General features: G+C 37.4%; 6 protein-coding genes and 1 pseudogene across 7 annotated transcripts in view; 6 read left to right on the forward strand and 1 right to left on the reverse strand.

Annotated features, from left to right (window-relative positions):
• The window catches only part of LOC115978054, a 3,161-nt gene extending 2,692 nt beyond the window's left edge, over window positions 1-469 (forward strand). The window contains exon 2 of the mRNA XM_031100081.1: window positions 1-469. This exon is cut by the window's left edge and continues 293 nt beyond it. The gene's annotated coding sequence lies outside the window, so the exon portion shown is untranslated.
• A 4,594-nt stretch (window positions 470-5,063) lies between these two features.
• Window positions 5,064-7,580, forward strand: LOC115977762 (cytochrome P450 81Q32-like). Its single transcript, XM_031099780.1, has 2 exons — window positions 5,064-6,098; window positions 6,820-7,580. Exons 1-2 carry the CDS (start codon window positions 5,190-5,192, stop codon window positions 7,417-7,419), a joined length of 1,509 nt encoding a protein of 502 aa, XP_030955640.1. The 5' UTR covers window positions 5,064-5,189; the 3' UTR covers window positions 7,420-7,580.
• A 21,930-nt stretch (window positions 7,581-29,510) lies between these two features.
• On the forward strand, window positions 29,511-32,198 carry LOC115974083 (cytochrome P450 81Q32-like). The gene is made up of 2 exons (XM_031094299.1): window positions 29,511-30,747; window positions 31,325-32,198. The coding sequence occupies exons 1-2, from the start codon at window positions 29,842-29,844 to the stop codon at window positions 31,946-31,948; spliced, it is 1,530 nt and encodes a 509-aa protein (XP_030950159.1). The 5' UTR covers window positions 29,511-29,841; the 3' UTR covers window positions 31,949-32,198.
• Window positions 32,199-35,219: 3,021 nt separating this feature from the next.
• On the forward strand, window positions 35,220-37,528 carry LOC115978205 (annotated as a pseudogene). The gene is made up of 2 exons (XR_004088663.1): window positions 35,220-36,136; window positions 36,845-37,528. The product of XR_004088663.1 is annotated as a cytochrome P450 81Q32-like (transcript).
• A 6,024-nt stretch (window positions 37,529-43,552) lies between these two features.
• LOC115975102 (cytochrome P450 81Q32-like) lies at window positions 43,553-46,654 on the forward strand. Its single transcript, XM_031095746.1, has 2 exons — window positions 43,553-44,638; window positions 45,862-46,654. Exons 1-2 carry the CDS (start codon window positions 43,721-43,723, stop codon window positions 46,480-46,482), a joined length of 1,539 nt encoding a protein of 512 aa, XP_030951606.1. The 5' UTR covers window positions 43,553-43,720; the 3' UTR covers window positions 46,483-46,654.
• A 9,568-nt stretch (window positions 46,655-56,222) lies between these two features.
• Window positions 56,223-57,128, forward strand: LOC115977732 (MFP1 attachment factor 1-like). Its single transcript, XM_031099751.1, has one exon. It carries the CDS (start codon window positions 56,357-56,359, stop codon window positions 56,912-56,914), a length of 558 nt encoding a protein of 185 aa, XP_030955611.1. The 5' UTR covers window positions 56,223-56,356; the 3' UTR covers window positions 56,915-57,128.
• An 11,594-nt stretch (window positions 57,129-68,722) lies between these two features.
• On the reverse strand, window positions 68,723-69,595 carry LOC115957525. The gene has a single exon (XM_031075795.1). The coding sequence runs from the start codon at window positions 69,593-69,595 to the stop codon at window positions 68,723-68,725; it is 873 nt and encodes a 290-aa protein (XP_030931655.1).
• Between the last annotated feature and the right edge of the window lie 2,070 nt (window positions 69,596-71,665).

The following is a 71,665-nucleotide window of genomic DNA, read 5'->3' on the forward strand; positions in this document are numbered from 1 at the left end:
CTTCAAGAATGGCTCCAAAGGGAGGAAACTTTATGGAGGCAAAAGGCGAGAATAAAGTGGCTGTCTGCAGCTGACCTGAATACCAAATTTTTCCATCTCACCACCATAATCAGAAGGCGCAAGAATGCAATTGATTTTATCAAAAACCAGCAAGGTTCTTGGGTCTCGGGGAGAGAGGAGATTGGAAGTTGCTTTGAAAGTTTTTTTAGAAATCTGTTTGAAACATCTAACCCCTCAATCCCTGATAACTTGGATAATTTGATATGTCCAAACTTGTCTGAGGAGGATATTCAGATGCTTACAAAAATCCCGACTCCAGAGGAGATCAAAGATGTTGTTTTCAGCATGAATTCTAATAAGGCGCCAGGCCCCGATGGAATGTCAGCCCACTTCTACAAGTTTTACTGGAATATAATAGGAGGTGAAGTTATTGAAGCTATTTCTAGCTTTTTTCAAAGGGGGTACATGTTGAGAGAAATAAACAATTCCTTCATTGTTCTTATCCCAAAAGGGAATAATGCGGCAATGGTTTCCCAATTCAGGCCAATAAGTTTATGTAATGTGTTGTATAAGATCATATCGAAGTTGTTGGCCAACAGATTAAAGCTGGTGCTTCCTAAACTAATTTCTCCTTGGCAAGCAGCCTTTATTCCTGGAAGGAAAATTCAAGAGAATACCTTTTTGGCTCAAGAAATTATTCATGATATGAAGAAGAAGCGAGGGAAAAAAGGTTGGATGGGATTAAAAATTGATATGGAGAAAGCGTATGATCGATTGGAGTGGTGTTTCCTCGAGAAAGTTCTTCATGGGTTTGGGTTTCCAAGTATTTGGATACAGTGGGTGATGCAGTGTGTTACTACACCATCATTTTCAATTCTTCTTAATGGCAGCCCCTTCAGCTTCTTCAAGCCTAAGAGAGGGTTGAGACAAGGTGATCCTCTCTCTCCCTTTTTATTTATCCTTGCAGCTGAAGTTCTTGCTAGACTAATTGAGAGAGAAGCAGTAAATAACAAAATTAATGAATATAAATTAGCTCTTAATCTGATGCCAATTACCCACCTCCAATTTGCTGATGATTTGTTTATCTTTGCTCAAGCAGATGTGGAGAACATGGGGAGTATCAAAGCATGTTTAGACACTTATTCTGATTGGTCGGGTCAAAAGGTGAATTTCGGGAAGTCAGTGATAATTTTCAGCAAAAATGTGAACGAAGGAGTAAGATCTCAATTGGCAAATTATATTGGAATACAGAGGTCCAACAGAAAAGAAAAATACCTGGGCATTCCTATGGCTTCAGGTAGAGATAAGAGAGCTGCTTCGGAGGAGATTATTGATAAAGTGAGGCAAAGGTTGCAGGGTTGGAAGATGAAGACTCTTTCTCAGGCAGGGAGAACTACTCTAATTTCTTCTGTGGCTTCCTCTATTCCATCCTATCAAGCTGCATCACTTCTCCTCCCAAAACAAGCTTGTAAGAAATTGGATGCTATGAATAGAAATTTCTGGTGGGGTTATAAAGAGGATAATAAAAAGGGTGGCTGCCTAAAGAGTTGGGATTCGATTTGTACCCCAAAATGTGAGGGTGGGCTTGGCATTAAGAAAACAGAAGATATGAACAAAGCTTTAGTAGCTAAAATGACTTGGGAGGTTGCAAGTAATGCTGATAAGATGTGGGTCATAGTGTTCAATAAGAAATATGTAAGAAACAAAAACTTTATCAGAATGGCTGTGCCAAAAGCAGCTTCTTGGTCTTGTCAGAGCATTTTTGGTGGTAGAGAAGTTATTAAAAAAGGATTATGCCACAGGATAGGTAATGGTTTGAACACTTGGATATGGGAAGACCCTTGGATTCCAAATGAGCCTAGTTTAATCCCTCAAGCTAGAAGTGGAGTTACCCGTGAAGCTTATTTAGTGGCTGACTTGATTGATCAAGACTCAAGACAATGGGATAGGGGTTTACTTTCAGATCTTTTTGAGCCAGCAACAATCAATAGAATCCTCAACATTCACATCTCTCAACAATCAGTCAATGATCAAGTCTTTTGGTGCTTGAACCCCTCAGGTGAATTTTCTGTGAAATCAGCTTATAATGCTCTTAGAACTCCATCTTCTATCTCTCACCCTGTCCTGCAAGGTGTGGACTGGAAGGTATTGTGGAAAATGAAAATTAATGCTAGGCTGAAAAACCTGTTATGGAAATTGGCTTGGGAAATTCTTCCTACAGCTTCTATTCTAAATAGGAGGTTTACCCTCCCATCAATTGAATGCCACTTGTGTGGAAAGTCTCCAGAATCTTTGGAGCATTTATTTTTGCATTGTGACTGGGCTGCTCAAGTTTGGCTCCTAAGTCCTTGGCCGTTGAGGCTGAATACTTTGGATTCTATATCCATAGTAGATTGGGTGAAGTTGATCATTAACCCAAAATCTTATCTAGCTCTGGATGATGAGGCTTCTAAAGAGTTCCAATTATTTGCAGCAATTACGTGTGATCATGTTTGGATGTGCAGAAATAAAGCTCGGGTGGAAGGAATTAAAATGGCTCCTATTGATCTTGCAAGGCAGGTGTGTAAATCCTTTGAGGATCACAAGCAAGCTTGGAAGTTGGAGTGTAAAAATTCCTCTAGGGATTCTACTTGGTCACCGCCTCCACCTAGTTGGATAAAATTAAATTTTGATGCTGCAATTAGAGAAGGAAAAACCTCAGTGGCAGTAGTGGGCAGAGATCAAGAAGGTTCCTGTGTTGCGGCATGGGTTGAGCAGAAGATTCCTGGCAGTCCACTATTTGGTGAGGCTAGTGCAGCCTTGGTGGCTATTCAAAAAGCTGCTGAGGCAGGTTTTAAAAATATTGTCATAGAAGGTGATGCTTGGAATGTTATTGAGCCTCTAAGAAATCAAGTGGTAGCGCCTCATTGGAGCATTAAGTCTGTGGTGGAGGATATTTTGTATTTAGCTAAAGGTTTTGATAATGTAAATTTTTCTTTTGTATGTAGAGAAGGTAATGAAGCAGCTCATCTGTTAGCTGGATGGGCTGCCATTTTGAATTGGAATGGGCCAGTACCCATCTCTAATCTGCCGCCTTTGATTTGTCAAGTTTTGGATCGAGATGGTCACAGGCCCAATCTAAATTGTATCTCTTTGTTGTGTGAGAAATAAAGTATTTATTCAGCAAAAAAAAAAAAAAAAAAAAAAAAAAAAAAAAAAAAGAGTAAAGACAAAGGTATTTAAATATACTAAAAAAAAATACTAATGTATACTTATGACTCTTAAAATTTGTGATTGTTTTTATAAATTCATATTTAGAGACGGTTTAAAAATAATTTATTTAGTTGAAACTAAATTTTTTTTGCTGAAAGTACTGTAAATAAAACTAAAAGATAGTTAAAATAGTTCAATAAGACTCATGAAGAGTATTCAAAAGTACAATGAGACCCATGAATAATAGGAAAAATAAACTAAAGAGTAAAAAAAAACTAACTTTTTAAGTCAATGCCAAATACACACTTAAAATATTATAAATTCAAACAAACATGATTATTAAGAAGAAAAGAAAAACAAATAATGGTGAGAAACTCAAATACAAGACTTCTTTTTCGGCTTGTAATTTGTTTAAGATGAGACTAAACTTGTTGCAAATAGTTTTAAAAACAGGAATAGACAAAGAACCGAAAAGATTATTGGTTCCCAAATTTTTGGTCTAATTGGAATTTGACCAATAGTCAAATCATTGATGTTATAAATAATTTAATTTATAATTTTTAAAAATATATAAAAATAATTCGTATTAAGTTTTAATTAAAAATATTTATTGAAAGATTTCTACAATTTTTAAATAATTTTTATGTAAAGTTTCACATCTTATTTCTTATATAAGAAAATCTGCTGCTTGATTCCTTAACTTTGTTAATTAAGCTTCACTTAAAAAAATAAAAAAATAAAATTATAATAAAAAATAAATAAATAAACCTTCACTTGAAATTAGACCCACCCCCACGGCCCCACCAATTACCTAGCACCTAGTGTTTCCCTTTGGTCTGTCAACCTACCATCATTTACTCTTGTCTCACTTCCAAGTTCACCTACTCTCATTTACTTTCATAGAATCACATCCATCGGAGATTAAAAATACTATCCTCTCATTCCAAATCCAAATCGCTTTTCCTATCTTTTAAATCCTCACAGAATATATATGGCTCTCTCTCTCTCTCTCTCTCTCTCATGCATAGTTCTTCCTAAACCCATTTGGTACATGTGTTTAAATACATATTTTCAATTTTCAAATAACATTACACATATTTTCACATTCTTTACCAACACGTACTTTCAAAAAATACAAACAATATTACTAAAATAACATTACTAAGCGGGGTCTGAAATATCTACTTTTTCACCATTTTGTTAGTTTTTCATTTGGTTGTTACCCTTAAATTTAAGTTTTTTTCAACACCCACTTCACCTACAAATGAAATTTTCTCCGGTTCTCATTTCCTCACAAGACTAAGATTGTTGTGCTATTAATCAAAGACTGAATAAGATGAGAGAGAGTAAGAAGTGTTGTCATTTCAATCAATATTGCTGCCTTTTTGGTGTTTTAAGCGAACCACTCCATAACCAATTGAACCGTTCTGGTTCTCGATTTTTGTGGTTGAACCATCCAGTTCCAGTTAAACTAACCAAATTAGTGTGCATTTGTCCAGTACTGAAATTATATTTCAATTGCGTTTTGCGTGAGGCCTTAAAGTCCCATGGTACTGTTTATAGGACCACCAAACTCAACGAAACGTAGATTTTTAAGTAAATTTGGGTCTTACAATACTATTCACATATTTAAAAATTATTTTATTACAGTATTTTTAACAATAAATTTTCAGTTTTCAACAAATAAGTGATATTTAAATAGACTCTTAGTATCTGGTTCCTAGCTGTACCGATTGAACCTATTGGTCCAATTTGGTTTTTAAAAACATCTTGCAACTAGTTTAGTTGTTTCAGACAAATACATAAGTTCAATACCACATAAAATGTTATAACTTTAGTGACAACTATCTTTACAACTATCTTTACAATTATCTTATCAGTCGAACTATGATTAGCTGCTTATCATTTTCACCGACAATTTTTCTACCATTCTCGCACGCAAATAATTTTTGAGTACAAGTAGACAACCTAACTAAACATGTGCACAAAGAGAGAAAATGGAAGAAGATCCTTACTGGTTTAGCTTTGCTCTGATAATTATTTTCTCCATCCTTCTCAAGCTCCTCATAAAAAACAAGAAATCAGCAACTGTAATCAAGAAAAACCTGCCTCCAAGCCCACCATCACTACCCCTTATTGGTCACCTTCATCTTTTCAAACAACCAATCCAGCGATCTCTACAAACTCTTTCACAAAACTACGGCAACATCTTACTCCTCCGATGTGGTTCCCGTACAGTCCTCTTAGTCTCTTCCCCTTCTGGCGCCGAAGACTGCTTCACCACAAACGACGTCGTCTTCGCCAACCGGCCGCGCTTGCTTGCTAGCGATCACTTCAACTACAACAACTCCACAGTTGCTGTAACTCCCTATGGTGATCTTTGGCGCAACCTTCGCCGTATCATGACGCTTGAGATACTCTCTTCCTCTCGTATCAACGCGTTTTCTAGTGTTAGACAAGAAGAGGTCAAGCTACTACGTGAAAAACTCATCCAAAGTTGTGGTAAAGGTATGATAAAGATTGATTTGAAGTCTAAGTTTGTGGAGCATTCTTTTAATGTCATGACAATGATGATAGCTGGGAAGAGGTATTTTGGAGAGGACGTGGAAGATGAAGAGGAAGCAAAAAGAATTCGTGGTGTTATTAGGGAATCAGTGGATTTATGTGGAGCACCAAATATGGGAGATTTTTTGCCATTTTTGCAGTGGATGGATTTACTGGGTGTGGAGAGGAAGATGGTGGGGTTGATGAAAAAGATGGATAGGTTTTTGCAGGAACTGGTTGATGAAAATGGTGGAGATGGAAGCGAGGTACAGGTGAAGAAATTGATGATACATAACTTGTTGGAGTTGAGAGAAACAGAGCCGGAGTATTACACCGACGAAATCATCAAGGGAATTGTTATGGTAATTAACAAATCCTATTCTTATTTGGTATTTGAAGAGCTTTTTTGAAACAAATGATTGGTCATATACGGCCCTCTTGGCTTTGGTTCAAATGATTTCTCTGAAAAAACCACAAATTAATACTTTCTTACTCAAACAGAGTATGATATCTACATTTTTTTGACATGTCCGCGCGTTAAGTGAAATGATGTGTTGTACCAGATATTAGGTAGTGTACAATAATGAGTGCTCTTGTTTATTATTTGTTAAGTGAAATGAACCGCATTCATTGTCATGACACTTTTGTTATTAAACTTAGTAGTAGTTTTAGTATTTTCCTTTTTTAAAATACTACAAATTTCTTTTGGGAAGGGAAAATACTATAAAATGATGTGTTGTATCAGATATTATTCTATATAAATATTATGTTACAAATTATAGAAAAGTAATTCAAACACTTGTTTATTATATTATTGAAGTGATATTTTACAATAAAATTGATATAAATTTTAGTATTTTTTAAAAAAATATATGAATTTTGTTTATTATGTAATTGATACACACTAATTACCTCTGCTACTACCTCAAATTGTAAGCTTTTGTGTGGCAAAATTGGTAGCGGTTACTAACTAGGGTCTTTAGGACTTCAACTCCTTTGTAATTTTGTATATCTAGAGATGGTAGGACCTGATCGAGCATACCTCTTTTTACCTAGTTGACATTTGCATATTTATTTTCGTAGGTGCTGCTAGTAGCAGGGACTGATACTTCATCAACTACCTTAGAATGGGCTATGTCACTATTGCTCAACCATCCAACTACAATGGAAAGGGTCAAAGCTGAGATAGATGCTAATGTGGGACAAGGACGCCTTTTGGATGAACAAGACTTGCCAAAGCTACATTATCTACAAAATGTAATTAGTGAGACACTTCGTTTGTACCCGCCTGTTCCTCTTCTTGTGCCACATGAAGCATCTGAAGATTGTGTAGTAGGCAATTTTGATGTGCCTCAAGGGGCAATGCTATTGGTGAATGCTTGGGCCATTCATAGAGACCCTAAGGTTTGGGTGAATCCAACAGAGTTTATGCCAGAAAGGTTTGAAGGGTGGAATAGTGATGAGGGGTTTAGGCTAATTCCATTTGGTGCTGGAAGGAGAGGATGCCCTGGGGCTGCATTGGCCAACCGAGTGATTGGATTGGCATTGGGGACTTTGATTCAATCATTTGAGTGGGAAAGGATTGGGGAAGAGGAGGTCGACATGACTGAATATTTGGGCCTCACCATGCCCAAGGTCAAGCCTTTGGAGGCAATGTGCAAAGTAAGGGAACCAATGCCTTAGCATTCTCCAGTGGATGCCATTATCTAAAAGTCCCCCCAACTAAGTCAATTGGACTCGTGAAATCCTATATTTGATTAAGAATATCCACACCCAAAAAAAAAAAAAAAAAAAAGTGACTACAACTTAGATGTAGTTGATTGTATGTGGTGATAGTAGTTGAATAAAAGTTATGAGTTTATGTAAAAGTGACAAATAATCACTTACATTTAGTTGTTGCAAAAATTTTGGCACAAAATTTGTGGTTCTAAAAAAATTCTATACAAATCTCTCTCTCTCTCTCTCAATGCAAATACTAGCTTTTTATCTGCGAAGTCCATTAATCAAAGACTGAACACACTAGTTTTTAAAACAAAAACTGAATTCCATGTTGCCAATAGTATCTGTATGGCAAGAATTGTGGTCTTTGTAGTTCATAGCAATATATTCATCTAGTACATGTAATTGCTAAATCATATTCGGCCGAGGAAGGTTTAAGTTTAAAATGGTTTTGTCCTGGGCCTCTAGGATATGTAGAAGTTAGTCCATAAACAAACCTAACTAGGACAGTGAGTTTTAGGTCGTTAAGACTTAAGAGTGGGCTAGAGTTTTTGGTCTACTTGATGTATTAAGCCCATATATAATAGACAGTTAGTCTTATGAATGCACTATTAGCGAGTTCAAAGACTTGGAGCATATAGTGTAATTTTAAGGAGTAGGTTTAGTGGTGCCTAAGATCTCATAAATTATGATATCAATAAAATTTTAGGTCTAAAATCTCTTGCCAGCATCTTCGGGTCACCTCCAAGGGAATTATCCCTGTAATAATCCTGCATATATGGGATAGGGCACTTACTTAAGAGAATAATCAAATACTCAAAAATGTTTGAATACCCTTATTTAAAAAAAAAAAAAATATATATATATATATATATATGTATTTAACCTTCTTTTTTTTTTCTTCTCTCTTCAAACAAAGCCCAAAGTATTCATAAATCGCTCCATTCATTTATTACCCCACTCATGCAAATAGTTGTTATTGACTAAATCGAAACAAGAAATATATACTATCATAAAGAACTATATTTTTAAAATGATATAAAATAATAACAATGTAGACTTGTCCGTTCTATGCAAGCCATCTGAGACCAATGATCTCTATCTAGAAATGAGAAACTCTATAATAAGTAACTTATCAGTCTTCAGATATAATAGAGTAATAGTACTAGTACCAGCACTAATGGGTTCTGCAAAATAGCGTTTGGGCGACAGAGAAGCCTTTTTTGTTTTTCAAAGGCAGTGTTAATGCTTCATATTTCAAAGCCACGGTCAGATCAGATGCTCAAATGCCTAACAGCTAGCCACCTTGAAACTTCAAAGCTTGAGATTTAGAATTATCATTTATAACCCCTTTAAAATTGTACCGCTCAAAGTACCAAAAAATAAAAATAAAAATATTTGTACCGTTCCCCGATCAAAAAATAAAATATTGTTATGTTGACTAAAATTGTACCGTTCCTAATATATTCAATGGTTGATAAATAGTTAAAATATTTTAATTGTATAAATCATAGCTTTTAAAGATATAGTTATGTTGACTAATGTACAAATTTATTAAAATATTTTAAATGATAAGAAAATATCTATTTAAAATTTATATTAAATTGTGAAAAATACATTTTATCTATATATATATATATATATATAATCGAAACTTTTGAAGTTCCTACCATTTTTCACGTCAGCACAATATTAAAAAAAAATAATAAAAAAAAAAAAAAAAACCAAAACCAAAACCAAAACCAAAAAAAAAAAAAAAAAGGTCATAAATTTTTAGTTTTTAAATCTGATTTATTTCTTTTTTATTAAATATATATAGTCTCCTTCCACAAACCAAGTACTCTTCCCGATATAATTCTAAAACCAAAACCCTCTGAAACCAAAACACGCAAGGCAAAACCTCTCCTCTCGACAAAACTAAACCCAGCAACCCTCCTTTCGACATTACGCACTAAACGCACAACCTATACACTTTTTCAAACCCAGATCCAAGCTATTTCACAGAAAGCTTGCAAGGGCACGACCATGGGAGCCAACGTTTTCAATCTCCGACCCAGCCTCCATATCAGAGCATTCTCTTTCGGTATCTCTCATTTAATCTATGAATAAACTATTTTCCTATTGTCTTTAATTAGGTTTTTTTGTCAATTTAAGGATTTCGTCTTTAATCAGTTTTTTTTTTTTTTTTTTATCAATTTAGGGATTTCAATTCCTAACCCCTTTTTCTCTCTATTCTTTTTTGTTGAAGTCAGGGAAACACTCATAGAAATTCAAATTCTACAGGCTTTGTAAGAAAGTGGAGATGTATTGAAGAGCCTCCCAAACTTCAAAATCTGACAACAATCCTACAGGTTTTGCTTTACCTTCAAGTTTTGTTTTATTTTGCTATCTAGGTTTTTTAGCACATCTGATTTAGCTTAGCTTAATCATTTGTTTGATTGAATAATTATTTGGGCACCTAAAACGTCAGCCTTCTTCAGTCCCCTATTTTTTTTTTTTTCAAACCTTCTACCTCTTCTGTACAAGTTCATATCTTTTTTAAACAAATTTGTCAAATTTGTTTAGAAATTTGTAATTATAACTGTTATCTTATAAATAGTTGATTCTTATTAGTCTTTTTTTTTTTTTTTTTTTTTTTTTTCACAGCTGTTCAATTTCTAAGTTTATTGCTATTGCCTTTCTCTTTATTGTTTTCCTCCATTCGAATCTGGGTTAAAGGTATGGTATTCATTTGCCTCTGTGATAATCTATATACATCTTATTTCTAAATATTTTAGTGTTCTCTCAATTTGAATTGTAACGTTTGCCTCTGTGATAATCTATGTACGTGAAACTCAAATTTTAGTGTAGTTATATCAGTTTGTGCAGAAAAAATACAGCTGGTAGGTTTATGTTTTGACTGTTTCAAGTTCAGACTTAGAATAGTTTGGATTACTTAGCTTTTTTTGAATTTTAGTTTAGTTATATCAGTTTTAATAGAAAAAATACTTCAATTTGTAAAAAGAAGGTTGTGTTCCTAAACAATGCTATTTTATGCATAATTGTTAAAACCTAAAGAAATCAACTATGATCAATCTATTTCCAAGCAAAAAGCAAACAAAAAAAAAAAAAAAAAAAAAAGCACTATTGAAGTTTTAAAGATTAGTGAGATTTTTGTTTTAGGGGATGGAGTAGTGTTCTGATTAAGTTTTTGTGGGCGTGTAAGATAAGAGAGTGAATTGGCACTCTACTCCATTTGAGGCAAGGTTGGAGAGAGCTTTGAAAAGTGGTTCTGCTGAGGCTTAAACAACTCATACTCTTGGTGTATGTTAGACAAACTTGTGAGTGATTTGGTGTTGGATTGTTGTCTTATGTTCTCAGCATCTATATTTTTTTATTCTTTTGTAAAATTCGATTTGGTTGTTTGTGACATCTACTTGCCTGTTGTAATTTCATGATTTAATATAATTGAATTTATTCTTTCTAATTGTATCCATAATTCTTTCTGCTACAATGTTGATTTATGATTTTATGAAGATCAGTTTGGTTTTTATATATTTTGGAAGACATTCCCTTCAGCTCCCAGGGAAAGTCCTACATTTTGTTTCTTGATTTACAGCTACCAAAACTTCGCCTCTCTCTCTCTGAGTTTCAGTCATTAGATCAGAATTTTATGTAGTTTGATGACTTTTGGTTGGAGATTCCAGTAATGGTGTTACATTTTTGTCTAATCACAATTTGATTTCCAACATCACAACCTTTATTGGCTACTTTATGTAATATTAACAATTCTTATTTTTGGGGTCATCTATATATATATATATATATATATATAGATGACCCCAACAATCCAGCTTTATGGATTTTCCTTTACTTCTTCTGATGTTTCCAATTCGAGTCTAAAATTCATTGTTCCATGTGTCAAGACTTGGTATTTTCTAAAGCACTGTGTGTTCTGCCACTTTCATTATAAATATGATTATGCTAATGGAATTCTTATGTGCTGTTTTAGCTGTGTTTCTTTTGTATCTGTAATTGAGTTTGTGCACACACTTAGATAAGTCTTAGGTTTGGAACTTCAGCTTCAAGTAAGTCACCTCATTGTTATGTTGTATTTTTCTGTGAGAAACCTGCTGTCATAGCAACTTATTCTCACTCTCACACTCATTACATAAATCTCATACTTTGCTATTTCATTTGCCAATATATATTTCTATTCCATAGTTGAATAAAGAATTTGATGGAGTACTAAGTTATCCTAGATCTTTCTCATGTTCTCAAATCCAGTTTCAAGTCATTAGATTTTATGAGTCCGTGGATGACAGATGTGGTAGTGTGGACTATATATTATTGTAACTGAAAAATATGTGCCATATCAAATTATATGGCAATCAAAATTGCTTTTGTTTGATATACTATCCATCGAAGTGAATGTAATTATTTTATTGAGGGTTTGTACAATATTTTTTGAAGTGAGTTACATCTTCAATATTTTAAATAGATATTAAAATGGTGATAATTAATTTGAATTTTTTTTTGTGTGGAAATTGAGCTATGGGTTTGAATCTGTTTAATGGAAATTGAGAGAGGTGGAGTTATTTAAATAATTTATATTTCCCCTATGTATGTTTAATAATTGTAGCAAATATATGGTTGCTGTTTTAAATTTGCTTTTATGCTTGGAGTTTTAATATCATAGTATATTGTAGTCTTCAAGTTCCATTTCAATGGAAAGAGTTATTTTTTATAAACAATGGATATAGCCTTAACCCTCGAAAATCCCTGCCTTATTAAGTGGCTCAATTTCTATTTGTACTAATTACCAATCAAAAAGTAAATAAATGGGCAGAGGTACCAATAGGTTACAAAGAACAGATAAAGAAATTTGAAATTGTTACTTGATCTATCAATACCCTAATAAAAGAGAAGGAACTTATTAGCTTTCCAAATTTACCAAGGTTCCATTTTGTTAGCATGAGAAATGGGGGGTGCTGAAAATTTTCCCCCTTTTGTGGTCAACTTAAAGTTACTTGCATGATCTACAGAAAATCCTTTCTAAGAAAATTGCAGGAAAAGGAATCTGATTCGATGGAAGATTGTTAGTTCTTTCACTTACAAAATTTTGATCTTGATCATCTATAATAAAATATTGACCCATGCCTTTGGACTAAAGTAACAATTATGCTTAATGTTTTGTAGGTAGGGGTTTAGCATCTTGATATTTGGCTTATCGGTAGCTTTCCCGTGCATCGCACGGGTTAGCGACTAGTTTTTAGTAGTGTCCGAATACTTGAATTCCTTTAAATGTTTAGTCAAGATTATTAATTTTTATGCATTAATTTTTATTTATTTCATATTAATTAATTATTACGTTATCACGGTTCGATCTCAGTTTGACCTTGGTTCGACTTTAAAAACCTTGAATTTCTCCTTTTTACGGTTCAATGAACGGTCCAAATCTGAAAACTTTGTTATGCAAAGCGCTTTGGTATAGGCATATGAGAACTATCCAAATCTCCTTTGTTGTTTGGTTGATTATGAGAACAAATAAGAATTTTATAAGAACAAAATAGTATGTAAACTAAATTTATTTGTAGACTTTCATGCTTAAACCATAGTCAAATATTCTTGAAATTTTATGGAACTTTATCCTAATTAATTTCCTATATTTCAAAAATATCCCAGTCAAACCTAATTAATTAACCTGAATGAATTTCCTGGAAGATGTAAGGTTCATCCTGTTCCAAAATTTATTCTAAATCAACTAGTTATTACTTTTTTTTCCCTTTATTTATTTAATTTTTATTTGCTTGTGCCCTGTGGGCTGCGAGTCTGCGACATCTACTTATACAGTGAATTCTTTTAAGTGATGGACCAGACTAACAATAAATTGGACCTCTTATCTTTATGAATGTGGATAGACACACGGTAATTTGCTGCCTGGAGCATGAACATAATTGTATGGAACTTGCTGCTGGATACTTCACAAAACCAACACATTTTGGTGAAGTGGTTGAGATCACGTCCACAAAATTTCTATTTTTAAAATTGGACAAAGTTTGACTATAAATTTGATTATTACTTAGAATTACAATTTTCATTTAAAAAATTAAAATAACTATATATTTTAAAATTTTAACTGTCGATTGCATGTTTTTTATATTTTTAATACACATGTGAAATTTCGTGCCAATCACATTTTATTTAATATTCTATCTATTAATTTTTTTTGTGCATAATTTAAAACTACATACAAAAATTTGAAATATTTTATTGATGATGTAATTATTATTTTTTATCTTCTTAAAATTTTACAAACATGGAAGAGATAAGAAGAAAATGTATTTCAACAGTGGATTTGTAAAAATTAACATTATATAAATAAAAAAATATTGAGTGACTACGGAATGAACCCAAAATCCCTCTCTCTTTAGGAGGAAGCGGAGCTTATCTAGAGCAACAAAAAGATTAAAGAAGGGCACCATGCGAGCTTTAAAGGGGGGGAGAACACAAATATTGGACCGAGACTTTATCAGGGTTTCGTCGAAAAATCCTTCAGAGACAAACTTGTAGGGGAAATCCTGGGCGCCTATACTCAAGCCTTTGACCTCACTAATATGGTGGAGGATGATGATGCTGCCTCAAATGATGATGAGATAGGGAATCTCTGAGAAGGCTTCACGACGGTTAAGCTATCCAAGTTCACGAAACAAAGGATTCAGGCACCGTGGTCCAAAGCTTTCATAGTTAAGGTTTTTGGTCGACCTATAAGTCTTAACTGTATTCAAATGAAGTTAATGGCCTTATGGAAACTGGCAGGCAAGCTAGACTGTGTCGACCTCGAGAAGGACTTTTACTTAGTATGTTTCTCACTCAAGGAGGATCACGATGTTGTGTTAAATGTTGGGAAATATAGACCCCGGCTGATAGAATTAACAAGTTTTAAAGCCGAGTTATTAATTAGATTAATTATGAATAAATCTTGTTAAAACAAACAAACATCAATATCATGTCAAAATCATGCAGTGGAAAAGTAAATAAGACAAGATATAATAACTCAGGAAAACTAATGAAACAAACTAGTTTCACAGTAAAAAAACCTAGGGGGAAACCTTCTCGAAAAGCAATTCATTATAGTAAAGAGAAGTTTCAAATCTAGTACAAAACTTTTGTCCCTAGACTCTATAATCCTCGTAGATGAACTTACAATAGAAACCTTCTACCGCTTCAGAACCTCTAAACTCTTTAATATATGAATGCCACCCTTTTTGTTGCACGGATCCCAGTACATGTCTAACCAAAGATGCATGGCTCCTAGTACGTGACTAACACACCAACTTGAAAAAGATGTTGGCTGCAAAGTTCTTCACTTCATCAACAATGAAGATCAAGAAGTACTTAGTTACAAAATCCTAAGGCGTAAAGACATAGAAAGACACAGTAGCTTCTTTCAGAGAGAATAAGGCATCAGTCACCTTTTGCATATGTTCTCCTTGTATTTTCTTTTGTGACGGCCTCTAAAATAAGCCTTATATATGTCTAGGGTTGTGAGAAAAGAAACCCTACACAAATACATAAGCATGGGCCAAAAATCAGATCTGAAAATCTGAATTCCCGTAACCTCGATAGATACCTCAATAGATAGTATTTGTCAAGCCTTATTAAACCTTGATAGATAGCTATCTGTTGAGAAGCTGTCAAGCTATTTGTCCACAAGTGTCAAGCTATCTATCCAACTTTTGTGAACAGTTTTTCTTCACTTGTTTCTTGATCTAATCTTCATGGCTTTAATACTAGGCTTGAACAACATGTTTTTTGAAGTATTAAACATATCCTAGATCTACCTAAATACAAGTAAAATACGTTTTGTCAAATAATTAGCCAATTACACAAAATATATCCTTAACATTAAGAAAAGGTCCATGGTTCCTAGGGGAACACTTCCTCTCCATTAGGCCATGGGAATCCAACTTTAAAGCTGAAACGGCGAATGTATCGTTAGTAGCGGTCTGGATCAGATTTAATGGTCTCCCCATTGAGTACTACGAAGCTGAAGTCCTCAAGGAGATTGGTGAGGCTATTGGTAAAGTCCTAAGGATTGACACTCACACGGCATCAGAAGCTAGGGAACAGTATGCGAGGCTCTATGTACAAATTAACGTGGATAGACTCCTCATTACAACAGTTCTAATCGGAAAACTAGAGTAGCAGGTATTGTATGAAGGGATTCATAAGTTATGTTTTGGATGCGGCAAAGTAGGCCATCAGAGGGAGTCCTGCTCGTTCGTTGTTCATGGTCCTAAGTCACTAGAAATGGGGGCGCCAGAAAGCCATTCTGTGCTGGTGCATGACCCATGCAGTAGGCATGACCCAGGTACTTCTGCCAGCTCAAATAGTACAGTAGGGGATGTACAAGAGAGAGACGTACAAGAGGGGGACTACAGACCGTGGCTGGTGGTGTCACGCAGAAGGAGTGGACACAAAAGTCCAAAAAACCAAAGTATGTGGGTGGACAAGGCGAGACCACCCTTGCTGGCTCACATGTCACATGCCAGCTCGATGGAACCTCGGCCATCAAAGGATTATAAACGAAAACTCACCATGGACCCCAACCTCTTCAGGCCCAACTTGTCCAAGCTTCAAGCTAGTGGGTCCATGATACAAATGGACCAAGCCAACAGCAGCCCAGGAGCAAGATCAACCCAATCAAGCTTGGCACTGGGGCCTCAGTGAAGGCAAAAAAGAAAAATGCCCATGCTAGGGCTTCAGATAGCTCTCCAATAAATTCCACTGATAAGAAGCAGCCACCCCACCTTAACATCACTTTGTGGAAAGAAAATGGAGGGAGCTCTCCCTTCAATCCAAATTTCCAATTCACAAGTGCAGTAGAGGTGGGTAAAAACTTTGGAAGGAGTGATCATAGAGAAAGTGTTGGGGTGTTTCAATCCAAAACTCAAGAAGGCGTGGGAATTTTTTCCCCTCACCATGAAGAGTTTCAAAACGGGGACTCTTGCGTTAGACAATCCAGCTTGGAAGGCGGCGATCAACCCCTGGTGGCAGCTTCTCACCGACGACACAAATCCAAATGAGGAGAGGAGGTAAGTTTGGGAGTTAATTCCTTAGATATCGCTCTTGCCGATGTTGTGCACAGTGAATCAATGGGAAATGGTGATATGGTTAGAATGGAATTTGAGTGAGGAAGTGAGAGCGCTACCTCAAATTGATGAGTGTTCCACCCCACTTCATAAATTCATAATGAATATCATCATTTGGAACAATAGGGGCACACTAAAGTCCAATTTACAAAGCCGTGTGAGAGAGCTTAATCAAGCTCACAGCCCAGCCATCATGCTGATTATGGAAACTCACTTAGGTGGCCCTAAAGCCAAAGAGATCACAGATAGGCTCCCTTTTGATGGAGTGATTCACACCGAGACCATTGGGTAAGCCGAAAGACTGTGCTTGCTATGGAACTCAGATAGAGTTGAAATTACCCCCCTTGCGAACATTGAGCAGGAGATTCACGCGGTGGTAAAGGTACGTCCCCTGAACACTAGCTGGCTTTTCTCTGCTATCTATGCAAGCCCAAGAATAGCTGAAAGGCACATTCTCTGGAATAATCTCCTCTCTGTATCTAAATTAAATAATTTTCCTTGGTTATTAGCTGGTGATTTTAATGAACCTCTTGTAAGTAGTGATAAATATGGTGGGAGGATTGTAAATATTAACAACTCTTTACAGTTCAAAGAATGTTTAGACAGGTGCAACATGGTGGATTTGGGGTTCTCAGGTCCAAGATACACCTAGACCAACAAGAAAGGAATCAGTGGGCTTATTCAGGAACGCATTGACAGATTTTTTGTCACCCCGGATTGGTTGCATCTCTATCTTGAAGCCCAAGTTACTTATCTCACCAGGCGTCACTCTGATCATTACTCAGTCATTCTAGAATCTAATCCCAGAAGACCGATGCAACGACCTCGGCCTTTTGTCTTTCAAAGCTTCTAGCTTTCTAATACCTCCTTCCCTGGTGTTGTCTCTTCATCCTGGTAGGCAAGATCGAGGTTAGCAGAGGCTGTTGAAAATTTTGCTAAGAAAGCCACTACATGGAATAAGACATATTTCGAAAACATTTTTGCAAAAAAAAAGAAGAAGAATTTTGGCTAGGCTAAATGGTGTTCAACAAGCAATTACTATTAGCCCCACCTCCTCTCTTCTTCAATTGGAAAGCAATTTACAATTGGAATTTAATCAAGTTTTGGATCAGGAGCATGAGCTTTGGGCCTTTAAATCTCAAATTAACTGGACTATTTAGGGGGATCACAATACCTCGTTCTTTCATTTGTCCACCTTAGTCAAAAGGAAAAGAAATAGAATCACAATTATAAAAAATAAAGTCAGGAAGTGGCTTTTGGAGGAAGAGGACATAGCAAATTATACTCAGAGAGGGTTTGAAGACATTTACTCTACTTCTCAGACTTTTTCCTCTCGACTTGTTTCTCCTAGTTCCCAATGGCAAGCAATACTCCCAAATGAAGTTTGTGATAGCCTAGGCTGTAAGGTGTCGGTGGAAGAGATAAAGGCTGCCTTATAATCCATGAAAGCTTTTAAGGCCCCTGGCCCAGATAGCTTCTATGCCAGATTCTTCCAACGCTTCTAGCTGATAGTTGGAGACTCCGTAGTTAAAGAAATCCAGAAGATCTTTAAGGACAAGATGGTGCCTGAGTTTCTGAACAGGACACATATCGCTCTTATTCCTAAAGTGCAAGGTCTAGAATCGCTTAATAATTACAGGCTTATCAGTTTGTGTAACTCCATTTATAAGATAGTCACCAAGGTAATTGTGGTGAGATTAAGACCATACATAGATCAAGTTATTAATCCACTCCAAATAGCTTTTGTGCTAAACAGGAGAGGTAATGATAATGTTATCATAGTTCAAGAATTAATTCATATGATTAGTAAGGTGAAGGGCAAAGAAGGGTATATGGCAATCAAAATTGACCTTGAGAAAGCCTATGACAAGCTGGAGTAGAGCTTCATTAGAGAAATGCTCATGAGGATTAACCTTTCATAAGATCTTATTCGGTTAATTATGAGCTGCGTTACCTCTATCTCTACTTCCATCTTGTTTAGTGGGGGAACTTTAGAGAGTTTTCATCCTTCTAGAGGTATCAGATAGGGCGACCCTCTACCTCCATATCTTTTTATTATTTGTATAGATTTCTTGAGTCAATTGATTGAGGAAAAGTGTAGTGATAAGCTTTGGACTCCTATTAAGTTTTCTAAGACTAGACCAGCCTTCTCCCATCTCATGTTTGCGGATGATGTTGTCCTTTTTGCCAAGGCTAATCAAGTGAACTGTTCTGCCATTAGAGACGTGTTGGACTTCTTTTGCGATAAATTAGGCCAATCGGTGAGTAAAGCAAAAACAAGGGTGTTTTTCTCCTATAGTGACACTAGAGAATTTCTCTGTGATATTCTCGGATTCCAATCCACTCCTTCTCTAGGGAAATATTTGGGTATTCCCATTAAGCATCAGGGGGCCTTTAGCCAAGATCTCAACTTTGTTCTAGATCGGGTTAAGCAAAAACTAGCTGGGTGGAAAGAAAATTTATTGTCCATGGCTGGTAGGGTTGTTCTTATCTAATCCTCCCTATTCACGGTTCCCACATATGTCATGCAATGTGCCCAATTACCTAGGAAAGTGTTGGAGGGCATTGATAGAGTTAATCGGAATTTTCTGTGGGGCTTAACTGAAACATCCAAGAAAATGCATTTGATTGGATGGGAGAAGGTAACTAAACCCAAAAAACAGGGGGGGGGGGTCTAGGACTTCAAACAGCTAAGGGGAGGAATACTTCCCTCTTGGCCAAACTGAATTGGCGCTTCAACACTGAGACAAAGGCTCTATGGACTCAAGTCCTTAAGAAAAAGTATTGCAATCCTCGTAAGCTAAGTTCTAGCAACAGTGAAAAACTCCCCTGGTCCTGGGTTTGGACAGCCGTAAAGAAGGGGAAGGATGTTTTCCAAAGAGGTGCTATGTGGACTGTTGGAAGAGAAAGTAATCTTAGCTTCTGGTTTGACAGATGGTCAGATTAGGGACCCCTTCGAAGGGTAATGCAGGGTCCCCTAACTAGAGAGGAACACTAGTTAGAAGTTCAAGAAGTAGTGTCGAAAGGTGGTTGGAAGTGGGATGCTATATCCATGGTTCTGCCTCAAGATGTTGTTTTGGGTGTCCAAGCAACTCCTGTTGCCATTGCCGTGAGAAGCAAGGATAAGCTTGCGTGGGCAAGGACTCTTAATGGATTATTCAGCATACATAGTGCTTATGCACTAGCCGTGGGGCTTGAAAACTCTCCAATCTTCAAAGGGCAGTGGATTTGGAAGACTATCATACTTCCAAAAATCCAATTATTTTTGTGGAAATGCTATCATTATCGTATTGGAGTTAAATCCTGTTTATATGCTAGAGGGATGGGCACAGACACCTATTGTCCACTATGCCAGCAAGTTATTGAAACTATCATCCATGCCCTCCGTGACTGCACAGTTGTTAAACCAATTTGGCATCAATTAAATGCAGAGGCATTGGATTCATCTTTCTTCAGGAGTGAGCTACTGGAGTGGCTGGAAAAAAATGGCAGGGACGCCATCCCCCAAAGTCCTATTCCTTGGAGATACACCTTCCTTTTTGCCATATGGGTAATTTGGCTGAAGCGTAATCACAGTGCAGTGGTGGAGATTAGACATAGAACTCTAGAGTTTTACCTATATGGCTTAGGTCCAAGAAATTCACCCAGACTGATTGAGAAGCACATAAGGTGAGAGAGGCCGATTCAAGGTTGGATGAAGTTGAACACCGACGGTTTTTCATTAGGAAATTCTAGGATTGCAGGGGGCGGTGGTGTTGTTCGAGATGAGTATGGAAATTGGATTGTTGGTTTCTTGAGGAAAATTGGGAGAATTACCAGTTATGTAGCAAAGCTGTGGGCTCTTCGGGATGGGCTCAATTTATGCTTAGCAAAAAATTTTCTTGTTGTGGAAGTAGAGTTAGATGCTAAGTGTATTATTGATGCTCTATCAAGCCCCACCCATTCTAATGTGAACCAATCTGCCATGTTGGATGATTGCAGGCAATTAAGCACCAGGTTCAAACATATTCGCTTTAATCATTGCTATCAAGAAGCAAATCGATGCACAAACGACCTGGCCAGGAAGGGTGCTGCCCAAAGTGATGATTTTATTCTGTTTAAAAGTCCACCTGTGGACTTGGAGACTAGTTTAATTTTGATTTGAATGGTCTATATTCTATGAGACGTTGCTCTATAACCTTGATTTCCTAGTTTTAACGAATTTTTCCATTTCTACCCAATATATATATATATATTGAGTGGAGTTGTAGCAATAGGCTATAAGCAATTAAGTTTGTTGCTAAACTTGGTTGATTGGATCTTAAATTACTCAACTGTCAAATTATTATTATTTTTTTTGTTTTATTAATTTAAACTTTTCCAACAAGAATTATGCTCATTTTATATCAAATAGTAATAAACTTCCATTCTTTGTCTAAGTCTCACCGTCCAAAATATCCCAATCCTTTCTCAGTTTTGTCTTGTTATAACATTTTGGGTAAGACTAACATTTTCTATTGTCAATAATAGTTGGGTTTGACGAAAGTTGTGGATAAAATTTTAGATTTTATCCGGACCTAGATCTAGAGGATCTTTGGATCCACACTAAAATCTCTCTCGGGATGACTTCTTATGCTTTTCTTTTTATACGTTTAGAAGCACTGACAACTTTCACTCATTATACTATACGGGTTGAGTTTGGTTCAGACTTTTTGAAATTAAGCTTTCTAAAAAATTGGGATTTTTAAAAAGTGCGTATAAAATTGACTTTTAAAAAAAGTTAAATATTTGGTAAAAGTTACCAAAAAGTACTTTTTTAAAAAGTTAAATGTTTGACTAGTACTTATAAAAATAATAGTTTGAGTGATAAATTATCTCATACTTAGTATAAATTTCTTCTTTATAATAATAATAATTACTTTATGTTAATAATAAATGACACTCTTAATAAAAGATTTTGTAAAAAAGTATTTGGTTTTAGTATTTCTTTTTTCAAAAAATTTACAACATTTTCACAATAATTTTTCACAATATTGTGAATTAGCGTTACTCAAATATATTCTACGATCTTTTAATATATTTATTGGCATGTTGCATGCACACCCAGCCCAACCCAACTCAACCCAACCCATTTCCCTTTTCTTTTTCTTTTTCTTTTTATTCCTTCCGATTTTACTCAGTCACAAGAGCCAACCCTATACCTTTTGTCTTCTTTCTTTTTCTCCTTTCTCTACTTTCCTCCACACATTTAGCCACACAGCCTATACCCACGCAATTCTTCACCTTGATCTTCTTTATTCTTTTTTTTTCTCTAAATTCAACCACTCACGAATGGGAAGATTCAGATCGGGAAGATTCACCTAAGGTAATTTCTCTTAATTCCACCAAAAATCTTCAATGCCTCTCTCTCTTCGTAACCCCAAAACCAAATGGGAATTGAAGTCAGATTGATGCATTAGAACTCCTCCTTGTTACTCAACCTCAGTCATGTCGAAAGATTCAAATCAGGTTGTTGAGAGTGAGATTGGCAGTAGAGGTTTTGGCATATTGTAGCTATTATTTTCTGTGTTTTTCTTTTCGGTTTTCAATGTATGTTGTGGTTAGTGAGATGAGAGTAATTTGGGTCATTCATTGCATTTCCAACGGCAATATTGATTTAAAGCGTTTTTGCATTTGTAAAAGCTCCTCAAACCTGTCCGCACGTTTTGGCTCAATTCTTTACATTTCAAAACACAACTTTTTTGAGAAAGCAAGTTTTGAAACATTATCAAACGTCTGATTTATTTTTTTGTCTCAAAAAGCACTTTTTGCTGTTTGAAAGTGAAAACAAACGGGCACATATACAGTTTAGCGTATTACCCACGAGTTCATGATGAAAGTACCATATAAAAATGGGCCTACGAAATGACCATGATCAGGTTTTGGGAAAAAAAGATCATTTCTAAACTTATATTTGTTAAATTTTAAATCCAAAATCCATTATTAATTATGTATTTCATTATAAATCCATCTTATTTATATATTTAAAAAAAAAAAAAAAAAAACTCAGAATGATATTAGACATATTCATTTATGTAGGTGCCCAATTTGTTACGATCCCAAGACAGTGCTGGGCTCGTACGAAAAGAGGCCCTCACAATATCATTTGTAGAGAGTGGGCTTCAAAGGTATGACCTTGGGCATAGATGAGCTGTTTAGTAGTAATTCCTACGGGAAATACTGCATGGGCGGGCTCAGTTTCCCTAGCTAAACCCTTTTTCTTTTTTTTAGCCAGAGTTCTCCCCCAGAGCTTTATTTTCTTCTCCTTTTATACTGGTGTTCCATCCCCTTTTTTGCGTCCACGTGTTGATTTTACTTTTGGAGTGCAGGCCTGTCCAGTCAACCCATACCTAGAGTGGTTAGGAGTTGTTAGAAAAGCGCATGGTCATGGGTATGGGTTTGAGTACGGGCTTGTCAGACGCCGAATCCCGCGTTACTGTGTTGGCGGCTTTTTCCCTTACCCTGCCCCTACACTCAGTTTGCTCCTTTCGTTGGGCATTTAGTGAAGTGCCGAGCAGGAGGTCGTCCTCGGCAATGGCTCTCCTCGGCTTGGGCCGCGGACTCTAAGATAAACTGGGCCTGAGCCAGAGCCACACTTTCTTTGGCCTCACAATAGCCCCTCAAAAGCCTGCTGCCCGACTTTTAGTTGGGGAGGAGGGTTTTGATAATTATAGCCTGCTCTGATTCTACACTCTGTTAATATTTGCATTTTTCCACCTACACGGGAGACGTGTCAAATTAAGAGGCATTCATTTACCCACTCACGCGGGGTCCTTTGACATCCCTACACTCAAGGTGCGCCTTCACGAGGATCTTCAGATCCTACGGTCATGAATGGCGTTGGAACTTGAGCCAACTGCTCCTTGTCTATAGCATTCTTTGGAACCCTGCGTAAATTAAATATCTTCTCCTTTCCCTTTAAATAGGTAGGACAGGAGGTTATTCCTCTTACATTCAACCCCTTCAGTTTTCTTTACAACCGCAACCCTTCAGCCATAATCACAGTCTCAATATTTAGTGCTTTCCACCCTTAGTGTAATATGCCTAAGGCACGTATAGGGGTGAAGGAACTGCACCCGCCACAGAGGCACCGGATCTCTCCGAAACTCAAGGTGGTGTGGTCTGGACAAGGCGGACACAGACTCAAGATGATCTTCCATCTTGGTAAGGCGAGGATGGTTTTTCTACCTCTTTTAGCCAAAATCCGAAGCAGGTACTGGTCGCGTCAGACTCTTGACGCATCAGAAGTAAGGTTTTCCGCCATCAGCACCGTCTGCTTTATCACAGACGTGGTTATACGGAGGCTCCTCCACCTCCAGCTCTCTGCACCGTTTCTTCAAATGGTGTTAGCCTGAGGTCAGGTTCCCTGCACCTTTTCTTCAACGGTGCAGGCCCCAAGTTGGGCTCTTTGGCTGCCTGAGTCATGGGCATGTAAAAGTGTTGAGGAATGGTTTCCTTAAACAGCATCTTGGAACAGCAGCCAATCTCTCCTCTGCATTTTTTCTTCGGCTTTATCTTCATTCTATTGTATCTTTTCTTTTCACTTGTGTAGTTAGCTTTAGTACAAGCTTATTCCAGTTTTTCATTGTACACTGTACTATTTCTTTGTCTTAATAAAAGATGAGTTTATTTCTTTCAAAATATTTTTCCTTTCGGCAGCAATTACTTTGTGAATGAATATTAAATATACGCTTGCCTTTGATGATACTTGGAGCAGAAAAATGCCTTAAAACAAACTCCTACTAGTTTAAACTTACTGACATTATCAAGTATAACAATGGTAATCCTCAATAAATTAAACTCTTGGAACTAACCGGGATAACGACTGAGCGTTGTGCGATGCGTGCTAGACAAATGTCCGAGAACAATAAACTCTAAATAATTCATCCGAGAGGGTAGCCGAACAGTGAGGGACCTCAATTGTGTTTTTGGTAGCATATTGCTCTATATTGCATCAATCCCTTTGGTACTGAGGGTCCGAGGGTAGACTGGGGAATCCATCCAGTGTAGAGATTAACCCAACTGTTAATGGGGAGTTTTCCTCGGACACATTCTAAGGCCCATGTAACGTAGTTTTTCTTTTAAGTACTTGGTTTCCCCATAGGCTTGAGTCCGAGGACCATGCAAGGCCTTGGTTCTGTCCAAAACTTGTACTTTTGCTTCTAAGTAGTTGGTTTCCCCAGAGGCTTGAGTCCGAGAACCATACAAGGCCTTGGTTCTGTCCAAAACTTGTATTTTTTCTTTTAAGTAGTTGGTTTCCCCAGAGGCTTGGGTCCGAGGACCATGCAAGGCCTTGGTTCTGTCCAAAACTTGTATTTTTTCTTTTAAGTAGTTGGTTTCCCCAGAGGCTTGGGTCCGAGGACCATGCAAGGCCTTGGTTCTGTCCAAAACGTGTACTTTTTCTTTTAAGTAGTTGGTTTCCCCAGAGGCTTGGGTCCGAGGACCATACAAGGCCTTGGTTCTGTCCAAAACTTGTACTTTTTCTTTTAAGTAGTTGGTTTCCCTAGAGGCTTGGGTACGAGGACCATGCAAGGCCTTGGTTCTGTCCAAAACTTGTACTTTTTCTTTTAAGTAGTTGGTTTCCCCAGAGGCTTGGGTCCGAGGACCATGCAAGGCCTTGGTTCTGTCCAAAACTTGTACTTTTTCTTTTAAGTAGTTGGTTTCCCCAGAGGCTTGGGTCCGAGGACCATGCAAGGCCTTGGTTCTGTCCAAAACTTGTACTTTTTCTTTTAAGTAGTTGGTTTCCCCAGAGGCTTGAGTCCGAGGACCATGCAAGGCCTTGGTTCTGTCCAAAACTTGTACTTTTTCTTTTAAGTAGTTGGTTTCCCCAGAGGCTTGAGTCCGAGGACCATGCAAGGCCTTGGTTCTGTCCAAAACTTGTACTTTTTCTTTTAAGTAGTTGGTTTCCCCAGAGGCTTGAGTCCGAGGACCATGCAAGGCCTTGGTTCTGTCCAAAACTTGTACTTTTTCTTTTAAGTAGTTGGTTTCCCCAGAGGCTTGAGTCCGAGGACCATGCAAGGCCTTGGTTCTGTCCAAAACTTGTAGTTTTCTTTTAAGTAGTTGGTTTCCCCAGAGGCTTGAGTCCGAGGACCATACAAGGCCTTGGTTCTGTCCAAAACTTGTACTTTTTCTTTTAAGTAGTTGGTTTCCCCAGAGGCTTGAGTCCGAGGACCATGCAAGGCCTTGGTTCTGTCCAAAACTTGTACTTTTTCTTTTAAGTAGTTGGTTTCCCCAGAGGCTTGAGTCCGAGGACCATGCAAGGCCTTGGTTCTGTCCAAACTTGTACTTTTTCTTTTAAGTAGTTGGTTTCCCAGAGCTTGAGTCCCATGCAAGGCCTTGGTGTCTGTCCAAAACTTGTACTTTTTCTTTTAAGTAGTTGGTTTCCCCAGAGGCTTGAGTCCGAGGACCATGCAAGGCCTTGGTTCTGTCCAAAACTTGTACTTTTTCTTTTAAGTAGTTGGTTTCCCCAGAGACTTGGGTCCGAGGACCATGCAAGGCCTTGGTTCTGTCCAAAACTTGTACTTTTTCTTTTAAGTAGTTGGTTTCCCCAGAGGCTTGAGTCCGAGGATCATGCAAGGCCTTAGTTCTGCCCAAAACTTATATTTTGTTTTTCTCATCTATAGGGCTTTGGCTTTAAGGGAATGAAATCTTCGGCCGAGCCCCTTGAACCGTCTACGTGGCTGACGCTATAAGTGTAGCCCCTAGTCAAGAATCATAGCCCCTATCGAGGCTTTACGGTGGATCACTGTAAGCGGCTGGTAGAAACGACAAGGGTACTTTCTCAAACCATCATCTATGCCAAGACACAAACCTCCCCACAGACGGCGCCAATTGTAGGTGCCCAATTTGTTACGATCCCAAGACAGTGCTGGGCTCGTACGAAAAGAGGCCCTCACAATATCATTTGTAGAGAGTGGGCTTCAAAGGTATGACCTTGGACATAGATGAGCTGTTTAGTAGTAATTCCTACGGGAAATACTGCATGGGCGGGCTCGGTTTCCCTAGCTAAACCCCTTTTCTTTTTTTTAGCCAGAGTTCTCCCCCAGAGCTTTATTTTCTTCTCCTTTTATACTGGTGTTCCATCCCCTTTTTTGCGTCCACGTGTTGATTTTACTTTTGGAGTGCAGGCCTGTCCAGTCGACCCATACCTAGAGTGGTTGGGAGTTGTTAGAAAAGCGCATGGTCATGGGTATGGGTTTGAGTACGGGCTTGTCAAACGCCGAATCCCGCGTTACTGTGTTGGCGGCTTTTTCCCTTACCCTGCCCCTACACTCAGTTTGCTCCTTTCGTTGGGCATTTAGTGAAGTGCCGAGCAGGAGGTCGTCCTCGGCAATGGCTCTCCTCGGCTTGGGCCGTGGACCCTAAGATAAACTGGGCCTGGGCCAGAGCCACACTTTCTTTGGCCCCACAATTTATTATTACCATGAATTAAGTTCAACAAACCACCGAGGACAGGATAACCTAAATTTAAAATCATAAAAACTTATTAAACCAATATAAATGATACCCTATATAGTAAGCTTCTTCTTTTTTTCTTTTTCTTTTTTGCTTTGTAAGAGAAGTTTAGATAAAGATAAAAATATAGTATAATTTTAAACAAATTTGCTAATAAGTGAAACTCAAGTTTTATGTCTACTTAGTTTACTTTTGGAATATAAACCTTTGTTTTCTTGCAAATAAAATTAATAAGTACGATATCTTAATAATTGATTAATTGCATTATCGAGTAGGTCTCGGATCTCTGATGGTGTATTTATTTGCCATCATCTTTTTCCTTTAATTTTTTAGCTTAATAATTAATTTGCTTATATAAAATTTTTTAAAGTCTCAAATTTTTAAGAATATACTGTAACTAACTTTAGTAAATAAACAATCTAAGATCAGCAAAAAGTTGCATCTAAGCCCACACTAAACCTAAATCATTCCCATTTTATTACCTGTTAAAAAAAATTTAAAAAAATAAAAAATTTAATCTCATGCTATCAAGGGCGCAAACATGACATCATATGTTACAAATAATGCATATTAGTTTCCCAATCCGAGGAGATATCAATACCAATCATTCATATTTAAAATGTTATAAATTCAAACAAACATGATTATTAAGAAGATATGAAAAACAGATATTAGGTGAGGAAGTCAATTATACATAGGACTTCTTTTCCATTTGTAAATGGTTTAGGTAAGAATAGTACTGCAACTTTATTAAAATAAGGAGAAATTTAATATTTTCTAAGAGAATTTTCAATAGGTTCTTCAAATTTTTGTATTGTTTGGAGAGTGAACGGTTATATTTATTTTTTTTACTTAATTTTTCAAATACACTTTCTAACAAACTCTCTATCTTTTCTCTATCTCATTTAAATATTATTTCTTCATTCATTTTTTTAATATCTATTTATTCTTTTTTTAATCTTCCTTTATTTATTCCCAACTATATTTTCTAACTCTCAATGGATAAAAATTTTAAAATTGTGGTTTTTTTTTTTTTTTTCAATAGATCTCTTGAAGCACTTGAGATAACAAAATATATAGTCATGAGTTGTTAGTTTTTATTTATTCATTATTATTCACTACTTTACCACAAACCTTTTTTTTTTAATTTTTTTTAAAATAAAAGAAAAATACTACTGTGAGGACCGGCCCAGAATAACTAGTTGGCTGGACCTTGGGCCCGTCCGAGGACAATCCTATCCGAAGAGACGCACGGCCCGTAAACCCCTGCCCAAGCCAACTGGGCAAAGAAAATACATCCGAGGAGTAATTCCTCCTCGGACATCCCAAAGACCAGATCAATTCTGCATCCCAGTCACTGTAGCCCTCGCTCTAAACACGTAAAAAGAAAGAAGGCTCAAAATATCCTAGAAAAGGCTGTCACCACCACATTAAATGCACCCCAACTACTCTCCTGGCCGTATTAATGAAGAGAAGACCCCCGAACAGTGTTAGCTTGATCACTGCAACTCACAAGGAACTGGTAAGGACGTCTGATGGGACAGGTGCTCAAGTGGGGGTTTGGATGATCAACAAGTGTAGGGCCCAGATGATAAAGGAGGGCCTGTATCATATGTAAGAGTCCCCCAGAAAGGGGGACGGAGGGGAGAGGGAAGGAGAGAGAGAGGAAAGAAAGAAGTCATTGTATGAAAGTTTGTCCATGAATGGAACTTTGACTAAGACTTACATGTTCGTGATTTACGTTTCTATATCCATTAAGGACATGCAACGAACCGTTTGAGCCAACTGAAGCCAAGTTCTTCATCCCATACTCTACAAATTTCATTGCGTGGGACTTCTTAGGCCAGGGCCTGATCATCCAGGATCGGGTTAACAAAAATCGTATCCCTACAATTGGTGAGAATGAGATGCTCCTCGGACTAAACCCGAGGAGTCAAACCTTCCAAACTACATCGATGTAAGGCTTATCTATACATGCCAAACCTACCTTCGTATGGGCTTCCATAAAAATCATGACTAAACCGCTGCCCAACGACCAAGGTCCAGCCTTTCCAAACCCATTCTCTACAAATCGTATTGTTCAGACCCTTTACATACAAGTCCAACGTCATCCTTGGGTCGTTAAAAATCGTGTCCCTACAACTACATTTACAATATTTTCATAACAAATCACATGTGGTAGGTTGTTATTGGTTCTAATTTGAATCACAACTTAAATTACTTTTTTACCTATTTATAACAACTAATAATAACTTACCATTTAAAATTTATTATAAAAATATTATATACTTAACATCCTCCAAAAATATCATAACTTTTTTGTAATTATCATTAACCCAATTTTCCACCACACCGTACACACCACTTTTTACATCCCATTGTTTCCACCACGCACACTCTATCACTACAAACCAATTCTCCACCACATACCAAAATTTAAAAAATAAAAATATACCGATCTCACGCTCAAAGTCAAAGACTCAAACAGAGAGGATTTCAGGAGAAAAAACAAAGAGAGAGGAAGACCAGGCGACGAAGATGGCGAGGAAGACGATCATGGAGATCGGGTGCCAGAGGAGGCTGAGGAAGAGGATGAGGAGCGTGATGAGCGAGTAGTTCATTTGCTGGCCATAATTGGCTTTAAAGAGCTTATTGGAGATACTCTAAGCCATAACGGACTCAATTTAGATTTGAATTTTCCTTTATTCAAAGTAACAAAAGTGTTTATGTGCTGGCCAGACTAATTCAAATAGACTACCAAACCAAACAGAGAGAGAAAATGGAAGATCCCTACTGGTTTAGCTTTGCTCTGATAATTATTTTCTCCATTTTTCTCAAGCTCTTCATAAAAAACAAGAAATCAGCAACAACAATCAAGAAGAACCTACCTCCAAGCCCACCATCTCTCCCTTTTATTGGTCACCTTCATCTTTTCAAACAACCAATCCAGCGATCTCTACAAACTCTTTCACAAAACTACGGCAACATCTTACTCCTCCGATGTGGTTCCCGTACAGTCCTCTTAGTCTCTTCCCCTTCTGGCGCCGAAGACTGTTTCACCACAAACGACGTCGTCTTCGCCAACCGTCCGCGCTCGCTTGCCAACGATCACTTCACCTACAACTACTCCGTTGTATCTGTAGCTCCCTATGGTGATCTTTGGCGCAACCTTCGCCGTATCTTGACGCTTGAGATACTCTCTTCCTCTCGTATCAACGCGTTTTCGAGTGTTAGACAAGAAGAGGTCAAGTTACTACGTAAAAAGCTCATGCAAAGTTGTGGGAAAGCCACGAGAAAGATTGATTTGAAGTCTAAGTTTGTGGAGCTTTCTTTCAATGCCATGACAATGATGATAGCTGGGAAGAGGTATTTTGGAGAGGATGTGGAAGATGAAGAGGAAGCAAAGAGAATTCGTGGTGTTATTAGGGAATTGGTGGATTTGTGTGCAGCAACAAATATGGGAGATTTTTTACCTTTTTTGCAGTGGATGGATTTGCTGCGTGTGGAGAAGAAGATGGTGGGGTTGATGAAAAAGATGGATAGGTTTTTGCAGGAACTGGTTGATGAAAATCGTGGAGCTGGAAGGGAGGCAGAGGTGAAGAAATTGATGATACATAACTTGTTGAAGTTGAGAGAAACAGAGCCAGAGTTTTACACGGACGAAATCATCAAGGGAATTATTATGGTAATTTACAAATCCTATTCTTCTTTGGTTTTTGAAGAATTGTATTGAAACAAATGATTAGTCATATACAGCCCTGTTACACTGGCTTTGGTTCAAATGATTTCTTTGAAAAAATCACAAATTAATACCTTGCTTACTCAAACAGAGCATGATATCTACATTCTTTTGAAATGTCAACACGTTACAGTAAGTTTGTATGGTTTATGTGTATTAGGTAGTGTAATGCTCGTTTCTCCAAAAAAAAAAATGGAGATGGTGTAATGCTCTTGTTTGTTATGTGGTAAATGAAGTCAATTGCATTTATTGACACCCTTGTTTGTTATGCGTTATAAAGTGGAATCATTGTATTTATTGTCACCTCTTTGTAACACTTATGTAGCTAAGCTTGTTAATAGTTTCAGCATTTTTATTTTTGAAAATACTACAAATTTCTTTTAGGAAGGAAAAATACTACAAAATGATGTGTTATAATATAAATTATTCTATATAAATCTTATAAAGTGACACATTACAAACAATAAAAAAGGAATTCAAATAGGACTTGAGCATACCTTTCTTACTCAGCATACTTTTGCAGGTGCTGCTAGTAGCAGGGATTGATACTTCATCAACTACCTTAGAATGGGCTATGTCACTATTGCTCAACCATCCAACTGCAATGGAAAGGGTCCGAGCTGAAATAGATGCTAATGTGGGACAAGGCCACCTTTTGGATGAACAAGACTTGCCAAAGCTACATTACCTACAAAATGTAATTAGTGAGACACTCCGTTTGTACCCACCTGTTCCTCTTCTTGTGCCACGTGAAGCATCTGAAGATTGTGTAGTAGGCAATTATGATGTGCCTCAAGGAGCAATGTTACTAGTCAATGCTTGGGCCATTCATAGAGACCCTAAGGTTTGGGTGAACCCAACAAAGTTTATGCCAGAGAGGTTTGAAGGGTGGAGTGGTGAGGGGTATAGCCTAATTCCATTTGGTGCTGGAAGGAGAGGATGTCCTGGGGTTGCATTAGCCAATCGGGTGATTGGATTGGCATTGGGGACTTTGATTCAATCATTTGAATGGGAAAGAATTGGTGAAGAGGAGGTTGACATGACTGAATATTTGGGCCTCACCATGCTCAAGGCCAAGCCTTTGGAGGCAATGTGCAAAGTAAGGGAACCAATGCCTCAGCATTCTCCGGTGGATGCCATCATCTAAAAGTCCCCAAATAAATCAACTGGACTCATGAAATCCTATGATTAAGAATATCCACACACCCAAAAAAAAAAAAAAAAAATCTATGACCACAGCTTAGATGTAGTTGATTGTATGTAGTGGTAGTGGAGAAAAAGTTATAAGTATGTGTAAAAGTGACAAAGTAGTCGCTCGCACTTAGTTGTTACAAAAATTGTGATACAAAAGTTGTGGTAGTAAAAAAATTCCATATGAAATTCTCTCAATGCAAATACTTCTTATATGTGTAAGTCCATTAATCAAAGACTGACACACTAGTTTTTAAGACAAAAATTGAATTTCTTATTGCCAATAGTATTTGTATATCAAGAACTGCAGTCAATATTTTCATAATACATGTAATTTCGAAATCATATTTTTTGGGGGCTATGTTGCTGCTAGTCCATAAAGGAACCTACTTAGGAGGGTGAGTTTTAGATTGTTAAGACTTAAGAGTGGGCTGGACTTTTCAGTCTATTTGATTTATTTAGCCCATAATAGACTATTAGTCTTTTTGAGAAACAATATAGACTACCAGTAAGCGTGTTCAAAGACTTGATACAAAGGACTCATTTGGATTGAGGGGGGGAAGGAAGTAGAGTAGAATTAGTTAAAAAAAAAAAAAAAGGATAATTTTGGGCAAATTCTTCTCCCATCCCTCTTCCTCAATCCAAACAAATCATTTAAGAGTTTCATTTCTTTCTTGCTTTAATTAGAAGGATAGGGCTCTATAACAATTCCAAAAACCTAAGTCTAATAAGTACTGTCTTTCCTATTATGCACTCCAAATTTCCGCTCTACATTACTTTTGTTTTCACTTAATTTCTTATTTTTAGTTTTCTAACTCCAAGGACTAGCTTAATCAATGTTCTTATGGACTTAAATGCAACCTGGGATGCATATGAGTCATTCAATTCAGTTTTTGCTTATTGTGACTCATTATCTATTATTGCCACCTACAAGGTATGGAGTGGAGTTTCCAGACTTAAAAACTTTTGTTTCTTTTTAATTCTGAACACGTGGAGGTCTGAAACAACTGGCTATTACTTTTTTTTCTTTTTTTTTTTCTTTTAACTCTTTCCTGTGACATCTTCTTTTTATGTTTATTTATTTGTCTGTGGGCTGTGACATATACAATGAATTCTTCTAAGTGATGGACCAGACTAACCATAAATTGGACCTCGGTTGCTTTTGAGATATGGGGAGAAAAGTCAGCTTATTTTTATTTCTTTACTATTTTTGAATTTCATTATAATTTTTGATATTATTCATATATTTTAGCTAACTTTTAGCTCTATCTACAATATTTTCAACAAATAAGTCCCCTTATCTTAATAAGTGGAGACACAGAGAGTAATGAGCTGCATGAAGCATGAGTATGCTAGTAAGGAACATTCTGGTGGAAATGGGCCCCAAGCCCATTCAGCCACACAACTATTAACAACACTTGTACTGTAATTAATGGGAGGGGGAAAAGAAGAGAAAATTATTAGGTACTCTCAGAGTATCATAAATGCGTACTCTTTTCTCTCACATGAATGGTGGGTCCTACGTGGGACCCACCATTCATGTGAGAGAAGGGAGTACGTATTTATGGTACTTCGGGAGTACACAATAATTTTCCAAAAAGAAGAACAAATGTCATCCACATTTTATTAGTAATTTAGACCCATTTGGTAATATTGTTCTAGTAATATTGTTTGTATTTTTTAGAAATACGTGTGAGTGGAAAAATGTGTGAAAATACGTATAATATTGTTTAAACACTGAAAAATGTTGTTTAAACAACGGTAACAAATGGGCCCTTTGTAGTATCTTAAATCTTAAAGTAGGTTTTGTTCATGTTGTTTTCGATGGGTTAAAAATGCCATCCACATTTTCAATTTTCCCTAGAAGAATCATTGCACATTTTTCTTTATAATTTTTTTTTTACCTAGTTTAATTTTGATGACCTTGAATTATTACATTATGTTTGAAACGAATGGAAAAGAGAGGAGAGTAAAGACAAAGGTATTTAAATATACTAAAATAAAATACTAATGTATACTTATGGCTCTTAAAATTTGAAATTGTTTGTATAAATTCATATTGAAAATATTATAAATTTAAACAAATATGATTATTATGAAGAAAAGAAAAACAAATAATGGTGAGAAAGTCAAATACATGACTTCTTTTTTTTTTGCTTGTAATTTGTTTAAGATGAGACTCAACTTGTTGCAAATAGTTTTAAAAATCAGAATGGACAAATAGCCGAAAAGATTACTGGTTCCTAATTTTCTGGTCTGATCAAAGTTTGATCAATGGTCAAACTGATGACGTTATAAATAATTTAATTTATAATTTTAAAAATATATAAAAGTAATTCATATTAAGTTTATAATTAAATTCATACTATTTCCTCTTTGGTCTGTCGACCTACCATCTCTTGTCTCACTCCCAAGTATCACCTACCCTCCTTTACATTCTTTTTTTTTGGTTAGGTAAGTGCGGGGATTGAACCCCGAGCAACAAGTTACTATAGGACTCGGATACCAACTCGCCTAGAGGGACGGTGCTTCCTTTACTTTCATCTATTCACATCCATCAGAGGTTCAAAATACTATCCTCTAATTCCAAATCCAAATTGCTTTTCCTCTGTCTTTTAAATCCTCACAGAATATATTCAGCTTCGACGCCTCTCTCTCTCTCTCTCTCTCTGCAACGCATGGTTCTTCCCCAATATTTACTTTTTCATTTTTTTGTTAGTTTTTTATTTGATTGTCAACCTTAAATTTATGTTTTTTCCAATACCCACTTCACCCACAAATGAAATTTTCTCCAGTTCTCATTTCCTCACAGATTTAAGGTTGTTGTGCTATTAATCATAGACTGGATAAGATGAGAGAGACTAAGAAGTGGTGCCATTTCAATCAACATTGCTGCGTTTTTGGTTTTTTAAGCAACCCACTCCATAACCAGTTGAACCATTCTGGTTCTCAGTTTTTGTGGTTGAAGTTCCGGTTAAACTAATCAAATTAGTATCTGGTTCCTGTTTAAACCGATTGAAGCTAGCATTCAGTTTTTAAAACCATCTTGCAACTAGTTTAGTTGTGGTAAACAAATCCAAAAAAAAATTTATACCACATAAAATGTTGTAACTTTTATGAAAACTATCTTACGAGTTAGACAATTACCTTAAAAGTAAAACTAAATTTAACTATTTATCATTTTCATATAGGCCAGAATTCTTTCTCCCATTCTCACTCGCAAATAATTTTTGAATACAAGTAGACAACCTAACTAAACATGTGAACAGAGAGAGAAAATGGAAGAAGATCCCTACTGGTTTAGCTTTGCTCTGATAATTATTTTCTCCATCCTTCTCAAGCTCCTCGTAAAAAACAATAAATCAGCAACTATAATCAAGAAAAACCTGCCTCCAAGCCCACCATCACTACCTCTTATTGGTCACCTTCATCTTTTCAAACAACCAATCCAGCGATCTCTACAAACTCTTTCACAAAACTACGGCAACATCTTACTTCTCCGATGTGGTTCCCGTACAGTCCTCTTAGTCTCTTCCCCTTCTGGCGCCGAAGACTGTTTCACCACAAACGACGTCGTCTTCGCCAACCGGCCGCGCTTGCTTGCTAGCGATCACTTCAACTACAACTCCACAGTTGCTGTAGCTCCCTATGGTGATCTTTGGCGCAACCTTCGCCGTATCATGACGCTTGAGATACTCTCTTCCTCTCGTATCAACGCGTTTTCTAGTGTTAGACAAGAAGAGGTCAAGCTACTACGTGAAAAACTCATCCAAAGTTTGTGGAGCATTCTTTCAATGTCATGACAATGATGATAGCTGGGAAGAGGTATTTTGGAGAGGACGTGGAAGATGAAGAGGAAGCAAAAAGAATTCGTGGTGTTATTAGGGAATCAGTGGATTTATGTGGAGCACCAAATATGGGAGATTTTTTGCCATTTTTGCAGTGGATGGATTTACTGGGTGTGGAGAGGAAGATGGTGGGGTTGATGAAAAAGATGGATAGGTTTTTGTAGGAACTGGTTGATGAAAATGGTGGAGCTGGAAGCGAGGTACAGGTGAAGAAATTGATGATACATAACTTGTTGAAGTTGAGAGAAACAGAGCCGGAGTATTACACCGACGAAATCATCAAGGGAATTATTATGGTAATTAACAAATCCTATTCTTATTTGGTTTTTGAAGAGCTTTTTTGAAACAAATGATTGGTCATATACAGCCCTCTTGGCTTTGGTTCAAATGAAATCTCTGAAAGAATCACAAATTAATACCTTCTTACTCAAACAGAGTATGATATCTACATTTTTTTGAAATGTCCACGCGTTCAGTGAAATGATGTGTTGTACCAGATATTAGGTAGTGTACAATAATGAGTGCTATTTGTTAAGTGAAATGAACTGCATTCATTGTCATGACACTTTTGTTATTAAACTTAGTAGTAGTTTTAGTATTTTCCTTTTTTTAAATACTACAAATTTCTTTTGGGGAGGAAAAATACTATAAAATGATGTGTTGTACAGATATTATTCTATTTAAATCTTATATTACAAATTATGAAAAAGTAATTCAAACCTTTATTTATTATATTATTGAACTGATATTTTACAATAAAATTGATATAAATTTTAGTATTTTTAAAAATATATATGAATTTTGTTTATTATGTAATTGATACACACTAATTACCTCTGCTACTACCTCAAATTGTAAGCTTTTGTGTGGCAAAATTGGTAGCAGTTATTAACTAGGGTCTTTAGGACTCAACTCCTTCGTAATTTTGTATATCTAGAGATGGTAGGACCTGATCGAGCATACCTCTTTTTACCTAGTTGACATTTGCATATTTATTTTTGTAGGTGCTGCTAGTAGCAGGGACTGATACTTCATCAACTACCTTAGAATGGGCTATGTCACTATTGCTCAACCATCCAACTGCAATGGAAAGGGTCAAAGCTGAGATAGATGCTAATGTGGGACAAGGACGCCTTTTGGATGAACAAGACTTGCCAAAGCTACATTATCTACAAAATGTAATTAGTGAGACACTTCGTTTGTACCCACCTGTTCCTCTTCTTGTGCCACATGAAGCATCTGAAGATTGTGTAGTAGGCAATTTTGATGTGCCTCAAGGGGCAATGTTATTGGTGAATGCTTGGGCCATTCATAGAGACCCTAAGGTTTGGGTGAATCCAACAAAGTTTATGCCAGAAAGGTTTGAAGGGTGGAATAGTGATGAGGGGTATAAGCTAATTCCATTTGGTGCTGGAAGGAGAGGATGTCCTGGGGCTGCATTGGCCAACCGAGTGATTGGATTGGCATTAGGGACTTTGATTCAATCATTTGAGTGGGAAAGGATTGGGGAAGAGGAGGTCGACATTACTGAATATTTGGGCCTCACCATGCCCAAGGTCAAGCCTTTGGAGGCAATGTGCAAAGTAAAGGAACCAATGCCTCAGCATTCTCCAATGGATGCCATTATCTAAAAGTCCCCCCAACTAAGTCAATTCGTCTCGTGAAATCCTATGACTAAGAATATTCACACCCAAAAAAAAAAATGTGACTACAACTTAGATGTAGTTGATTGTATGTAGTGGCAGTAGTCGAAAAAAAAGTTATGAGCCTATATAAAAGTGACAAGTAGTCACTCACATTTAGTTGTTGCAAAAATTGTGGCACAAAATTTGTGGTTCTAAAAAAATTCTATACAAAACTCTCTCTCTCTCTCTCTCTCTCTCTCTCAATGCAAATACTAGCTTTTTATCTGTGAAGTCCATTAATCAAAGACTGAACACACTAGTTTTTAAGACAAAAACTGAATTCCATGTTGCCAATGGTATTTGCATAGCAAGAATTGCGGTCTTTGTAGTTCATAGCAATATATTCATCAAGTACATGTAATTGCTAAAATCATATTCGACCGAGGAAGTTTTAAGTTTAAAATGGTTGTGTCCTGGGCCTCTTGGCTATGTAGAAGTTAGTCCATAAACAAACCTAACTGGGACGGTGAGTTTTATGTTGTTAAGACTTAAGAGTGGGCTGGAGTTTTTGGTCTATTTGATGTATTGAGCCCATAATAGACTGTTAGTCTTATGAATGCATTATTAGCGTGTTCAAAGACTTGGGACTTGGGACTTGGGACTTGGGAATGCACCTTTTTTTTTTTTTTTTTTTTTTTTTTTTTGCGAGGGCATAAAGAGTAATTTTAAGGAGTGGGTTTAGTGGTCACTAATTAAGACCTCATAAATTATGATATTAATGAAATTTTGGGTTTAAAATCTCTTGCCAGCATCTTCGGGTCACCCCCAAGAGATTCATTCTTGTAATAACTTGATGTATGTGGGACAAGACACATATTTAAAGGAATAGTCAAATACTCAAAAATGTTTGGATGCCTTTGTTTGTAAAAAAAAAAAAGTATTTAACATTTCTTTTTTCTCTTTTCAAACAAAGCCCAAAGTATTCATAAATAGCTCCATTCATTTATTACTCCACTCAAGCAGATAGATGTTACTGACTAAATCAAAACAAGAAATATATATTATCATAAAGAACTATATTTTTAAAATGATATAAATTAATAATAATAATGTAGACTTGTCCACTCTATGCAAACTATCTGAGACCAATGATCTCTATTTAGGGTCGGCCCTAGACATTTTTGGGCCTTAGGTGAGAATTAAAATTAGGCCTTTTTTATATTTATGTATTAATTAAATTATTATTTTTTTATTATAATATATTTTATTTAAAATCTATTTTTCTCGCATTTTGAGATACAAATTGACTAATTAAATTTTTGTATTCAAATTCTTCTAACATTTTATTTTCATTATCTTCTAACTCTTTTTGGTGAATATTTTGTTCATTTGTGATATTTTAATCTAAATTTTGTGTTGTATTTTGTTTATCACTAATGTAAGAACTCAATTTGTAACGACCCCAAAAATGGTATTGGGTTCGTACGTTAAGGGCCCAAACAATATAATTTGTAGAGCGTGTGCTTGAAAGGCTAGGTCTTGGTCTCCGGACGGTGGTTAATCATGGTCCTCATGGTGGACGCATAGAGGTGAGCTAAGGTTGTCTGTGGATCTTGTCCATGAAACTTTATATTCTTATTCTTCCTTTCCCTTTTCTGGGAAACCTCGGTTTTTGGCCTCCTTTCTTTTGGCGCATAAACCTTTACATTATATAGCTCTTCTCGGTTGATCCTAATCCTCCATCTGTTGATCAGGCAGGTACCTACTCGAGTACCTGTCCCATCAGCCGCCTCCCCCTACTTTCTGTTAGTTGCAATAACCGAAGCCACACTGTTAAGGAGTTTTTTTCCCATTAATATGGCTAGGACGTTTGTGGGCGCATTCAATGCGGAGGTGACGTCTTTTCCTTGAACCACTCCCACTCCGTACCCCCATGTGAGTCCCATTCTACTCGCCTTTCCTTCTGGGGGCGCTTTGGAGGCTGCTTTTGACGACATGTCGCTCTTCCTATTGAAGTCTTGGGATGCCGAGGACAAGGTCATCCTCGGCTGCATCTCTAGGCTATTTGGTCTTTCACTACTTGTCCTCGGCAACTACTCTCCTCGGCACGGGCCCTGGGTCCTAATGGAAAGTCGGCCGGGTCATAAATTCTCTGGCCCCACAACTAATAACAAATTTATTCATTAATCCTTTTTTAGACTCAATTAATGTTTTTCTCTTCTCCTTTTTTTAAGTTTTTCATATCCAGATACATATTTTCTAATAGAAATTTCAAATAAAACAATATTTAAAAATAAAATAAACACTATCTATAATATATTTATAATGACCAAAATAAAAAATAATTTTCAAGTGTAAAGTAATATAACCTCATGTATATAAAAAAGTACAATGTAGCACTAACTTTATTGAACAATATAAAGAATCTAGCAATCTCAAGTTCTCAACCTGCACAAATTAAAAGCCCAGACAGAAGTACAACTCCACCTACAACCCAGCCAAAACCAATCCTATTACCTTTTTTTTTTTTTTTTTGAAAAAAGAAAAAGAAAAAGAAGAAGATGTAAAAGACAAAACTTTAAGGCCCACGACCCCAGCCTAAGATAAGACATAGGAGTAAATGCTCTTTTTGTCCCTATATTTTGGAGTCATTTCTATTTTGGTCCTTACATTTTTATTTTACCATTTTTAGTCCCTAATCCAATTAACATGTGTTATTTTAGTCCTTTCCATCAGCCAATAGACGGAAATAGCTTACGTGACTAATGGAACATTCTAATGGCTGACGTGGCACTGATATAACGATTAAAATATTATTAAAATTAAAAAAAAAACTTTAAATCTAATTTATTTTTATTTTAAATATTACTTATCATTATTAATTTTCATTGTTCTTCCCAATCCAACCCAGCAACGAAGATCTCAAACCCAGATTACAAGAACACAAACCCAGCAACCAATAACTTAAACCCAGATTACAAAAACACAAACGAAAAAAGAAAAAGAAAAAAACAGAGATCAAACACAAACACAGACCTAGATCACACTCACTCTCTCTCTCTCTAACCTACCTCTATAAAAACCCACACCCTCACTTCCTTCCTTTCCTTAAACACCGTTTCTAACTCTTTCACTTGTTCCAAACAAATCCAAATCTCTAAAACTTTTACAAACCCAAATGGCTCCAAGAGACAGATCTAGCTCCATCAACCCAGATATGAACTCCAAGGAGATTCAATATAGAAAAAAGAAGAAGAAGAACGCGTTGGCCGGATTGTCGATGACGGCGGTGGCGAGCAAACGACGTGTGGTGGAGATGAGCATCGGCGAGCTGCAATAGATTTTTTTCGCCGGAATGAAGCGGAATTCAAAAACGGTGCCCCATAAGGCAAGTGATGTTGACGGAAGGATCAGCGTGGACATACACGATGTAGAGGTTTTTGGAAGGGGCATTTTGGAAAAACTGCTGCCAGAGATGGGCGAAGTGGAGGTTGGAGTTGGTGACAAAGAGGAAAGCAATCTTGAGTTTGGGGTTTTTGCTATTTGGGTTTGCTTGGGTCTGTAAATTTGGATTAAGGCGTGTAAAGACTTGGGTTTGTTGAAGGTATTTTGAATCCTTGAAGGTCTTTGTGTTTGTAATGGGAATGTGAAAGAATGATAGAGTAATTGTTGAATGTGTTTGTGTTTTGTAAATCTGTTGGCATGTCTTTGTGTTTGTAAATCTGATTGATTTTATGGGTTTTGTTGCTAAGGAAATATAAGAAAAGAGAAAAAATATATATAGATTTTTTAAATTTCTGGGCAAGGTTTGCTGGGAAGGAAATGAAGAACATGATTGACGGGGAAGAATACATGTTCTAGATTCTTCATGTTTTTTCCAAAAAAAGAGAAACAAAATAAATTTATTTCTTTTCTTTAAAAAAAAAAAAAAGATGGTTAGAAATTTTTTATATAATTTTATTTGATGTGGCTTTTTTAATAATATTTTAATTCTTCCGTTAGCCATGTCAGCTATTTCCGTATGTTGGCTGACGGAAAGGACTAAAATAACAAGCGTTAATTAGATTAGGGACTAAAAGTGGTAAAATAGAAATGTAAGAACTAAAATAGAAATGACCCCAAAATGTAAGGACGAAAAGAGCATTTACGCCTAAGACATAAGAGTCCTAAGACTCCAATCCACCCACAGCCACAAGTCATATTAGATAAGATAAGCCTCCATCCATAAAACCAGTAAACCACGACACAATTTGGATTCTGGATCTGCAGAGTGCAGAGCAGAGGAAAAGTCATATAGTCTATACCTAGAGAGTAGGGGTGGTAATTTTTATCCATATCCATAAACCCGTCTATTACCCACCTTATTTGGATAAGTCTTAACCCAACCCATTTAATATTTGGGTTAAATGGGTAAAGACCCATTAGGTTATTTAATTATATGGGTCTTAATGGATGAACCCACTAATACCCACTAACACATCTAAAATTTAAATAAACAACAAAAATTCTAAAAAAGGCTAAATTTAAGATTACAAAATTACTTTCACCAACAACAAAAAAGTCCAAATCTCTCCTTGTTTGGTTACTAAGAAAGTAGTGGAAAATGACAGAAATTAGCGGAAAATGATAGAAATAGGAATTCTGAATCTAATAAGATTGTTCAAACAAAATCGGAAACTTTACCACTCAACTAAACGCAAAAATAGCCAATTTTTCATTTTTCTGATAATAAAAGCAAAGAAAAAGAAAGGATCCTAGAAAAGCATCACTTTGTTTTCTTTTCCTCCTTTTTTTGAGCAACCAAACAAAAATGTCTTAATCAAGTACAATTCCAATCATAACCCATAAATCAAACCATGGGTTCCCAGTCTCAAAGCTCGAACCAGTGGCTTAATTGCGCCGGAGGAGGCTATAAACTCCTTGTTCTGGTCGCAGAGCGAGAGATTCAAAATCGTCGTGACGCTGTACTCTTGGAGCTGAGGATCGGCCGAGGAAATCAACAAGATTAACGGCTTAATCACGCCGGCTTTCGCGATTTTGAGCTGGTTTTCCGGCTTGTTCTTCGCGATGAGTCTGATCTTCATGGCCGCTTGCTCTTCAACAACAACAACAGCGAACCATTAATTTTTGACACCACAACACAGAGCTCTCTCTCTCTCTCTTAACTTGGTCTCTCCAACTCAATCTCTCTTCTAACTCGGTCTCAGCCAAGATCTTTCTCTCTCTCTGTCTTGTAATTTTTCTGTTTCTATGTTTTTCTAGGCAGCCCAACAGATTTCTTCTGTGTTCTACGTTAAAGATTTTGGGTGTAGATATATTGCTTTGTTGACTATATAAAAGTTGGTTAAAAGATTTAAAAAAAAAAGGTTTTTAAGTGAACGAATTATTTTGCATTTGATAGAAGTGTGGAGAATGTTGGATTTGAGTTTCTAAAGGATTTATTCTGAGATGGCTTTTTGGGGAAAGTTTCTAAAGTTATTTATTTATTTGGATTATATTGAGTTAAATGGGTGGGTTACTAATTAAATGGGTTGGGCGAATAATGGATAATTAATTTATATATAAACGGGTCATAAATGGATAAATGGATAATTATGCACCCAACCCATTTATGACCCAACTCGCCCATTTGCCACCTCTACTAAAGAGCATAGAGTTGAGACGGATCACTGATCAGATGGAAGGAAGCATGAGCCACCAACAAAAGATTTAAAAGTAGAACTAATGTAGAGAAAGAATGAGAAAGGCAGAGAGCAAGAGCTAAGAGAGAGAGGCGTAGAGCAAGAGAGAAAGAGAGAAGATATGAGGAAATTTTAGGGATTTGAGATTTTTTTTTTTTTTTTTTTTTTTTTGTGTTTTGATTTGAGATTGTTTTGTGAGTAAATTTTTTAGATCAAATTTGTAATTTATCCAATTGAATTTTGATTTGTCTTGAGGCTAAGGTCCTAAAGATGATGTTTTTGGGATAATTAATTTTGTTTAAATAAAAGAATTTTTTGGAATAGCAATATTTACAAGAATATTTTAGAGTTTTCATTTGAAACTAAAATTTTTCTTTCTACTAATTTTTCATAATTTTGGGGCCCTCCTTCCACTAAGGGGGCTTAGGCAATGGCCTAGTGGAAGGGCCGGCCACTATATCTAGAAATGAGAAACTCTATAATAAGTAACTTCTCAGTCTTCACTCTTCATAAAGAATAGAGTAATAGTAATAGTACTAGTACTAATGGAAGGATAATAATAGTACTAGTACTAATGGAAGGATCTCCCTGGTTTAATTTTGCACTTTTATTCGTCTTCTTACTTGTAGTATCAAAGTTTGTCTTCAAAAGACATGCAAACCCAAGAAACCTCCCTCCAAGCCCACCTGCCCTACCTATTATAGGTCATCTCCATCTGCTTAAAGAACCCCTTCACCGAACTCTGCATGAACTCTCTGAGAAATATGGCCACATCTTATTTCTCCGATGTGGGACGCGTAAAGTCCTTGTAATCTCATCACCTTCAGCCGTAGAAGAATGCTTCACAAAGAAAGACATCATCTTTGCAAACCGCCCTCGAACGCTAGCCGGGAAACACCTTAATTACAACTACAAAACAATAGGGTTCTCCTCCTACGGTGACCACTGGCGAAACCTCAGGCGCCTCACAACCCTGGAGCTCTTCTCTACTAGCCGCCTCGCCATTTTTACCAGCGTTCGCCAAGACGAGGTTAGACTATTGGTGAAGCAACTGTTTCAAGACTCCTCTAGAGAGAAACCAACAAAGGTTGAGCTGAGACCAAAGCTTTTGGAGCTTAATTTCAATATCATGCTGAGGACAATTGCTGGGAAGCGATATTATGGGAAGGAAGTGGTGGACCAAGAAGCCAAGCAGTTTCAGATTATCATGAAGGAGGTGACAGAGCTTCTAGGGAGTTCAAATTTAAATGATTTTTTGCCAGTGTTACAATGGGTGGATTTTCAAGGGTTGGAGAAGAGGATGGTGATTTTAAAGAAGAAAATGGACAGGTTCTTCCAAAATCTCGTTGTTGAGCACAAGCGAATAAGAGGTAGTGCTTCTAGTCAAAGTGTTAATGAAGTGACAAAGATGACATTAATTGATGTTATGTTATCACTGCAAGAGATAGAACCAGAATTCTACACCGACGAAGTTATCAAAAGTGTTATACTGGTAAGTATACGTCTTTATCAGTTAAACCTAACAAAATGAGACATTATGCTGTTAGGGTCATTTATTTCCATCAGATGATGAATTATTGGTTGCTCCTTTTTGATATCATTGTCCTGCTATAGTGTTGATCTAATCTTCTACCAAAAAAAAAAAAAAAAAAAACGTCTAGATTAAGTTCTCTTGGTCATTAGTCTTGATAAAGATGTCCATTAAAAAAAGAATTATCACCACTCACAAGCACAAGTTTTTTTTTTTTTTGAGATAATGCACAAGTTAATTATAAATAAAAAATATTACAGTAACAAATTATTTTATAAACTACTAATATATATGATGAGTAGTTATTAGTAAATAAAAATGTGATAGTAGTGATGGGTCTAGATAAGAACTAATAAAAATATATCATATTAATAATTTGTAAAAATATTATAATATAACTTATAATATGGTGAGTATGGTGAGTAGTTATTTGTAAATAAAAATGTGATGTTAGTAATAAGTTTAAATAAAACTAGTAGCCAAAGGTCTTGTAGCTGAATTGGCACATTCCCATATACAAAATACTTAGGGGTCTAGAGGGAAAATGGTTCAAACTGTGGGATTAGCAGTATATTATAATTATATTTCAAAAAAAAAAAAAAAACTAGTAAAAATGTGTCATATTAATAATTTGTATAAATATTGTAATATAGTTTGTAACGTGGTATTACTCTAAATAAACTAACAATTGGCCCTTTCACAGTGCATATTATACAATAAATAACTTGTTCTATTGATCAATTAATCTGCTGCCTTAAGGATTTTAGGCTTAGGGTCTAAGATTGAATAATGTTAAAAATACAAATTATTTCATAAAAAATTTTATAAACTGCTGATGTAGTGAGTAATTATTGGTAAATGAAAAAATAATATTAATGGTAGGTTTAAATAAAAACCAATAAAAGGTTGGTCATATTAACATTTATAAAATATTATAAAATAGCTTGTATATGTAGCATTACTCAATAAAATTGGTATTATGAGATTTTCTTTTAGAATGGCTCCCACTAATGAAGGCTTACATACAAACCCCACTAAATGTATATAATGTAGCATGCCAAGTTCTCCAATTGCAAATGATGGTAAACCATCAAGGTATGGAGTAGTATTATCTGCAGTACTAGCGATTATTTGAACTCCATATACATGCTTAAGTTGTAGCTCTCTTCCAAATGTGTGTGCAGGCAACGCTACTTGCTGGGACTGAAACTTCATCAACAACCATGGAATGGGCACTCTCACTTCTTCTTAAGCATCCAGAAACAATGCACAAGGCTTGGGCTGAGATAAACACAAATGTTGGACAAGCCCGCTTTTTGGATGAATCAGACTTAACAAAGCTGAACTACCTACAAAATGTGATTGACGAGACTCTTAGGCTATTCCCACCAGCCCCACTTCTTATACCACATGAATCATCTGAAGAATGCACTGTTAGTGGTTTTCATGTGGAACAAGGCACAATGTTACTAGTCAACTTGTGGACCATTCACAGAGACCCTAAGCTGTGGGTTGAACCAGAAAGGTTTAGGCCAGAGAGATTTGAAGGTGTAGAGGCTGAAGGGTATCACTATCAACTACTTCCATTTGGTGTAGGAAGGAGAGCTTGTCCTGGAGCTGCTCTAGGTAGACGAGTTGTAGGGTTGGCATTAGGAGCACTGATTCAGTGTTTCGAGTGGGACAAGATTGGTGAGAGTGAAATCAACATGTTGGAGGAAGCAGGGATTGTCATACCCAGAGCTGAGCCATTGGAAGCTCTGTGCAAACCACGCCAAACTATGATCAACCTCCTCTATGATTTGTGAATTCCATATATAACTATGCAATTTCCTAATATCATGTATTATGCAAAGCACTTTGGTATAGGCATATGAGAACGGTCTGAATCTCCTTTGTTATATGGTTGATTATTAGAACAAATAAGAATTTTATAAGAACAATATAGTATGTAAACTAAATTTAGTTGTAGACTTTCATGCTTAAACCACAGTCACATATTCTTGAAATTTTATGGAACTTTATCCTAATTAATTTCCTATATTTCAAAAATATCCCAGTCAACCCTAATTAATTAACCTGAATTAATTTCCTGGAAGATGTAATGTTCCTATTCCAAAATTTATTCTTAAATTTTCTTTGTTTCATTCCCATATACTGAGTATGAACTGTTGAGTTGAGTATTTAAGATTCCTATATTTCACCACAATCATAGAGCAACTTGGTTATACTAATTCCATAGTTTGCATACATATCTACTAGCTAGTACAAATGTCAACTGGGGAGTGAGAAGATATGTACATATTCCGTTAGAGAAGTTACGGGTATATTAATTCTTATCTGTAGCATTTATGCACACACATGACACATTTATATCTGGGATGTGTGAGTCATTCAATTCAGTTCTTGCTTATAGTGACTCATTGTCTATTATTGCCACCTACAAGCCATCTACTACAAGTCTGCAAGGTACTGATTTTCCAAAATCAGAACTTTTTTGTCTCTCTTTTTTCCTTTTTCTTTTTTCCTTTCTGTTCTGAACACGTGTGGAGGTCTGAAACAACTGGTTATTACTTTTTTCCTTTTTTCTTTTTTTTTCTTTCCAGTGACATCTCCTTTTTATGTTTATTTATTTGCCTGTTGGCTGTGACATCTACTTATACAATAAATTCTTTTATGTGATGACCCAGACTAACAATAAATTGGACCTCGTACCTTAGTGAATGTGGACAGACACACAGTAATTTGCTACCTGGAGCATGAACATAATTTTAAGGAACCTGCTGGCGGACACGGGCCCGAAGCCTGTTCAACCACATAACTATTAACTACACCTGTAACTGTATTGTAATGGGAGGGGAAAAGAATAACGAATGCCATCCACATTTTCAATTTTCCCTACAAAAATCGCTGCACGTTTTTCCTTTTAATTTTTTTACCCATTTTAATTTTGATGACCTTGAATTCTTACCTTCAGGGAAGAGCCAGGATTCAAATTTAGGGGGTCAAAGTTTTTTGTTCAAATATTTTTTAAAATTGGAATATCAATACTAGAGGTTGACAAAGTTGCATATTAGCATTAATTTATTAATTATTATTTGTATTTTTTCTTTTGAAAAAAAAAATTAATAATATAATTTTATAATCAAGAGTTTTGCAAGTCAATTGACACGTCTTAATATTTTCAAAGTTTAACTAATGTGTGGATAAAGCAATCAATATGTGGCATAGGAGTTGTCTCTATGCCTATGAGGGTGGAGTCATTTGGGAGGAGTGTAGAGCTCTCAAGTGAGAGAGAGAAATTGGATAAAGGTTATTAGGTTTTTGTAATTTTTTTTGCTAGGATTTTTAATTGATTTGTTGTTATTGTTTTTACTTAGACCAAATTTATGATTTGTCAAAAGATTTTCTTATTATCTAGATATGTGCATTTTTTTTTTATAGATTTTTCTTGTTATCTATTTGTTAGATTTCTTGGGTTAGTTTGTAAATTTTTTGGGGAAGGGGGGCAAAGTATATAAATTTAAGAGCCAGAATTAAATTTTTTTTGTTAATATACATACTAGTATTTTTTTTTTCTAAGGTTGGGGGGGGAGGGGGGCATGGGCCCCCTCTGCCCTTGAGTAGTTTCGTCCCTGATTACATTATGTTTGGATCAAAGAGAATAAAGGAGAGGAGAGTAAATGGGAAGGTACGTAGTCAAATATACTAAAATAAAATTCTAAAGTATACTTATAGCTCATAGAATTTGGGATTGTTTTTATTTTGATCATTAGTTGAGAATTAGAGATTGCCTTAAGTTGGAATTTGAGAGATTTTTTTTGTTAACAAAAGGCCTATTAGAAGTCTATAATTTTTACCACCGCACACCTTTAATATGATAGTTTACTCCACAAGTACAAGTTCTTATAAGGTGGGGGCAAGGATTAGGGTTCAGGTCTTCAAGAAAGAGTTTCATACATATATATAATTAGATTAAACTATAAAAGAATTCTATCTTGTATTAAAAAAATAAAAGGCTACATTTTATTTATATCATCATTTTATTATATATATAATTTTTGTTAATTTGATATTCAAAGCTACTAATAATATTAAACTAGGCTAGTTTAAACTAATTATAAAACTCATGGTCTTTCTAGATAGAGTAATGCAACACTAAAAAATTCTAATTAAATTAAGTTTGATCTTCTCTAAACAAATCCTAACTACATTAGATAAGTTTTTTCTATAAATAGTCTCTATTTTAAATTTTTATTTATTAATTGTATTTTTTGATAATGATTATTTATTAATTATAAATGTATAAATATAATCAAAATTTTCCGTGTATTTGACTGGTGAACAAAGGTAGTTCATTTTGTTTTCTTACAATGCCATTTATTTCCCCTCCAACCCAAATATTTGCGAGAGGCAATAGGTTCTAAATTGCTAAATAACCCCCCAAAAAAAAATGGTTAATCTCAAAAAATCCCTAATTTTTTTAGAAAAGAAAATCCTTAGTTTAATGATAAGAATAAGTGTCACCTAACGTGTATGATGTATCATCCACACCTAAAATTCCAGATTCCAGACCAAAACAATATACCATGTCACACACAAATGACACACATAGTACGTAAAGTTTCCCAATGATCCCAACCTCTCAACCAAAAAAAAGAAAAGAAAAAAAAACATCTAGAAACAAATTAAATTAAGAACAAAAAGGTAAACCGTCCCACACTATCACACTCAAATCATCCAACTTGTACTTACTTCTAAGGTAACCCATTACCACTTTTTATCTCACCCAACCATACGCTACTAGAAGGAATTTATTAGTGTAACAAAATATGTATCATCTATCTCTCATGAAATGGATCCCACACTTATAAAGTCCATCACCTTGTGAGAAAAATATTATACATTTAATTACTCAAAATAAAATTCTATAGATCACACGTCATAAATTTTGCAGTTCAAGTAACATTTTTAATGGTCCATTTGGATTAAGAGAGAGAGAAAAAAAAATAGAGTAAAGTTGGCTAGAAATTAACCTATTGTTTCTAGCCAACTCTACTTTACCCTACTCCCCACTCTCCCCCTCCCTCCCACTCAATCCAAACATACTATAAGTAATTTGCAATCAAACATAGAAATAATTAAGAATTTTAGTAGCATTCCCAAATAGATTATCTCATACTAAATGCACTCTTTAGTGTTTTCAACAATTTACTTCCAGCGTTAAAAAAATTCTCATCCCCAATTATCCAACAAATGCATCATTGGTGGTGTTTTATAATTGTAGTTTGAAGTTTGAATAATTCTCATCTCCAATCATCCAACAAATGCATCATTGGTGGTGTTTTATAATTGTAGTTTGAAGTTTGAATCCCACTTCTCCTGTCTTCATTATCTACCATTCAACATGTAAGAGAAATAAAAAATGTAAATTTTCTATTTTTGTCTTTAAATTTTACCAAAAAATTGTTTTTCATCTCTATGAAAATTTCATTTTTCGTCCCGAAACTATTGAAAATGTTTTACTTTCTTTTCTTAAATTTTATTAAAAGTTTGTTTTTGCCCCTAAATTATTAAAAAAGTTATTTTTTTTCCATCTATATTTTGTCTCTAAACTATTAAAAAAATCTTCACAAAATTTATGAATGAAAAATAGTTTTCTAAAGTTTCTAAACGAAAAAAAAAAAATTTTTTGTAAAATTTAAACACCAACATCGTATTTTACTCAAAATAATAATAATTATTGAATTGAAAAAAAAAAAAAAACAACAACAAACAAATAAAAAGGACAAAACTGTCAAAAAAGTTCTCGGTAGGGTAGGGTAGGGCTGCTCTCTATCCTGCGTTACTGTAGTATCCCGTTACCCTCACTCCGAGGATGATTTGTTCCCTCTAGTGCTGCAATACTAGTAGGGCTTGGTTCTTTTACTTTTATCGTTGTCGTTCTTGTGTGCAGGGATGGAGGATCTTACTCGCAGTTGGCAAAAACTCTCGTTATCCAGTAAGGAGGGAGAAAAGATGGACTTATCCAAGACTGGGAGAGTACAGGGGTTTGCTCTTGCAGCAAAATTCTTCACACGTAGGTCATTGAATGTGGAAGCGATGGTTCAGACCTTCCGACCATTGTGGCGAACGTGTGGAGATTTTCAGGCCAGTGCTGCAAAGCACAATCATATGGTATTTACATTCGAGGTAGAGGAGGATGTTGAGAAAGTTTTTATGGGCGAACCATGGTCTTTTGACAGGCACTTAGTGGTTTTTACTCGGTACGATGGATTGGGTTCAGTCCAAGAGTTGCTCTTTGACAAAGTCTCCTTTTGGGTTCAGATACACCGTTTACCGTTCTCTCACATGACGGAGGAGACCGCCATCAGTTTGGGTGAGACGATAGGGCCGGTTATTAAAACTAGAGATGTCTCGGAGTTAAGGGGTGGAACGTTCATGCGTGTAAGAGTCTCTGTGAATATTCTGGAGCCGATATGCCGTGGAAGAAGAGTTACCTTTGGCCAGAATTCGGAAGGTTGGATTTCCTTTCTGTATGAACGTCTTCCAAACCTGTGTTACTGGTGCGGACGGTTCACTCATGATGATAAGGAATGCCCGACATGGTTACAGAGTAAGGGGTCGCTTGCTTTGGAGGAACAACAATTTGGAGCATGGCTGCGAGCGCCTCAGTTTAATCCTTCACGTCGGTCTTACGTGGAAGTTAAGGGGTTTGATATGTTGAATCATCATCAGCGTGGTAGGGTGGTGGAGAAGGGACCGATCGACGGAGGGGGGCGTTCGTTGACTCCGCCGATGGAAACATCCGGTAAAGCAGGGATTAATCCGGATGTTACGGAGGATACGGGGTTTGATTCCCGCATTCAAAGGCAGGAGGTTTATTCGGGAGCAATTATGGGGATTATGGCTATGGATCAGGACAGTTTGAATTCAAATTCCAAATACCCAACTGGCAGTGTAGAGGTAGTTAATGAGGAGGTTTTTTCGACGGAAACCACGGGATTTTCTTTTGGTGATTTGGAGAAAAATAGTGATGAGAATCTGGAGACTAAGGTAGTGGAGTTATTATCTACGGATACTCAATAGTTTAAATTTGATATGGGCTGGGTTGAGAAGAGCCCACTGAAGGTAGGCGGGCCAACTAAAGGAAGGGGGAAGGGGAAAGGGAAGCTTATTGGGCCGAGTATTATTCCAGCCCAAACACTGGTGGATCATGATCTTCTGAGTTGTGGGCCTAAGAGAAAGGGGGCTCAAGTGTTTGAATCTCCTACGGAGGGGAAGGAAAAGGAAAAAAGGTTGAAGAGAAGTGAGGAAGTCGGGGATGGCTTAATCTTTCTAGGATCGGCGGAGGCTGCGGAGCAGTCCCGCCGGGTCCAATGAGTCTTCTCAGCTGGAACTGCCGAGGGCTTGGGAACCCTTGGATAGTTAAAGCCTTGCAAAAGGTGATCAATCAACAAGAACCCATATTAGTTTTCCTTATGGAGACTAAAATTAATGAAGAGAAAGCTGTGAGTGTTAGAGATAAGTGTAACTTTAGTCATAGTTGGGTTGTTCCAAGTGCGGGTAGGAGTGGAGGCCTTGCTCTTTTTTGGAAGGATGGCATTGAGGTTGAAATACTTGATGCGGATCATTCTCATATAGATACTTTGGTTAAGGGTGGAGTTTCTATGAACTGGTGGCACTTGACTGGTTTTTATGGAGCGCCGGAAACGTCAAGAAGAGAGGAGTCGTGGGCTTTGTTGAAACTGATTCGAGACAGGTCGACATTACCATGGCTGGTTGTTGGAGACTTTAACGAAATAGCTTGTGCTTCTGAGAAAGAAGGAGGAAGTTCACGTCAACGATGGCAGATGAAGCTTTTCATGGAAACGTTGAACTGGTGTGGTCTGCGCGATATGGGCTTCGTGGGACCACGTTTTACGTGGCTTTACCAAACAGCGGACGGGGGTCAGATAAGAGAACGCCTGGATAGAGTGGTGGCGTCGTCGGCCTGGGCGGAACGGTTCAGGGAAGCCCGAGTTCATCACCTTTCGAACTCGGCGTCAGACCACTCTGTTCTTGCGCTGCATTTTTTCTTGAAACAGAGGAAGCGTTTTAAGCGGAAGTTATTCCGTTTTGAATCTATGTGGCTGTCGGACCCGAGGTGTGAAGATGTAGTCAAAAATGCATGGGAGGAAGGAAGTTTGGATGCAGGAAACTTTCCGATTTCAAGATGTATGGAACTGTGTCGAAGTCGATTGGAGTTGTGGAGTAAGGGGGAGTTTGGGCACGTGGGTTTGAAGATTACCGAGCTTCAAAGAAGATTAGAATGGCTGGAACTTCAGGCGGCTTCACCGGCGAACATTAGTGCAATGAGGGAGACACGCGTGGAATTGAACTGTTGGTTGGACAGAGAGTCGGCCATGTGGCTCCAAAGATCCCGGGTGAATTGGTTTCAGGCAGGTGATCAAAATACTCGGTATTTCCATGCACGGGCATCATCACGCTATAAGAAGAATTCTATTTTGGGATTATTGGATTCTTATGGCATATGGCAAGAAGATGAGCACAAAATAGAAGATATTATTACTAGCCATTACAGAGCACTTTTTTCATCTACTGGACCTACGGAGTTTACTGAATTATTGGATGCTATTCACCCACATGTATCCACCTCAATGAATCAGATGCTCAACAGGACCTTTCAAGGCAGTGAAGTATACTCGGCCCTCAAACAAATGTATCCTCTGAAGTCGCCAGGTCCGGATGGTATGCCTCCTCTTTTCTTCCAACATTTTTGGCCTTCCATTGGTCAATTGGTTACTAAGACGGTACTTGATTTCTTAAACTTTGGCTATGCTCCTCCATTGTTTAATGATACTCATGTTATTTTAATTCAAAAAAATAAAGATACAAAAAATATTTCTAATTATCGCCCGATTAGTTTATGTAATGTGATCTTTAAACTTGCCTCCAAAGTGATTGCAAACAGGCTCAAAAAAGTCCTCCCTTCTATCATCAGTGATGCCCAGAGTGCCTTTGTGCAAGGTAGGCTGATTACGGATAATGTTCTTGTGGCTTTTGAGGCTATGCACCATATAAGCCAGAAGAAGGCAGGGAGAAAGGGTGAAATGGCTCTGAAACTGGATATGAGTAAGGCATACGACCGGGTTGAGTGGGCATGCCTTGAGAAGATTATGGAAAAATTGGGGTTTGATTTGAGGTGGAGGGGTTTGATCATGAGATGTGTGACAACTGTGTCATATTCTTTCCGTATAAATGGGAAGATTAGCAATCCTATTCAGCCATCGAGGGGAATTCGTCAAGGAGATCCATTATCGCCTTATCTTTTTCTTATTGTGGCTGAGGGTTTATCTGCTCTGATCAAGAAGTCAGTGGAGGAAGGGGTTTTGAAGGGTATTTCTGTATGCAGGAGGGGCCCTAAGCTTTCACACTTATTCTTTGCTGATGATAGCCTCATTTTTTGCAAGGCTACCTTATCCGACTGTGATTCCTTACAACGGATCTTCCAAGTGTATGAGAAGGCTTCAGGCCAACAGCTTAATCGCGCTAAAACTTCTCTTTTCTTTAGCGCCAACACAACAGATGAGATTCAGGAGGAAATCAAGGTCCGGTTTGGTGCACAGGTTATCAGACAACATGAAAAATACTTGGGGTTGCCATCCCTTGTGGGGAGGAACAAACGAGCTTGCTTTAATGATATCAAAGATAAGCTTTCTAAGAAATTGGCCGGTTGGAAAGGTAAACTACTTTCAAAGGTAGGTAAGGAAGTTTTGATCAAAGCAGTGGCTCAAGCCATTCCCACTTATACTATGAGTTGTTTCAAGATTCCGGATTCTCTATGTGATGAGCTGACTAGCTTGATACGACAATTTTGGTGGGGGCAAAAAGGTGAAGAGAGGAAAATGGCGTGGTTGAGTTGGGATAAGTTGTGTGAACCAAAGGAGTGTGGTGGAATGGGCTTCAAAGAGCTAAAATCCTTTAACTTGGCATTGCTAGCTAAACAAGGTTGGCGCCTTCAACTTGGGCACAACTCTCTACTATGCCGAGTCCTAAAGGCCAAATATTTTCCCAATGGGGATTTTCTGCATGCTACCCTTGGGAGTAACCCATCTTTCACGTGGCGTAGTATTTTGTCAGCCCAAGCCATTGTCAAGCAAGGTGTTCGTTGGAGGGTAGGTAATGGCAAGAATATCCGTATTTGGGGAGAGAAATGGTTGCCTAGAATGCCAAGCTATGAAGTTATTTCACCCAGAATTTTTTTACATCAGGATACTAGAGTCAGTGAGCTTATCAACACGGCGAGTAAAAGTTGGAATGAAGTAGTTGTCCGCTAGCTTTTTTTACCGGTTGATGCTGATACCATTTTGAGCATCCCACTGAGTGATAGACTGCCTGAGGATCGTCTAATCTGGGCGGAGTCTAATAATGGTTGCTTCTCTGTCCGTAGCGCTTATAGGGTGGCTTTGTCACTCAACCGTACTGACCAGTCTGCTTCAGGTTCTTCAGATAGCTTGCAACCGAGATTTTGGAGGAAAGTTTGGCGCCTTCCTATCCCTCACAAGGTGCGCCACTTTGCTTGGAGGGCTTGCCATAATATCCTCCCCACCAAAGAGATTTTGTGTCATCGAAAAGTGATACGGGACTCTCTTTGTGAGGAGTGTGGTGAGGACACTGAATCTTCAGGGCATCTCTTTTGGTCTTGCTCCAAAGCTCAGCTGGTTTGGAATTGTTCGAAGCTTCCTAGCTCACTCCGGTCAGGCCAGTTTCACTCCTTCTTTGATTTACTGTGGTTTCTGTTGATGATAGAATCGTTTGACGACGATAAGGTCGCATTAGTGGTCACGATAACCTGGGCAATGTGGACGAATCGTAATTCGGTAAGACACGGGGGTACTAGGAAATCACCGGAAGCTATTGTTCATTGGGCTTCTCACTATTTGATTGACTATGCATCAGCGACGGAGTCCCACGTAGTCCGTCCGGAGTTGGTTCAGGCCATTTGGACTCCACCGCCCTTTTCTGTGATGAAGATAAACGTGGACGGTGCCGTTTCTCAGCACAGTGGTTCAGCAGGAGTTGGGGTTGTGATCCGAAATGATGCAGGGCACTGTGTGGCTGCGATGAGCAAGAATATTCATGCTCCTTTGGGCCCTCTAGAAGCAGAGGCAAAAGCTTTTGAAGCTGGCCTTCAACTAGCGTGGGATCTGGGTTGTCAAAGTGTGATTATAGAAGGTGACTCACTGGTGATGGTGCGAGCTCTCTGTGGTCAGTCCATCCCGCCTTCATCCGTTGATGCAGTGTGTCTTGGCATGCAGCAAACCAGTTTGGAGTTCCATTCTGTCACTTTTTCTCATGTTCGGAGGCAGGGGAATAGACCTGCCCATATTTTAGCTAAGTTTGCACTTAGTTTGGATGATTCTCTTGTTTGGATAGGGGAGTACCCTCCTTGTATTGTACAAGCACTCATCCAGGATTCTGTTTTTGTTCCTTTTGGTTAAATAAAAGTGCAACTTTCTTATCAAAAAAAAAAAAAAAAAGGACAAAACTCTATAGAGCCACACACAAGGCTCTTCCCCCAAATCTTTGATCTATTTAATACTAAAAAAAAAATCAAAATCTCCAACTCACTACGCTCCCCCAACAATTAAATTTGAAAATTTCATTTTGGTCCCCAAGATGACAGACTCGGAGAGCACAATCGCACCCCCAACCCCAGAAATGGAATCCGAGTACCAAGACCAAGACCACGACCACGAACAACAACAACCAAACCCAACCAAAAAGCCAACCAACAATGGCAACACCACCACCACCACCACCACCACCAACACCAATACCAATACCTTAGCGTTCAGCATATGGCCGCCAACGCAGCGCACGCGCGACGCCGTGGTGTCGCGCCTCGTCGAGACGCTCTCCAAGCAGTCCATTCTCTCCAAGCGCTACGGCACCTTGCCGAGCGACGAGGCCTCCTCCGCCGCGCGCCTCATCGAGGAGGAGGCTTTCTCCACCGCCGCCGCCTCCGCTTCCGCCGAGGACGACGGCATCGAGATCCTCCAGGTGTACTCTCGCGAGATCAGCCGCCGAATGCTCGACACCGTTAAGGCTCGCGCCTCCTCCGGTGCCGCCTCTTCTGTCGTCGACGCCGGAACTGCGCCGCAGACTCCGTCTCTCGAGGCCGCTTCCGCCACCGCTTCCAGTGAGGATAACTCTCCTACCGTCACTGAATCTTAATCTCTCTCTAGGATTTAGCTTTTCTGGTATGCTAGGGTTTCTGTTTCATTCGGAATAGTATTATAAGCTACATTGAGATCTGTTTGTACTATTTATGCATTTTCTGTTCCTTATATTATGATTATGATGATGATGATGTTGTAGCCATTATTATATTAATATCTGGAGTATTTTTCTTTGTGCAATAATCGTAATGCAGTTCGATTTCTCTGTTTTTCTCTGTATTATTTGGTGTATTGGAATTATACCCTAATTTGTTAGGAATTAGAGATTTTGCTTAAACAATGTATATACCCTAACTTGTAAAAAAAAGCAATGTAATCGAGAGAATGCATAATGAATTGATGAATGATAGTCCAAGGTATCGAATTGGAAATGGATTTTTCATTAGTATAGCTCGTTTAGATTGTTTTTCATGAGCTAGATCAACTTTGCAAATGTTAAGTTATTGATGATGAATTGGATTTGAAAATTCTTTATTTACAAATATCTTAATTGTTTCCCCAATTTGTATTAGGTTTAGCTATATATCCATGCCCACACCACACATAGACAGGGTATAGCTCTTAATGTTGTATCTTGTCTGAAACCCAGGCCTTTTATCACGATTGGCTTGTTCTGTACCTTGATCCACTACCGTATCGATAGCATTTTGTGCTGTGGTTTAGGACAGGACACAAAGGGTGTGGTTTAGAATCCCAGTGCATGTCTTCTTGTAGCCTTGACTCCAAGTATTGATGGAGGACCAAGAAATTACCCAACCTCATGCATCTGTAATTGTCACAATGGTGTTGTCAAAACTTGCTAGAACATGAATAACTCCTTTTGGTATTCTATGTGCACTCATATGTAAACCAAGAAGCCCATTGCCCATTCCTACATGATCCTATTCTTGGTACAAGTTTTGCCATATTTTATCGGCTTGTAAATATAAGTCAGAATATATACATAATGTACTGTAGATATGTGTATGAAAAAAAAAAAATAGCCGATGCTTCTTTTCCTATGGATGTGTGTGCTACGGCTGCTGCCCTATTGATGAAGACTTGGCTTGTGTTTAGTTTCTCATATTTGAAGTGAGATGAGAAGATGACTCTATGGTTAATTCTCTGTGCCAAGGACAGGCTAATTGGTGCATCATGTAGTATGGCATATTTTGTTTACTGTGTGCATAGCATTGTCGGGTTTAAAAATTATCTTATAAGCTCCCCCCCCCCCCCCCCGACTATAATTTCCATTTGCATTGGGAAAAAATGGTAGCATATGGTTGTATGTGATCTTGCTTTTGTGTGTGTTTGTGTGTGCTCTTATTCCTTCTGGCCCTTAATTTCAATTATCCATTTGCTTGCCAAGAGCCTTTTAACTCAGTGGCATTGCCTGATCTTCCCTGTGAGTCAAACCAGGTTCAACTTCCCCCCACTCCCACTTGTAAGTTGTAACATTGAATTATTACCTACCCAAAGAATTCTTGCTTGTCCTTACACGTTGTCTATATGTGTATTAGGATAACAAGGTAGCATGTACTTGTATGTTGACCTTTGCTTGGGGTGTCAATGTGTCATGCCATTGCAATATGTGGCATATATTTAGTCCTCTTAATTGGTTGAGGTTTCACTAGAGTCAATCATTCTTTTCAAATGATCAGCGTGATTCTTGCATCATAACATTGTTGAAATTTGGCAATGCAAGACTTGCTTAAAAGAAAGAACTCTTGCAATGAGATGTTTCAGGACCTTTTCATGGAGTATTTTGCTCTATGTACTAGAAGCAAGTTTATTTTATGCTTTTGGAACTCGTATATTTCTGATAATCTAGTTGATGCTCCTTAAATATTGAAGAACCTTTTCCTTTGTGTTACTACATCACTCTTTTATGGAGCTGTAACATTCATTTCTGTGTAGATGATTCTAGGACAGACATGAGTTTTTTGGAATAAAGATCCCCCCCAATTTGAATCTTCCAGTTTCCTCCAATTTTTATTTAGATGTAAGATGTGGCATTTACAAATTAAATAAATGCCATGTGTCGCACATCCAGATAAAATTGGGAGGGAATCGGAGGGATCCTTTCTTGGGCATTTTCTGGTTAGTGGATGTGCATCCTGATGCACCTACAGCACTGCTGTGTGTTGTATTCATAGGTGAAACTTGAGCAGGCGCCACACCTCCTGTTTGGGGTTAGGATCTGCTTACAAGTGGTATTGTGATAGAATGTGATCTGATATGGGTCAGATGTGACTTTTAGTTTCTGTGTTTACATCTCGAATTAATATTTTTGTGCTTTTTATCAAGTTGATGTTGTTATTTAGATACTGTGTGGTTCAGTCTGCATTAGGTGAATGCCATCATAATTCTGAGTTCTTTAATTGATGATGTTATTTGTCTTTCATCCAGTCTCTCTCCCCCTCTCTCCATCTCATATGGATGATTGTGCAATAACTCTCTTTTGATGCTCTTCACAATGGATGAAATCTATCTCTGTGCTATTGGTCGCTGAGCTAAAATACAATCTTTACTATCATCACGACGAATCCTGTCATCTGTTGTTTCTCCTTTTGAGGTTCTGGGCAAAAGTACTTAAATCCTCAACACATACATATTCAAATGTGGAGCGTTGTGAGCACATCATACATACACATTTATGTAGATACTTCTGAAAGTCCTTTTAATTTGACTTACCAAAGACCAAAAGAAAAAGTCCTGACGTTAATGGGAAGAAGGGAAGTAGGTAGTCTCCCTTTGCAAACTGACCTCTGTCAGTTACAAGATAAATTGACAAAGGAGTCGGAGATGCCATTTGATGAAAGATCTTGCTTCGTGTATGTGCTGAAAGGATCTTGTTGGGCTTTGGTCAAATTGGTATACATTATATTTCTTGGGGCCATGATGTCTTATCAAGTTATCATGTAAATCATTTCTTCTCTCTAGGTCCTAGACCTCACTTTTTTCAAATATGTTTAGTTTGTAGCTTTCTACTCTATTTGTTTTGGTAGTTGATTACACTTCTATAATCAAGGACAATATTTGAATTTGTTCTCAGCTTGTTGTCTTACCGGTGCCACTGTCTTGGCACGGAGTTGCCATTTAACTTTAGTTAACGAAGTGGTTTGTGTATTTCCCTGTCATTTATGTGGTATGCGTATATGCCTCAACGATTAAGTGTATGTTTGGTTAGCAGCCACGTCAAGTGTTTTTGCGCGTCCAGTGTTTTTTGTGGGTCTCGTGCACTGTTCACGGGACCTGTAAATACTTTTTTTTAGAAAAACAACAATAAAACTGAGTCTCACGGTATTATTCACACATTTAAAAATTATTTTGCTATAATGTTTTCAATTTTTAGTTTTTAATAATAAGCGGTATCCAAACAAACTCTAACTTGATTGCGTTTTTGACTTTGTAAAACTTGGTCTCTCTCTAGCATGATTCCACATCTCTGAACATCCATTGTCTGAGGATAAGTTTATGAAGTGTAAAAGCTATCATTTTTTATTTGGATCGAAATGTTTATATTGGACAAAAACCAGTTTCCAATAAATGAATTGAGTTTTTAAATATCAAAATTGAGACATATACAGCAACAACTTCTTTTGCATTTCCTAGAAGCTAGAAAAAAAAAAAAAATCAAATCAAAGACTTTTACAGTGTGTTTGGAAACGGTGGAAGAGAGAGGAAGAGAAGAAAAATGATAGGAAATGTTGTCTTTTCCTTCGTTTGGTTAGCATGGCAGATAACAAAAGGGCAAAAACCATTTCCCTGGGCCCATATATTTGCAATCTGCCTAATTTAGGCAGATTTGAAGAGAGACAATGGTTTTAAAAAAATTGGGACCACCGTATATCGTTGGTGCAATGGTCACTCCATAATAGGGATGACAAAAAATAACCGACCCGCCCTCAATGGGATGGGTTTTACCCAACCCGCGAAACAATAAGGTCGAGTTTGGGTTTTTAAAATAAAACCTGAAGCAGGTCCGGGTCGGGTCAGGGTTTTAGTAAAACCCGCCCTGAACTTAGACCCGAATTCGACCCGATTAAAACTAAAATTACAAAAAAACCATATATATATATATATATATAAACTTATAAACACTATCTCACCCTCTCATTTCACTCAGCCGCCCCATCCCATTTCCCTCACTCACCCTCAAGCTTTGTCAACGCTAGCCATCTCTACAACCGTAACTACCACCTCTTTAGAAGCTTAGAGGGTGTTTGATACACCCACTCAAACACACATTTTCAATTTTTAAATAACATTACATGCTTCTTCATACACTTTTTCACCCACACGTATTTCCACACATGTTTTCAAACAACAAAACACATGTTTTCAAACACATGTACCAAACACCTCTTAAGTCGTTGCAGTCGTACATCAAGACACCATAGTCTGGACTCAAGCTCTACTCATGGAAATCAAGCCCACCGCCGAGTCCGTGTTCCACATCACCATCGACGTGTCCGACTCTCCCAACCTTACCGTGTCCTACACTCGCCCGAGGTAGTACCTTCAACTCCGAGTCCCCAACGTCAAAAAGCCTTCCTTCCTCGCCATCGCGTCACCACCTTCACTCTCAGAAGCGTGTGGCACGTTCGAGTTCCTTGTGAAGAGCGTGGTTGGCTTTAGCACTGAGTTCCTCTGTGGATTAAAGGAAGGTGATATGATTTATTATTATTATTATTATTTTTGACAAAAAGCAATGAGATTTATTGGTTTATGATTAATAGGTTTGTAATGGTCCTATGATACGATTAATTGGTTTGTGATAGTCTTATGATTTGGATTGATTTGGCATTTAGGCCACGGTATAGGGCTTGAATCTAGGAAAATATGATTTTTTTTATTGGGCCATGATTTGGGCCGCGGATTGGGCCTAAATCTGACTCAGTTGGACGAGGCCCGACTGGGAGAGTTTGGGGCTCCAAAAAAAAAAAACCCCGTTTATCAAACGGGTCGGGTTCGGGTAACAAATATGGGCCCGCAAGGCGGGTTTTGGCATAAAGAAACCCGACTCAAACCCAACCCATTGCCATTTCTACTTCACAAGTATAAGTGTTTGTGGGGTGTGGAGGGTAAAGACCGGAATTCAAGTTTTCAGGAGGATGTTTCACACATATATATACTTAGATTATGGTAGAGTATAATTTCTATCTTATATTAAAAAAAAAATTTGGGGCCCACATAAATAATATAACATGAAGTTACATATTTGCTTATAATTTTTAGGTGAAAACACCATTTTGGTCTTTACATTTTGGGGTCACAGTCAATTTGGTCCCTACATTTTGGTAGCAGTCAATTTGGTCCTTACTATTTTTAACTTGGGTCAATTTAGTCCCTAACGTTAACTTAGTAACAGAAAATATATACGTGGCTAACGGTGTGCATAATTGGACAGTTGGCACATTTGATACTGACATAGCAAATAAATTAATAAAAATAATGTGTAATAAATATTTTAAAATTCCATGTTGGCATTTTCCCCCAATTTTAATAGAAATAAAAATAATTTTAATTTTAATTTTAATTTCATGGTAGAAAACAAAATTAGGAATCTCAGATTTTCTTTGATTTTCATGGCTCCCAAACACAAAATCACCTTCTTTATTTTTCTATCTTAAATCCTTGAATTCATGAATATATTCCACAACATCTCACCTCTATACAATTGAGAAACATCCTGATTAGAAATAGCGAATAAGAAATTGGAATTTTAGAATACAAAAAATTTTAATAAAGATAATTTTAATTTTAATTTCACAGTTTTAAAGATGAAAAATAAAAATAGAAATCTCAGATTTTCTTTGCATCTTTGTGTACTTTCTTGGCAACCAAACACAAAAATACAAATATTAGATTAGTACATCAACACAGACCTGTTTCATTTGAGACCACCTTTAAACTCGTAGTTTACCCCTCACAATCTCAATTACAAATGTAAACAACCAAGACTACCACTCTCTGATATCACCAAACCAATTTTGAGACCAGAAAACCCCACACGCCAATTAAAGCCAAGGTTACCAGATTAAAGAGAGATATAGCAAGAGCTTAGGGATGCGGGTTCAGGGTTTTGGGTTTGTGCCGAGCCACCACCAACCATGCCGTGACACCAACCGAAGCTCCACGCGTGCTCCAACCCGAGATGATTCGATCATTCTTGCCTTGCGCCACTGTCGCCATCCTGCCTTGTGCCACTACTATTCCTGCCTTGCACTGTCACCAGCCACCAAACCCCATTGTTGAACAGAGATCTCATCACAGCCACCCAATGATCAAGTTTGTTTCCTTTGTAATGAATTTTCTTTTGGTTGTTAGGGTTTGGAAAATGGGGTTTTGAGGTTGATTTTAGATTCCCTGGGTTTGGTGTTTTGGATTTGGTTTTTTGAAGTTTCAAGGGGATATTTAGCCACCAGATTATCTGGATTTTTTGTAAACAAATTTAGCTAGACTTGTCCCCATCAAAGCCACAGGATTAGACTCAACACAAAGATACCAACCCGAAATGAGAGGGTTTCCATCTGGGTTTGTTCTTGTTCTTTTTCTTTTTCCTTTTTGGTTTTTGTTTGGTTATCGAGAAAGTTTGCTGGGAATAATTTATTAAAATTTTTTGTATTCTAAAATTCCAAGTTCTTTTTGGCTATTTCTAATCAGGATGTTTCTCAATTGTATAGAGGTGAGATGTTGTGGAATATATTCATGAATTCAAGGATTTAAGATAGAAAAATAAAGAAAGTGATTTTGTGTTTGGGAGCCATGAAAATCAAAGCAAAACTGAGATTCCTAATTTTGTTTTCTACCGCGAAATTAAAATTAAAATTAAAATTATTTTTATTTCTATTAAAATTGGGGGAAAATGCCAAGTGGAATTTTTAAATATTTATTAAACATTATTTTTATTAATTTATTTGCCACGTCAATATCAAATGTGTCAACTGTGCACACTGTTAGCCACATATGTATTTTCCATTACTAAGTTAACGGTAGGGACTAAATTGACCGCAAGTTGAAAATAGCAAGGACCAAATTGACTGTAACCCCAAAATGTAGGGACCAAAATGGTGTTTTTGCCTAATTTTTATGCATCTTTCACATTTATATGAGCATAAAAGTAAAAAAAACATATATTTTCTTTTCATTTCCTTTCTTATTGCAAACCAAACAAAGGAATTCTTCTCTTTTCTTTTCCCCATCTCTCCTTATTTCCAAACATAGACAAGAGATCTAATTTCTTCTCTTTTATTTCTCATTTCCTTTCTATTATTCATTTCTTTTCTTTTCTCTTCCCTCATTTGTAACCAAACAATGCATTAATGAGTAAAATGTCAGCAGTGAAAACATTTCTCATAAGTCATAAGTCTTTCAAAGACTGATCCAGCCAAAGCTAGTATGGCAAAGTTTGTTTGTTTGTTTGGTTTTTTTTTTTTTTTGTTTTTTTTGTTTTTTTTGGTTGATAATGGGAAATTTCTAATGTCGAGGATATATGGGGGAAAGAAAATTATATACATTTTTGGAACTTTGAGTAGAGGTCAGGAGGTTAATAGCTACTATTTGAGTTATGTACTAACTTTCTTTTTTCTTTTTTTTTTCTTTTTTATGGAAGAGTTAAGTATGTTGTAATGTCGAAAAGAATGATAGAACTGAAATCAGGTGATACAAAGGTTCTTTCTCAAAAAAAAAAAAAAAAAAAAAAAAATGATACGAAAGTTCAAAATACTAGAAGCAAGGAAAAATCATTAGTAGTCCAAATTTTAATGTAACAATCAATTGGAAAATTCCCCAACTCAAAAATAATGTGTTATAATGAAAATACTAAATTAATAGGTACATTTAAATATGTATAACAGATTAAAGTAAACCAAAAAGGAGAGGTAATAATTTGTATTTATCCACATTTGTAAGCTGAGTTATATTTTTTATGTGTTTTTGAGTCACCGAGGTTGCATTAAAGTCAATATTTAATGTTTGGGGGCATGGGTGAGCTTCTTTATCTTTATTCTCTGTTGGGAGGGAGAAATTATAAAGTCCTCACAGTTGATATTATAAAGTCCTCACTGTGGATCATGCCACTTTTGCCTAATAGTCTAGCATTTTATTACAAGACTCCTACTTGTTTAAAAATTTGCTGACTCAATTTATGATAAAAATAAAAGTAAAAGATAAAAAAATTTAAACATTATCTGTTTTTTTTTTAAAAAAAAAAATTAAAAGAGAGTATTGTAAATAGGAAAAAATTAAGAGGGAAAACCTGTTTAAGCGCTCAGAAAAAAAAAAGAATGAAAATTTCATTCTTTTTAACGGCAGATGTTAAGGTGAAAAAGTTTTTTGTGTTTCATTTTATCATAAGTTCATAACAGAACACAGTTTTTTAATTCTTTGTTCATACTACACTACATCGATAGACACTCAAATGGCTGATGGAGGTATGCTTTTGTCAATGCCTCAATGGCTGATGGAGGTATGCTTTTGTCAATGCCTCAATGCTTTTCAATTTTATTTTTTCTTTTCTAATCTTTTTTTTTTTTTTTTTTTTTGAGAAACAAGACCAAGATTCTAATAAATCAACAGAAACACCTGCCAGCAACTACAAGATTATGGACATCCCTAGGAAAGCCATCAGCCCAAAAGCTAGGACAAAGGGAATATTTAGCTAACTTTGCCAATCTATCAGCAACAGTATTCCCCTGTCTTTTTACATGAGAAAAACAAATAGAAGCAAAATCTAGAGCTAGAACTCTAATGTCTTCAATAATATGGCTGAAAGAGCTGGCACAGATTGAGTCTGCATTGAGAGCTTGAATAATAATATTAGAATCACCTTCAAGAACTACTTTCTCAACGCCAAGATCCAAAGCAAAGGAAATTGCTTTTTTGCAGGCTAGAGCCTCAACTTCGTCCACTGTAGCAGAGAGGAGAATCCTATCTGAGAGTGCACCAATGACATGGCCACCAGAATTCCTTATCACCACTCCAATACCCGCCGTTTTCTGGTCCTGGAACAAAGCACCGTCAAAGTTAATTTTGCAAAAAGGGCTCCGAGGTGGCTTCCAGTGAATGGGTTCAGAGTTTATGGGTTGAACCATTGAATCTTGGCTCACTAACTTTGTTGAGATTTTGGCTGAACGAAACTCCTTGAAACGGTCTTGCATGTTAGCATAGATTTTTTTATATGGAATGCAGGAAGTCTTCAATCTAAGAGCATTACGATTGTGCCATATACTCCATGAAACATATGCAAACCGTTCTGCCAAGGAATGATCATTGTTGCTTGTAATCCCAAGCCATAAGTCCCTGAAATCCACAAACTGCATAGCCAACTGATTCCTGAGACATGGTTCTTCCCACCAAACTTCTTTTAGGACTTGACAGCCCCACAATGCGTGAATCACATCCTCAACTCCAACATGGCAAAGATCATAGACAGCGTTTCGAGTAACTTTCTTGATGAACAGATTTTTCTTTGTGGGGAGCGATTCGCGGCATGCTCGCCAAATAAAAGGTTTAATTTTATTTGGAACTTCCAAATCCCAAATGTGGTTCCAGGAACTACTGTGAGCTGAGGGGTTTGATGGTCCAACAGTCAGAGTCCTAGAGAGCAATTTATATGCACTCTTTGTCGTGTACTTCCCCGATGTAGATCCTGCCCAAATAAGTGTGTCAGGGACTTGGCGAGAGCTGAGGGGAATCCCCAAAATGGTTTGAGCTTCTTGGGGGGAGAATTCGGAACATACACGATCTTCATCCCAGCAATGGCCATCTTCTTCAATGATTGCACAGACCCGAGCATTGATGGGCAGATTTTTCTGAGGAGATAGCACTCTGCTCGCACACTTGTCAAGCAGCCACTTGTCACCACGAATATGAACTTGCCTCCCATCGCCAATACACCAAATTGAACCACTTTTGACTATTTCCCTTGCTTTAAGAATGCTTTGCCAAGCAAAGGACCCAAAAAGCTTCACATCAGAGTCTAATATGGAGCAGTTAGGGAAGAATTTAGCTTTGAAGACTTTATAAAGCAAGGAGTCGGTGTTATGAAGGAGGCGCCAAACCTATTTGCCCAATAAAGCCAGGTTGAAATTTTCAATGTCTCTAAACCCCAAACCTCCTTGAGATTTTGGCAAGCAAAGCTTGTTCCAGGCTACCCAGTGAATTTTTCTGGCCTCCCCCGTATAGCCCCACCAAAACTTTCGGATCAATGATTCAATATCCTTACAAAGGCTCTTGGGAAGCTTGAAACGCCCCATAGTAAATGTTGGCATTGCTTGAAGGACAGATTTGATGAGGACTTCATGACCGGCTTGAGACAAAAGTTTTTCTTTCCACCCTTTGATTTTACTCCAAACTCTCTCCCTGATGTAACTAAAACTTTGCTTTTTTGCTCTCCCAACAAAGGATGGAAGGCCCAAATATTTTTCGTATTGGGAAACCACCGGAACACCAAACAAATTAGAAATTTTGTTGCGGGTGGGCTGCTTTATGTTTGAGCTAAAAAACAATTGAGTTTTACCCCGGTTAATCTGTTGTCTCGAAGCTTGTTCATATGTGCGAAGAATGTCCAACATCGACTGGCAATCATTGTCGTTTGCTTGACAAAATAGCAAACTGTCATCGGCGAAGAACAAATGAGACACCTTTGGCCCCTCTCTACACAAGGACACACCATGGAGATTTCCACTGCTTTCTGCTTGCTGGATCAAGGCATGAAGCCCTTCTGCACATAAAAGGAACAGATAAGGTGATAAAGGGTCTCCTTGGCGGAGACCCCTACTAGGGTGGATCAATCCACGAGGTTCGCCATTCACCAAAATGGAAAAAGATACAGTTCTAATGCAGCAACTAACAAGGGAAATCCATTTGTTGTCAAAGCCCAAACGCCCCATGATTTTTTCTAGAAAATTCCACTCAACCCTGTCATAAGCTTTACTCATGTCTAATTTCAAAGCCATAAGACCCGACTTCCCCTTCCTTCTATTTTTAAGGTGGTGTAAGGTTTCAAAGGCAATGAGAATGTTGTCCGAGATAAGGCGTTCGGACATAAAAGCACTTTGAGTTTCCGACACAAGTTTGGGGATGATTTTTTTAAGGCGATTAGCAATTGTTTGGAGATTATTTTATATATGACATTGCAAAGGCTAATGGGCCGGAAGTCTTTTGGATTGGTAGGGGCATTTATTTTAGGTATGAGAGAAATGAAAGTATGATTTATATTAGCAGGCATTACACCATTATTCAAAACAGATAAAGAAGCTTCAATAATATCATTTCCAACAATGCTCCAATAAGATTTAAAGAAAAGAGGAGGCATACCGTCTGGACCAGGGGCTGTCAAAGGCTTCATTTGTTTCAAGGATTGTTCCACCTTAAGAGCAGAAAAAGGCCGAGTTAATTCTGAGTTCATTTGAGCTGTGACCTTCAGTTCAATACCATGAAGAAGAGAGTTGAGGTTGGAGGAAGGAGTAGCTTTAAACAAATTGTCGAAATATCCCACCAAGGCTTCCCCGATACCTTGATCTTCCTCCATAATTGAACCGTCTTCTAACACCAACTTGGATATGAAATTTTTTCTATTTCTCTGATTTGTATGGCTGTGAAAATAGCTGGTGTTCATGTCCCCTGCCTTCAGCCAATCCACTCTCGACCTCTGGTGCCATAAAAAGTCTTCTTTAACCATTAGCTCATAAACCTCGCCTCGAAGGATTTTTACCTAATCATGATTCCTGCCAGACATGGACAAAGCTTCAGCTTGAGCAAGAAGCTTTTTCTTTTGATTCAATAGTCTACGAATGTTACCAAAAGAAAGTTTGCTCTAAGTCTGGAGCGAGGAACGACAAACATCAACTTTCCCCACTAGCCTTTCCATTGGATTGACTAAGGTATTCCCAACCCAAGCATTTTTAATCACACCATCGCAACGATCATCAGTCATCCAAACTGCCTCAAAACAGAAAGGTCTTCCCTTCTTGTAAAATCTAACATTCTCGTCATCCAAGCACACCCACAAAGGGCAATGATCCGATAGCGAACCTGCGATGTGATGAACTCTGAATGAAGGAAAAAGCTGTGTCCAAGCCGTTGTAGCTACTCCCCTGTCCAATCTAATCCAAGTTACCACCCCATCAAATTGGTTATTACACCATGTATAGGGAGAGCCAACATACCCCAAATCACATAAACCGCAGAAATCAAGAGCTGCTCTGAAATCAGTCATTTGCCTTTCCCTGTGAGGAGCACCACCTATTTTTTCTTCTGCCTTGACGATTTCGTTAAAATCTCCTAAGCAGAGCCAAGGAAGATCCATTTTAAGGCATAAATGCTTAAGTAGTATCCAAGAGTGTTCTCGGTTGACTGTTACCGGGTTTCCGTAAAAACCGGTGAACCACCAAGCGTCATCCACTCCCGGATTGACTACTGCATCTATGTGAGAAGGAGAAGAATCAATAATATGAAGATCAGTCCCATTCTTCCAGTACAGAGCTAAGCCACCCCCTGTGTTGTGCCGAGGGACAATGTGAACATTTTCCAAGTTCAGTTTTGACCGGAGATTTTTTAGAGTACTATCTTTTGATCTAGTTTCCATGAGAAAAATTATTGAAGGGGAGTATTTTTTCACCATCTCAGTGAGTTCAAGAACTGCACGTGGTCTCCCCAATCCACGGCAGTTCCAACTTATGCAATTCATGGTGATCGGCGTGGCTGGTTGCCAGCCACCGCCATTTGGATAAGGTTTGGGACATCATCGTTGCTCACTGCCTGTTGCTTCAAGGGGCGAAGATCTTCAGACTGGATTGGCTTCCTACGATCTTCACTGTCTAACATTATTGTTTCACTATGGGTTTCTTTTATGTTACGGGCTCTCCTAACCCAAGTGGATTTAAGGGACATTGGGTCAAGAGGCTTCTCAGACTTCATAATGGGCTTAGGGTCTGTGAGAGGCCCATTGGTTAAGATTAAAGGTTGGGCCACCAAGCAAGGCTGTTCCGTCCTTTTTCCAATCAAGCTTGGCTCATTTTTTTTCAAGTCCTTTTCGTTTCTGCTTTTTATGGACTGCTTTATGGCGCTAGACACGCACACTTCAGGCTGACTTTGTATGGAGCCGTTGCTTTCTTCATTAGCTCCAGTCGTTTCCAAGCTCTCCTCGTGCAGCCGGGGCAATGAAAGAACCTTAATAGCAGACTCATGCACCCGTGACTAAGGTAAGCTATTTGCAGCAGCTATATTTTCTACATGTCTATCCGACTTATCATCATGCCTTTCTGCTGTTTTGGGAGTAGGCTCATCAGCTTTTTTAGCTAGCTTTGGATCCTTTGTTACCACCTTTTTCCTTTCTAAATTGTCCCCTGAAAACTCGCCCCTAACCTTGTCAAATCTTCCCATTTCCTCGTCTATCTCTTTTAGCCTTACCTCGAAACTATCCCTTAAATCTTGGCCATCCGATCTCACCAACTCAAACAACGTATCCCCTGTTTCAGACTCAGTTGATCTTCCATTTAATGCTTCCTGAAATTTCGCTGGTGCCTTGGTTTGAGCATGCACCATTGTCGAAGTTTGGACACCGTTCAGCTCAACCGGCTATTTCATCCTATGCTCCTCCGCACTCTGTTTTTGTTGTGCTTTTTTGGCCACATAAAAGCCTGGAACCTTCACCATCGAGTTTCTACCCTTCGCAAATGGAGGAGCACGAATCCACGCCCCATATGCTTGGCTCTCCTTAGTAAGACTACCTTCACTTTCCACCCATAAATCACAGTCCCTATCCCCATGGTTTAGGCACCCACACCAATAGCAAATGTTGGGTAGTCTTTCGTATTTAAAAGACACCCAACTTTGCTCACCATGTGGTATCGATATTAGTCTCCCCCTGCACAACGGTTTATTTACATCAATGGAGACCTTCATCCTCAGAAAGCTCCCACCATCCGTCTCACCCTCATCAATGTCTTGCCAAACCGTTCCAACTACCGCACATAGTTTTTCAACCACTGCTTTGTTCATGAACCTTAACGGGATATCGTGGAGCTGAACCCATATCGGTATTTTATCAAAGTTTAAGTCCTTGATGGGGGTTTCCTTATCATACCACTGCAATACAACCAGATGTTTATCAAAGCTCCACGGAGCGTTGCTCATAATCCTCTCCACCTCTTCCTTATTTTCAAATGTAAATAGTAACACATGATCACTACTTTTCCTCACCTCAAAACCCTTCACAGATCTCCACAGTGGACTAAACGTTCTTGTCACTGCCTCAACGTTTAGTGCCCGCCTAGTGAAAAACTTTGCTACCATGGTAAAGTTCTTAGTTGATAACTCATCATCCAAATCCAGCTCTTCGCCCTCTCTGGTGTTCAAGGACATTCTTTGCCAATGCTTTGTAAGATTGTCCATTTTTCCTATTGCTCTCACCTCTCGTGTTTCCCAAAAAAACCCCACAAAAGAAAAGCCTAATGTCTAACCCACTCCAAGCAAATAAATGCTTGAGTTACATAGAGTCCTCCTCACAGGAACGACAGATTCTACAGCCCAAGGAAGGTCAGCTAGTGGCCCAGCGAAACCTTCTTAGAGACAGAGAAAAAACTAATTTAAATATCTCTTTTCTAATCTTTTGTCAAAAAGTGTCTGCCACTATTTGGGACTAAAGCCTATATATATAATTTACATCCTTAATATTTGTAGATGGCGCCGAAGCTAATATCACATCTAATACTTTTTTTCACCCAAAAAAAAAAAGCCGAATACTTTTTAGGAGACG

This window comes from Quercus lobata, chromosome 2 (assembly GCF_001633185.2).
Source record: "Quercus lobata isolate SW786 chromosome 2, ValleyOak3.0 Primary Assembly, whole genome shotgun sequence".
NCBI classification, from domain to species: Eukaryota; Viridiplantae; Streptophyta; class Magnoliopsida; order Fagales; family Fagaceae; genus Quercus; species Quercus lobata.

Bases quoted from the DNA above. Each gene is read 5' to 3' on its own strand.
- LOC115977762 (XM_031099780.1), top strand. From the start codon at position 5,190: ATGGAAGAAGATCCTTACTGGTTTAGCTTTGCTCTGATAATTATTTTC. The intron at 6,099-6,819 runs GTAATTAACAAA...TTATTTTCGTAG, and splicing joins TCATCAAGGGAATTGTTATG to GTGCTGCTAGTAGCAGGGAC.
- LOC115974083 (XM_031094299.1), top strand. From the start codon at position 29,842: ATGGAAGATCCCTACTGGTTTAGCTTTGCTCTGATAATTATTTTCTCC. The intron at 30,748-31,324 runs GTAATTTACAAA...ATACTTTTGCAG, and splicing joins TCATCAAGGGAATTATTATG to GTGCTGCTAGTAGCAGGGAT.
- LOC115975102 (XM_031095746.1), top strand. From the start codon at position 43,721: ATGGAAGGATCTCCCTGGTTTAATTTTGCACTTTTATTCGTCTTCTTA. The intron at 44,639-45,861 runs GTAAGTATACGT...ATGTGTGTGCAG, and splicing joins TTATCAAAAGTGTTATACTG to GCAACGCTACTTGCTGGGAC.
- LOC115977732 (XM_031099751.1), top strand. From the start codon at position 56,357: ATGACAGACTCGGAGAGCACAATCGCACCCCCAACCCCAGAAATGGAA.
- LOC115957525 (XM_031075795.1), bottom strand. From the start codon at position 69,595: ATGAATTGCATAAGTTGGAACTGCCGTGGATTGGGGAGACCACGTGCA.